This window comes from Abramis brama (genome assembly GCF_963993115.1).
Source record: "Abramis brama genome assembly, chromosome: 4".
In the NCBI taxonomy this organism is placed as follows: Eukaryota; Metazoa; Chordata; class Actinopteri; order Cypriniformes; family Leuciscidae; genus Abramis; species Abramis brama.
Genome location: NC_139966.1, coordinates 9,263,598 through 9,335,686, shown reverse-complemented (window position 1 = coordinate 9,335,686; position 72,089 = coordinate 9,263,598). Strand labels below are relative to the sequence as shown.

The 72,089-nt window shown below is 39.8% G+C and overlaps 3 protein-coding genes across 3 annotated transcripts in view; 1 reads left to right on the top strand and 2 right to left on the bottom strand.

Annotated features, from left to right (window-relative positions):
- Nucleotides 1–28,562, bottom strand: part of LOC311082053 (uncharacterized protein) — a 127,726-nt gene extending 99,164 nt beyond the window's left edge. The window contains exons 1-5 of the mRNA XM_084112797.1: nucleotides 28,469–28,562; nucleotides 13,052–13,349; nucleotides 6,467–6,610; nucleotides 6,154–6,204; nucleotides 1–1,302 (exon numbers count right to left, since the gene is read on the bottom strand). The exon at nucleotides 1–1,302 is cut by the window's left edge and continues 496 nt beyond it. Coding sequence (XP_083968923.1) covers nucleotides 1–1,302; nucleotides 6,154–6,204; nucleotides 6,467–6,610; nucleotides 13,052–13,319 — 1,765 coding nt within the window. The 5' untranslated portion in view covers nucleotides 13,320–13,349; nucleotides 28,469–28,562. The remainder of the gene's footprint in view (nucleotides 1,303–6,153; nucleotides 6,205–6,466; nucleotides 6,611–13,051; nucleotides 13,350–28,468) is intronic.
- Nucleotides 28,563–38,218: 9,656 nt separating this feature from the next.
- LOC311082052 (sterile alpha motif domain-containing protein 3-like) lies at nucleotides 38,219–45,475 on the bottom strand (the record flags this gene model as incomplete). Its single annotated transcript, XM_084112796.1, has 4 exons — nucleotides 38,219–38,622; nucleotides 39,239–39,328; nucleotides 44,640–44,798; nucleotides 44,939–45,475. 4 exons carry the CDS (start codon nucleotides 45,473–45,475, stop codon nucleotides 38,308–38,310), a joined length of 1,101 nt encoding a protein of 366 aa, XP_083968922.1. The 3' UTR covers nucleotides 38,219–38,307.
- Nucleotides 45,476–52,719: 7,244 nt separating this feature from the next.
- On the top strand, nucleotides 52,720–54,372 carry LOC311082051 (SCAN domain-containing protein 3-like; the record flags this gene model as incomplete). Its single annotated transcript, XM_084112795.1, has 1 exon — nucleotides 52,720–54,372. The coding sequence occupies one exon, from the start codon at nucleotides 52,720–52,722 to the stop codon at nucleotides 54,370–54,372; it is 1,653 nt and encodes a 550-aa protein (XP_083968921.1).
- Nucleotides 54,373–72,089: the final 17,717 nt, after the last annotated feature.

Sequence of the window (72,089 nt, the reverse complement as noted above, 5' to 3'; positions counted from 1 at the left end):
ATGGGAAAAATGGGTTTGCATTCTTGTCTTTGTTAACAAAAAACACATAGAGAGCAGCGAGGCATTCCTGTACGCTGAGGTGTACGAAGCTGTAAATGTGTGTGTCTGAAAAAGCCCTTTCCTCCTGAAACATTCGAGTGCATAACCCAGAGTACACTGAAACTTCACTGACATCTAGTCCACACTTCTCAAGATCTTCTTTGTAGAAAATCAGGTTTCCTTTCTCCAGCTGTTGAAAGGCCAGTTCCCCAAGCTTCAGAATAATCTGATCAAAAGACATTGCATTGTCTTTAGATTCAAGGTTATCACGGTTGTATTTTTCTTTCATCTGTTGCTGCTGAGAAATTAAGAAGCTTGTGTACATCCCTGTGAGAGTTGTGGGAGTTTTTTCGTTGCTCTCTCGACCAAGTAGAGGCTGAAGAACAATAAGAGAGATCCAGCAGAAGACGGGGATGTGGCACATGATGTACAGACTCCTGGATTTCTTGATGTGACTGATGAGGTTCTCAGCAACCTCAGGACTGCTGTTATTTTTGAAGTATTGCTCTTTTTGCTCATTGTTAAATCCTCGCACCTCTGTCACTTGATCAATGTATCTTCGGGGTATCAGACTGGCTGCTGCTGGTCTGGATGTGATCCAAATGAGAGCAGAGGGAACCAGATGTGCCTTGATGAGGCTTGTTATTATCTTACTCACTGTTGTTTTTTTGTGAACATCTGTAAATCTGCCACCCTCTCTAAATCTCAAAGGGAAGCGACATTCATCCAGTCCATCAAAAATAAACAAGACCTTACGGTCACCTTTAGGAAGAGAAGGCCGTTCTTTATCCTCACTAAAGAAGTGTTCGTGAAGCAGTTCCATGAGACTGCAGTTCTCTGTAATCAGGTTTAGCTCACGGAATGGCAGTGGAAAAATGAAGGTTATATCCTGATTATCTTTTCCTTCAGCCCAGTCAAAGATGAATTTATTGACAGAGACAGTTTTTCCTACCCCTGCGATCCCCATCATCAGTACCTTTGTGTTTCCTTTAAACATGTCATTACACTTGATTGGCTTCTCCTTGGCAGTCAGTCGGTTGTGATTTGATTCAATCCGTCTCACCTCATGCTCGTTCACTCTTCCTCCAGTCTCATTCTCCACCACATATAAATCAGTGTAGATATCGTTCAGGTATTCCTGATGACCCGTCTCTGAATTACCAACCAATATCTGCTTGTAGTCCCGTTTTAATTTGTCCTTCAGTCTACAGCTGGTCTCTGTGTATTCATGAAGAGTAGCTTCTCTATCGTCTGCAGTTGAGCCTTTAAGAAAGAGGGGACAATACAGCATAAAATAAGTGATTGTGTTTTTCATAAAGTCTTAATAAAACCTATTTGTAATTTGTAACCTTGTCTGCAATTCCAATTACAAAAATAATGATAAAACTACACTTCTTCTGTATTCAAATTAATCACACTTTGTCCTGAAATTGTGTTTTCATCAACATCTTACAGTATTCTGAAGTTGACAACATATGTTGATGGAAACACCTTGACTAATGCTGACTTGAATGCAGTTGTTTTCAGTTTTTAAATTCCTGAATAACTTCAGGTCATGCTGACGGGCATTATTAAAAGCCTTTTGATTAAACATTGACATCTAACACACCAAACTAGACATGTAGTCTGTACTGTAGTAGGCTTAGGTTAGGGTTATTAGGATTAATATTCAACAATATTACTGATCTGCCTGCATTGACACCATTATATAAGAACTGAACTGAGCTGGACGATGACATCACTGTTTTCTCCAGAGTGGCTGTATAGGCAAGGCAAGGCAAGTTTATTTATATAGCACATTTCACTCTTAGGATTGAGACGCTTACATTAAATAACAACCTCTTTCTAAGGAAGTATAGTTGCTGTCCTTTTTTGTTCACAGCTTCAGTCCATTTATCCCACCTCAGTTTATGATCAAGGACAAACCCAAGATATTTATACTCATTAACACTCTGAATTGGCTCCCCTTTAACAGTCGTCACACTCACTGAAGATTCCTTCCTAAAATCAATACACATCTCCGTTGTTTTTGAAATATTTAACTTAAGGTTTGACACAACAACAAATAAATTCATTTAAAACAGGTCCATGACTGTCCTCATCCCCCTGAAGGAGACTAACTAATGCAGTATCATCTGCAAATTTGATAAGATATCTCCCTGAATGGGCACTTTTACAGTTGTTTGTGTACAATATAAACAGTAGGGGTGAGAGGATCCAACATTAGTAATTTGTTTCTCCGACAGTGATCCACCCACACTCACTCGCTGTACTCTGTTTCTTAAAAAGTCCTGCAACCACAGAATCAATCCTCCATCTAGATTAAACTCTGTGGCTAATCTTTCGACTAACACAGATGGCGATATGTTATTAAAAGCTGAGGAAAAGGCAGCAAATAGGATTTTCACGTGATTTTTGGAACCTTCAAGATGCGAGTAAACAATATGCAACAATGTTAAAATTGCATCATCCACTCCTTTGTTTGTCTGATATGCAAATTGCAAAGCATCCAATACACTCAAAAAAATGGTTTTGTGGCACTGTTCTTTTTACCCAAATATTTTTTTGTTAAAGTAACACACATATATTTCTTTTACCACCAAAACACTATTGTATTGCGTTTAATTAATTATAATTTTACACTATACTTAATTATCGATCGTTAAACTAATGTAAAGGGTTTAATTTTGCGATTAAAAAATGGATTGACGATTTCCAACGTATTGGATGAAGACGGCGTGTGAAAAAGGTGGCAAGGTGCATGGCATCAGAGCTAGAAAATATAAAGTTAATCTAAAGGCGCAGTCTTTCATTTCTGTTAGTATTTTGGAAAGTCTGTTCTGGGATGCTTTTAATATATTGCACAGAAAAAAACAATTTTGGCTGCTTGTTCAAATTGCTTCATTAAAATGAGCTTGCAACACAATTGCTATACATTTTGTCTAATAACTTAATTTGATTGTGTTCAATCTGCTTAAATATATGTAAAATGTAAGTTTACTTAATACGTTTGTGTTGGATTACATGAATGATTTGTGTTGCATTAACTGAAACTGGGCGAGGCTTAGTTCCCAGCATGCTTTGCATATAGCTGAATTAAGAGAGAATAAATGTTGAAATTAAGTGTTAAAAGAGGAAGACTTGATAGTGTGTAATTGTGTTTAATGTTCAATTACATTGGAATAATTAGAACCATTTTAATTACAGTGGGTTACCATTGTGGAGAAGAGTGGAGTATTTGGTCAGGCTGTGGACTGATTCATATAAGTTTTGCTCCTGTGGTTGAAGGAGTATATCAATCTTAGCATTTAAGATGTTAATAAGTGTTGTTATTAGTTAATAGCTAGCTATAGTCTAGAAGTTCAATTGAGAAATCAAGTACATCCATCACACTTTATTTATCAGTGCAGTTTTAAATAAACTAAAGCATGTTCACTAAACTTAACCGGTTTAAGTTACAGGGAAGCAATTCCATTGATTACTTTTTCACATAAATTCTTTCTCATTCAGTTGTGTTGTCACAGCACAAGGAGCTTACATAGGTTAAAAAAATCCACTAATGTTAATAAAAAATAATTTGCTTGTGTGGAACCACTGTCCATAATTTAAGTTATTTTAAAGAGTATTTTTTTTTGAGTGTATATATTGCGTTTTTGACACTACATACCTTTTAACAAGCCTTTCAAAGCTTTTAAACACCAAAGACGTCAGTGCAATTGGCTGAGAGTCACTAAGTTCCAATGGTTTATTGATTTTAGGAAAAGGTATAATAGTTGAAGTTCTCCATATAGTTGGTACTATGTGTTGGTCTAAAGATCTTTGGAATAACAGAGTAAAAACCGTTGATAGTTGCTCAGCACAGTTTTTTAACACTCGTCCACAGATGCTGTCAGGACTCTTATGTGTATTGCAACTCTGAAACATTTTCTTTACATCAGCCTCTTTGATGGAGAAGTTATTAGTTGATGTCAAAGTTAGTATCCTCACTATTCCCCTCAAAACGTGAAAAAAAAACCTGATTTAACCTATTCACTAGTTCCCCACTTTTGCTATCTGTGATTGTCATATTTGTGTTATACTTTCTTTGACTTTTATGTGGTACACTAATAGTAGAATTATGATCCACCTACTGTCAAAATGATTGATGGCCCTCTAATTGATTGATGGGTTGACCTTTTGCCCTTGCCCCTCCACTTGCCCTGACCTTGCCCTAGTGTTGACCTGCCCTAGTGATGACCTTACCCTCTCGCTGACATTGTCACCTTTGACCTTGTATCCTACGGGGGTGGAAATGACCTTTGACCGTTGATTAATTGGATATAGGATTATTTATGACCTTGTGAGTATAGGGCTTCCATTGATTAATATTTGAACTTTGATATAATGGAAGTTATGAGGGTTATTTTTTAGCTCTGACATCAGGATGTGTGTGACATACTAATGGACAATAGGCTTGTTTGAGATGCGCCTTGCCTCGCCTGAAATGTATGCGAGAGTAGGCGGCTGCAGTGAGAGGAGGAGCGAAAAAAGCGACGGCAAGCCGGACAGATCTCTCTTCTCGCAGTGGATCTGACACCTGCGAGATCAAAGACGGATATCGCGGGATTCACGGGATTCACGCTCGTGCACAGTGTTGCTAATAAATTGGATGGAATTTAAGTTTTGTTGCTTTTATATGAAAATAAATATAATGAACAAGACACCCAAAGTAGCCTACTTATTTAATTCCATTCCAAATACATGTTTATCAGTCTTTTTTCTTTAATACAGACATGTGTTTTTTCAGCCCGTTCTCACCCCAAAACGTCACATACTGACGGGTCTTGACCATACGGCAACATACGACGAAAAGGGTACCCCTATAACGTCAATATGAGACGCAGACATAAGCGCACCAGCAGCCTCCTAGCGGTACCCTAACGCATACCTAAACCTACCCATAACCCGAATCGTCACATATGGACGTTTTAGGGGTACCCTTTTCGTCGTATGTTGCCGTATGGTCAAGACCCGTCAGTATGTGACGTTTTGGGGTGAGAATGTGTTGGGTTTTTTTCTTTCTTTTTTTTAATAAAAATTACATTGCATAACCCATAGAGATCGCACTGAGATGTATTACCTCGAGATAGTTTGGGAATATTACCACATAACGTACACATAAAACATGATATCAGAGTTTTAAAATCAAACATTTTAAAAGAGAACAATACATCACGGTTGTTTAAACCAATGAACATCAAGCTGTGTCGTCAGCAAGTCGTTTCCCATCATGCTTTTGATCAGCGCAGTCAGTGGAGAGCAACTGCGCTCGACTTCAGAATCCGACAGGTGTGCCTTGCGCTCGCGAGAGATTTTTGACATACGTCAGCATGACATCAGAGCAAGGCGGACCGCTCTCGGACACATTTCTAACCGGCATGCATCTCGCGCTGATCACCGGTGATCGATTCTGCGCAGATTTTGCTCATCTCAAACAAGCCTATTATTAGGGTCATATATATCAGGATGTGTGTCACATGCAAGCATCAGCATGGAGCTCCCTCCCTCCCATCCACCCTCCACATTCCAGAGCGCAGGGGGATTGCTAGGGACAGTGGAAGTGAGAAAAGAGGTTTTCTAATAATGCTGTATATATTAAACTAACTAAAGTTGAAAAACATGCTGTTCTTTAAAAGTATATGTTAATAATCCCTAATAACTTCCATTAGTATATCACACACATCCTGATGTCAGAGCTCAAAAATAACCGTTCATCACTTCCATTATCTCAAAGCTCAGATATTAAACAATGAATCCCCTTATACTCTGCCTTTATAACCGGGCCAAAGTTCAAATATTAAACAATGAACCCCCTTATACTCACGAGGTCATAAATAATCCCATTTACCAATTAATCAACGGTCATAGGTCATTTCCAAACCCCGTAGGATACAAGGTCAAAGGTGACAATGTCAGCGAGAGGGTAAGGTCACCACTAGGGGCAGGTCAACACTAGGGCAAGGTCAGGGCAAGGGCAAAAGGTCAACCCATCAATCAATTAGAGGGCCATCAATCATTTTGACAGTAAGTGGATCATATCACTACTCCTCTATAATGAAGAAATGATGGTTGTACCTTGTTCTAACTGTTTCTCTGGTGTCTCCGTCGCTAAGGTTTTTTGTGGCTCTGTGAGGAAAGAGAAAATGAGTTGAAGCATTATTTCATACATGATTGTTAATAAGCAGTGTGTCTCAGAAAGCACAGTTATTGTGTCTTTTTAAACATTACAATTTATTATATTATATTTTCATTATATGAATTGTATTATAGTCATTATTATATATATATATATATATATATATATATATATATATATATATATATATATATATATATATAAAAATATATATAATAATGGTAATATAGTATATATAATATACTATATTACCATGTCCTGCAGTGTTTAAGCTGTTGTTGAAGGTCACTGGGGCTGTGATGGTGTTATCAGTGAGTACAGGAGCATTTACAGATGCTCCTGTTCCAGCTTTCTCATCAACACTGACTCCAGTGTGAGCATTGCTGCTCATCTGGCCTGGAATAGAGATAGAAAGATTAATTACATTGCTTAAATCACAACTTTAACATTTCCAGTGAGTACACATCAACACTGCTAGTAGTGATTATGATATAGCATGTGTCAAAAATTATTTATTTATTATTATATCCCCCCCCCCCCCACACACACACACACACACACAAACACACACATATTTCATAAGATTTCACACTAACTAAAGATGAAAAACATTCTGTTCTTTTAAAAGTGTATAAATTAAATGAATATATCACTCGATATAAAAATAAATATCTTGCTAAGTTTAGAGAAGCAATTGAAACAGTTATTTATGGATATTATGAATAAATAAAACAGCTTGCATGTTCAGCGAGATAAAGAGCTTAGCATTGGAAATGTGTCCAGTGATATGGTTTACAAAATGTTTTAAGCTGAAAATCTCCTGAGAGTTTCTTAGAGAGATAGAGAGACAGAGACACAGGTGTGAGACTGCACAGAACACACTTCCATGGGGAAACACTGCGCTCCCCACATCAGTTTTCTAAGGACACACACTCTGCATTCTTTGGATGCCCTGCAGTTGTAAACTGCTTCATTATATTTACAAAACAAAGCAAATTCGCAAACGGAGTGACATTTCTTTTCTCTCTCTCGCCACACACACACACACACACACACACACACACACACACACACACACACACACACACACACACACACACACACACACACACACACACACACACACACACACACACACACACACACACACACACACACACACACACACACACACACACACACACACGTCTGGTGCACTATCTTTGTGAGGACTCTCCATAGACGTAATGGTTTTTATACTGTACAAACTGTATATTCTATCCCCTTACACTGCCCCTGCCCCTAAACCTACCCATCACAGGAGACATTCTGCATTTTTACATTTTCAAAAAAACTAATTCTGTATGATTTATAAGCTTTTGTACCCATGGGGACCTCAATTTAGGTCCCCACGGTGACACGAGTCCCCATGAGTCTGTGTGCATTCAGGTTTAAGTCCCCACCGGTGTAGAAAAACATGTCCACACACACACACACACACACACACACACACACACACACACACACACACACACACACACACACACACACACACACACACACACACACACACACACACACACGGGTTCTATAAAAAGGAAGTTCTCTCTATTTTAAATTAAATGATTATAAATAAAATATATATAACCCATTGAATAATAACAAATGTTACAAAAACAGTTTAAACAGTTTTAGTTATACAAATATGTTGGTTAAAAATGAATAAATACATATAAATATAAAAACACCTTACATTTTCAGAGAGCTGAAGAAGTAGTTCTTTATGCAATGATAAAAATAACAAAAGAATCCAAAAAGTTGAAGTTGTCATAAGCAAGACACTCCCAGATCCTCCAGTGATAAACCACAGTGTGAACTGAAGCTTCAGACGCTCACAGAGACGAGAGGAGTTACAGACCAGACAAGCCTCGGAACACAATGTCACAGTAAAGCTAGTCTGCGCTCCAGAGGTTTATTCCCACTAAATTCATTTAAAAGCATAATCTTAAAAGTTTAAATTAGATCTTTTAAAATTAAAAGACTGTTTAAATCAAATCTTTCAAGTTTGATCAAAATTGTATTTTCTATTTATCTTCTAGAAGACTTCTGTATGAGATAAATGATTTTGCTTAAATTTTGGTTGGATTGGATTGGATTGGGGGGATGTAAAAAAAAAATTAAGGGCCCTATTTGAACGATCTGAAGCGCAAATATCAATCGCGAAATGCAAGTAACTTTGTGGGCGGGTCTTGGGCACTGTTGCTATTATACCGGCGGGATAAATGACTCTTGCGCCCAACGCAAATCTAAAATGGGTTGGTCTGAAGTAGCTTCATTACTCATAGGTGTGGTTTGGGCGTAACGTGAAATAAACCAATCAGAGCATCATCTCACATTCCCTTTAAGAGCAGACGCGCTTGTTCCATGACGGATTGCTATTATAACGGCGGATTTGCCAAGAGCGGTTCACACCCGAGGAGACCAACGTTCTTGTCAGGGCCGTAAAACCATACCTGCAAACTTGTCGCTTTTCGGCGACAATCGCCGTTTTCTTGGTTAATTGGGTCATTTACGTGAATCGCGTAGAACCGGAGAGTTTTTGTTTGGGGGGGGGGGGGGGGGGTATTTTGACATTTCAAATGTAGGCGGGTTGCTCGTGGCAAGCACGCTCATAATGAAGAGACGCCGGCGCGACCACAACATTGCCCAACATCAAATGGCAAACGTAATGCAAGCGGAACGAAACTGCTCGTTATTGTGTGGTTGAAGGACCGTTTATCAGTTTGGACCAGTGCAGCGCGAGCCGATCTTGATCAAGCGACACTGTTACTACACAGCGCTAATAAGAGATCCAATAAAGAAAGCATTTGAATTCGCCACAGAAGTAATAACATCGCTGCGATAAATGAGAAAGATCTAGTGAGAAACATTCACATTTCTCCGTTATTAATGGATCAAACAGCGCTGACGTGGAAACCAGGAAGAAACATTGTGCCATGACTAAACCTGTTTACTCAATACTACAATATTTTTTCCAAGGAGCTGTTTTGTTTTATATGCTCCTAAGAAGAGTCAATTATACACTGCAAAAAATGCTTTTCTTACTTAGTATTTTTGTTTTGTTTCCAGTCCAAATATCAAAAAATTCTTAAATCAAGAAGCATTTACTAGAGAAGTAAAATGACATAAGAAATTCTGTTTTGTTTTAAGATAAAAATAAAGTAATTTAAGTAATTTTTGCTTACCCCATTGGCAGATAATTTGGCTTGTTTTAAGCAAAAATTACTTAATTACTTTCTTTTTATCTTAAAACAAAACAGAATTTCTTATGTCATTTTACTTCTCTAGTAAATGCTTCTTGATTTAAGAATTTTTTGATATTTGGACTGGAAACAAAACAAAAATACTAAGTAAGAAAAGCATTTTTTGCAGTGTAGCTCCAGAATTGCTCAAAGTAAAAAAATATCATACTTTATTATGTCAGTTTTAATAAAAAAAAAAAAGAAAAGAATAAAAAAAATTAAATCAAGGAAATTTCTCTGGCATTTCTTTCTTTTTGCTGTATCAAAAATGTACCAAACCGAACCGTGACACAAGTGTATCGTACACCCCTACTGTTTACACAACAGCTGATGCGAGAGTAAGAGTAACATAAAGCAATTTGGCAACCGTGTTAATCTCTTGTTGCATGGGATGCGCCGCATACCTGGTAAACAGTAATTTCTAACAACATAGGGCTATTTAGATAAACAATCTGGCGAGTGTGTTGTTTTAGGCTAATACACCAACAGCAAATTTCTGTTTAATAAAGCGCTCAGAAATTAGTCATTTCTGATGTCCCCAAAATCAAATACTGTATTACACTTTTCAAAGGATACTCTAGCTTTAAAGTTAGAATAAAAAGTTAAAACCAAACATATCTTCATACCTGTTGTGTTCTGACACAAAGCCATTAACTGATCCTTTTTGTTTTATAAATTTACTTTTCTTATTTCTACAAATATCAGCCTGATAAATATGGACGTAATACACAATGAAACAAGATAATCATGCTACCAAATACGTCTGACACAACGTTTTTAAGAAAAAGCAGTGTTTTAAAATACAACTATACAACATGTGGTGAGCAACCATTAAAATTGCAAGGAGCATTTTCTGGTGTGCGGACTCAATATTTTACCTCTGCAACTATTTGTCTGCCCAGCACCCAGTTTTATTGTTTTGGATGTGCGTGCTGTACCTTTGAACTTAAAATACAACTAAACCAGATGATTTTTCTTTTGACAGTCCTACAGAAATGCATGTTGATTACTAAGTTTCAGGAATAGTGCAAACATGCAATGTTCGAGAAAGCTAATATTGGTGTAATCTTTGCGAGGTCTCACAAACAACGCAAAATTTTGTGTGTTTTATGATCCAGGCATTGCTTTACTAAAAGAAAATATTATGGAAGTAATTTTCAAACTTTAAATATACCATATTTTATTTATTAATATTAATAAAGGCCTGAGGCATTACAGGTTCTAAATGTTGCGCTTTGTCTTTCTCAGAATTTCTTAAATAAGGATATATTGAACATTTCACATGTGTGAGATGACGTGTGACACTTCATATTAAAAAAACAACAACAAAAAAGTTTTTTACATGAGCTCTAATAAAAAAATATACTTTAAGTTCAAGTCAAGTTTTTCCACAGACCACCGATGTAGAATATTTGTTTTTATTAAGAATTTAAATAATCCATTCAATTTAATTGAAAGCATCTTTTATTTTTAAAATACATAATTTAAACGTTTAACTATAAATAACTTTTAAGATTGTACTTTGAAATAAATTCAACACTAACAAAACATTCACAATGTCTCATCCTGATCACTGAACACAAACTCCCTTCTGACACAGAGACTGTCAAACACTAGCCTGGGAAAACCCTGACAACTTCCGGCAAATTTAGATTTGCTCTGCAAGTAGTCTGGCAAAGAGCCCATTCAAGCCGATTTCTAATCCGTCCAAATCGAGGCACCAATCAATAACGTTGAGGGGGGCTTTACACGATGACGATCGCTCTGATTGGTTTTAGGTCTATCCAATTGCACCCAGAGGCATTTGAGCGACGTCCCAAAGCTTGACTACTTTTTTGCTACACATTCAAAAGTAAATACCCTTTTCTTCACAAAAAGAGTACATACTTTTATGGCGTAGTGTAACTTAGGCGAATTGGGACACAGCATATGGCTTTACGCGATGACGATCGCTCAGGGGTGCGTTTCCCAAAACCATAGTTTCTAACCTGTTAGCAACTTAGTTGGTTGGCAATGGGAAATTGCATTGCAACCAACAAAGTTGCTAACTCAGTTAGCAACTATGGTTTTGGGAAACGCACACCCCTGATTGGTTTTAGGTCTATCCAATTGCGCCCAGAGGCATTTGAGCAACGTCCGTTGGTGACGCCCCTTTGGAAATGAGTTATTAATGAAGCTTTGCCAGACCATAACTCAGTTACTACTGAGAATGGTCTGGTTTTAACCAGGCTAGTCAAACAATGATGTGAGAGAGAAACTCTTCAGGAAACACTCTGAGATGTTTTTTTTTAACCAACTGCATTTTTGCAATACCCATTCATACGTTGTTTGGACATCGATGTGGTCATAAATCATTTTGACACAAGCTGAATGACATCATCATAACTACTAACTGAACTGTTGACGAAACACGCTCATGCCAACTAGAGATGAATGCGAGTGAGCAGCAGACACAGAGCTCTTTAATTCGCGATCAACCTTGTTTTATTGTTTATCGGTTTATTGTAAAGTGAATTCAAGTAGTAACCTTTGAAGTAACAAAGGCTAAATAATTTGTAACAGTTATTTTTTGTAATTGGTGTGGATGACACGCAGTGAAATATACAGTTTTATCAAGTCAGAATATTTGAAGCACCGAGAGACACATGTTAAAGCGTTGACCACCCAGCTATCGTCTGAACACTGTCATATGAGCATGAGTTTAACGCTTTATGCTTAGGCTGCACAAAGCCTCATAGATGTGACATTTTTCTATTGCAATGTTTTTTGTTGAAATGTTTTCATTATTTATTAAAGAAAATAATGCAAATCATAACAACCTACAATAAGCCCATTTAATTCTTAATTAATCCTAAAACACAAATGCTGCCGACTAACATCGGTTAGCAAGTAATTTTACGATCATTTATTTTAAATTATTTCACTGTTCCAGTTCATAAATCTAGGCCTACTAACAAATTAAAATAACACAAAGTATAAGATGCATAACCTTGACATGCATAGCCTTTCTAGCTATAGAACATCTGGGCACACAATGTTAACGATTAGCCTACTTTGCTAAAATTTGATGCGATAATAGAAGCCTACATTTCTTTAGTTCTAAATTTGTACTGTAATACAGTATTATGAGTTCGTTTAACTACAATGTTTCACTTGAATTGATCTGCTACCAGTTCTCAATAAGCCACGGCTGATTAGGCAATAGAGAATAAACTGACACTTTTCAAAGTCTGTGATTTACCGCTGAGAGGTGCTACAAAGGCAGCAAATACACACCCGCAATTTTACGTCAATGTTCTAGTTGCTAGCAGAAGTTTTGATTAAGGTTTTTAGACCATTGTAAACCATTTAACCATTTTGTAAAATCAGACACTGTTCTATTAAATGTACTTGTATAACATCTGTTGCTGTTCTTGGCCCTGTTTGCTTTTATACTTTCTTGTTTCCATGTACAGGAAGTACACATATATTTCTTTTGAATGAGCTCCTCCAACAGCGACAGATGTCTTCATGTTGCTTGTCACCTACATTACAGTCACAGTGAATTAAACCTTACCTTGCTTGTGTTGCTTGTGTTTGTTCTCCAGTTGCTTAGCCAGATTGTTCTGGTTTATCTTCCTCAGGATCTCCACTGTGATCTTCACAGCTTCTTCTGGCCCAAAACATGCTGCCATCTTATCCACTGTGTCTAAGATATCTGCTTTCTCCATGTCTTTCTTTGTTATACACTCATGATCATTCTGTAAGTGCCACTTAAACTTCTTCCATTCAGCTTCTACCAGTTCATTCAGTGATTTCTCAAGCAGATCTTCAACAGACGCCATTGTCCTTCACTGATTCACACAGATTCACAGCTGCAGGACAAAAAGAAAAAGATCTGAAGTAGTTTCACTCCTAACATTTGGACAAAAGCACTCAAATGTATTTTGGGTTATGAAATGAAGCTGTGATTGGGTTCGCTGATCGATTGCTCCTGTCTGCCTCGTTGCTTCTGCTGCTGTTGTGTTGGTTTGTGTCTGTAAGCTTTGTATACCTTTCTGTTTTGAATCATTATTTACTATCATTCCTTGTTGTTTATACTGCTAAATATAACTTACTCAACATCACATATTATTCTGACATCGCTTACTTCAATCTAAATCGTTATTGCTAGCACAACACACTAGTAATTCGCTAGCCTGTTAGCGTGCCATCCGTGCGCTCTTTATTTATTTATTTTTCTCTCACGCGCTCGCGCCCTTTACAAGTCCATTAAATGATGTTTTATTAACAAAGTTCGGGAGGAGCACGTTCAAATAATCAAGCAATCAATCAATCAATCAACTCATCAAACAATTACCATGTCTACCCTATCAGCATGAGAGGAAGCATATATATATTCACTCTGTCAACTCACCAAACTTCCTTGACAGTTTTCAGCATCCCTCCACCACCCCGACTCCTCACTCTTGGCTTGTTCTTTCTCAGCCAGGAATACGGGGGAGTACTCTGGGTTCGGGCCAAATACTGAGCCCGGAGCCCTCTCCTCGGACAGCACGCCAAATACGCATTTATTCTATCTGACTTATTTGTAAGTGTGAACTCGTGAAACAACTTAGGTGAGTAGGATCAGCCAAAAAACTCAGTGAGTCATGTCATCTTCTCCTCTTATTGTTACTTGCACCTCATGCAACATGTTTAGCATATCCTTCTGTAACCCGTGTATCAAAATTAACTAAATTAACTGAGGTTGAATGGGCACAGTAGCATTACAGTAAAGTTACGTCTAAGTTCGTAAGGAGGATTTGAGACAGCAATTACCACTTGTCAAATAAAGAAAACATTTTGTATTGGTACCAGTTTGTAAACATACAATTGATAGAACAACAACAACAAAATACAATCATCAGGCCTGTTTGGTATGACAAATAAAATAAATGGTTCCCCAAACACAGTTCAGAAAGTATTTTCTTTGTGTTCTTATTTATCTTCTTTTTTCTTTCATAAAGTCTGATCCTTCCAGGAAAGAAATATTGAAGTAGAAAAAAAAATAGAAGCAGAAGTAGTCACGTGACAGAAGAAAGATTTACTACCCGGGTAGTTTTAAACTCAGTTTCACTCCAGGTATCTGAAGTGTATGGCGTGTTGTATTCTCTTATCTGTTTGATTAAGGATACTGAGCTCGCTCCAGAGAAAGACGCGTTGTGACATTAACTAGGCACTGTTGGCTCGCCAGTCACTCATCCACGGTCAACTCAAGAAGTACACATCAACAGGAAACAAGAAGAAGAAGAAAGAAAAACCTGCATAATGCAGAGAACTTGTCACTCATTCACATTCACTTCATCTGAATTGACAACAGATATAAATCACATGAAATTTCAAATCTTTCGCTTTTCTTTCTTGAACTGCAATATAACTTGTTTTACAAAGAAAATCCTGTGAGAATATACCCACTTAATCAACATTAAACAGAGCAATGTCTGTCATATTATTATTGTATGACTCAAACACTAAATGAAACGTCCTGGTTGCTTATGCAACCCACCGTTCCCTGAAGGAGGAAACAGAGGACGTAGTCGACATCGACTGAATGGGGGCTAGGGAGCCTATCTTCTTCGAGCATGCTTGAACGAGCCAATGCGCGCAATGGCGACTTGAATTTGCATCACGCGCTCCGCCCCACGAGGCAGGTATAAATACGGTAGTGGATGCAAACACCATCTGTTTTTCGCTGAGGAGCCGAGCGTAACTTGGAGTCAGTGGTGGTCCAACTATAGTGGCAAAGGGACTACGTCCTCCGTTCCCTCCTTCAGGGAATGATGGGTTGCATACGCAATCAGGACGTTCCATGATAATTCATGGTAAATTATGCTACAACATGGTAAATCATGGTAAACTATGGCAAATTATGCTAGAATCAAAGTAAATCATGCTAGAACGCGGTAAATTATGGTAAGTTATGGGAATTCATCGTAAACTATGGTAAACCGTGTTAGCATGATGCTAGCAACATGCTAATTATGATTAGCATATTGCTAGCATGATGCTAACATGATTATCATAGTTTACCATGATTTCATTTTGCAGAGATATAGGTCTTGCTAAACGGTTGCTAGGGTACTCTGTTTGATTGCTATGTAGTTGCTTGGGAGCTGCCAATGATGAAACTCCAAAAGGCTGCTTGTCAGTATGAATGATATAACTCCCATGCCTCTGTGACATTCAGAATGGAAGATGTCCCTCTTTGGAATTTGGTTGCTAAGGTGCTCGACAATGGTTGCTAGGGTGGGGCTGGAAGTTTTGAGGTGATTCATGATTGGCTGTTTGCTGCCCCGAGTCAAACAAGACCACCCTCATTTTTCTAAGACACTTATATACAAAGATATCCCTTTGATATCTTTCAATGGAAGTCTATGGACCTTGTTGCTAAGGTGCTCTAAATGGTTTCTAGGGCGTGGCTTGATAGCTTCACAATGATCTTGAGAGACTGATTGGTTGTCTAAGTAAAATGAGCCTGCCCCCTTGTCTCTATGACACTGTGATCCAGAGTTATGATCAATACAAAATCCCTATGCAATTTACCATAGTAGGAGAAACACATGCGATTCATGGGCCGACCTTCGCCATAGTATGTCTATGGGGCAACTTTTGGGCAGCTCCTGCTCTTGTTCTTACCAGTGGGGATTTCTTTAATGGCTTGTTTCCACTGAGCGGTACGGTACAGTACAGTACGGTACGGTTCGGGTCGGGTCGGTAAACCATGAATCAGCTAGCGTTTCCACTGCCAACAGTAGCCTACCCTTACTTGATAGGCGTGGTGTAGCCTATGCTGGAAAGAAGCGATCGACGTCATTTGCTCGCGAAGAAAGCACCATAAACAACAATGGATGACACACAGCAGATCTTGTTCTTGCTTCTCAGAGTGTTTATCACAAGTCCGGTTATTCTGCAGATGGAACAGCGCGCGTCACTCAGCTCGCTCTGCTACTCCGGTTATCTCTGTATGTATATTTTTGGCAACAATAAAACGAAATATGTTATAAAACACCACACTGCCTCTTTTCGTTTTCATTTAAAGAAATCTTAAACATTATAGCCACACAAATGTGGTTCAGGCAACGCGTATTGATTATATTCACTGCATATAACGTTAGCCTATTTATAACAAAACAAAATATAAAAAACAACCCTGCCTCTTTTCGTTTAAATATAATATAAAAATATTAAACATTTTAATATGGTCCAGGCAATATGTACTAAACAACAGATGTTGCAGATCATCTTCGTTGTATTAAAATTTAAAATGACAAAACTCTTTTTGTTAAATTTCAGTTTTATCAATATTAGCCATTATAAAAGTATAAGTAAAATGTACAAGAAGCTATACAAATAAAGCAAACAATTCAGTCAAACACACAAAGTCAGTGCTCTAGTCTAACCATACAAGGGTAAAGTTAAATAGCTTATAAAGTTATGAAACTTAACTTAGCCCTCAGCCAACACGATTGGCCAGGGAACAAATTATAGATTCACGAGATCAAAGATCGACCGTTAGGTCTACACAAGACAAATTATATCTCATGTTTAACCACTACAGAGACGCCAGAGTCCGCGGCAAACGTCAGAACGACTAGCCGAGGAAAAGCTGTTCCAGGCGGAGAACATGAGCGCCGAGCGCCCGGTGATCGTCTGGATCTCACAACCTGGATAAAATTTTCATAAATCTTTAAAAATAAACCACAGATTTGAGCTTTAAACAACTACATTCTCGCCTGAAAAACTCTTAAAACTACATTTCATGATGCAAAAACAGTAGTATTATATTTCAACTGTATATTAAAAAATGGGCTTTTATGTTGTCATTCCCCTTGTAGCACGCACAAGTGACGATACTGTCAACCAATCAACGTTCTGCAGTGAGTCTAGCTCCACCCTTTAGTACCGTACCACTGTGCTAGGTACCCCAACGGAAGGGTACCTAAAAAGTGGTACGGTACGGTTTTGACAGTGGAAAACGCAAATAATTGCCTACCGTACCGTACCGCTCAGTGGAAACGAGCCATGAGACTGCAAGGGAAGCTCGGCTTCCCCTATAATGTCAAAAAAATAATGGTTAAATATATACTGTCGTGTTAACATTTTATTGACTAAAAATGCATTAGAACACGTTAATCTCAAAGACTAGTTCGTTCAGAATCAGTGCATATAGCAGGTCGGCTGACTCGATTTCCTTCTCATCATTCCCGTAGCGTCACAGTGTATTTCCCTGTTGAAGCCCAGCGTCCACTGACTTCAATGGAGCTGCTTTGAACAGTTTTTTTTCAGTGCTTCAAACTAGACGGTCATTGGATAAATGCTGCGATTATGTCCCGCCCACAGACGCTCAGCGTCTCTGCAGTGAATGAGGAGTGGGCTGGCCTGGCCTCCGGGCTTCTGCCTGATGATTGGAGGGTCTGTCGAAAGGCTGCGTCTCCTTTTGATTGACAGCTATTTCATACAATAGTGATGGGAAGTTCGGATCATTTTACTGACTTTCTTCGATCTTGTTAATCAAACTGAACGAATCTTTTTTCGAGTCATTTCGTTCATTTAAGGGGCTTTAAATATTATACTTTTAACAGGCAAATTCCCTGAACACATCCACCAAAGCAATCTTGATCATATTCTGAATTAAGAAATCATTATAATGCCATCAAAAATAATAATTACTTTACCTTCCGAGTCTTTGGTTCATTTGTCACGTGACAGACACAATGAACAGATCGTTCATGAACGACTCATCAAAGTTGCTGATGCTGAAGCTATTCGAGCTCAGTCCCATCGCGGATTTTGGAAGTATAGTCGAAAGACAAACTGCAGCAACCTATTTCTTGGTATTCGCTTTTCGAAATTGCTTGCCAATTTTCATAATACATTTCACACAATTATACATTTATATCTTTATTATATTATTACTTATTATATTTTTATATTATTAGTAGTAATAATTAAAAAATAATTATTAAAATAATTCAAAAAATATTATTATTAGTAGTATTATTATACTTTAATATATTATTATTTATACCTTTATTATATTATTATATTTATACAATTATACCTAACTCTGCTGGCCATTGAGAGGACACTGGTCAAGTCACTGGAAAAGACGCCTAGTTGGTACGACAGGGTCACAGAGCATTTTCTTGAAAAGGAACGTAGGGCAGCATTTACGTATAAATAAATGTAAAATTTTTATGATGTAGGCCGAAAATGAGCTTCCCCTCTTTGAAAGACCAGCAGCCGCTACTGGTTCTTAGAGCCTGCCAGCCTCTTCAAATGTGGTAAATCACACGTTTCTGCGAAATCCTCGCTCTGAGCTATGACTCGTCAAAGTTTGTCGCAATGCAAAGTCTATGGGACTTTTTCTGCGACTTTTTCGCCCCTGATCGCAACTAAAAGTCATAGCACACCTCTCCTCAATAATCCGCATGTTTTGACGCCTCATTCGTGGGTCTGTGACAAAAGCTGCAGGAAAAACTTTTGTGAAGAAGAAGAAGAATGAGCAATAACAATAGTGATGCCTTGCTTTTGTTTTTATTAGGGCTGGGAGAAAAAATCTATTCACCTAGCTATCACGATTTCTTTTTTAATGATTCTAAAATCTTTTTTTTTTTTTTTCAGAATTGATATTCTGAACAGAGTATGAAATGTGTTGTTATCTTTGAGTGTTGAGTGACGTAACATCACAAGTGGACGCGTGGAAGAGACGCGAGACTGAACGCACTGAAAGCCCTCGCGCTGCTCATATGCAGAGAGAGAGATAAGACAGTAGAGCTGCACCATTCATCTTTAAAAGACTGATCTCCATCAAACACACTCGCAATCTTTCAATCAGTCTGGATTGTCACACACTAGCGACTCACTCTCCTCAGCTGGCGACTCACTCTCCTCAGCTGGCGACTCACTCTCCTCACACAACGAGCGACTCACTCTCCTCAGCTGGCGACTCACTCTCCTCACACAACGAGCGACTCACTCTCCTCACACAACGAGCGACTCACTCTCCTCACACACTAGCGACTCACTCTCCTCAGCTGGCGACTCACTCTCCTCACACAGTGACTCACTCTCCTCAGCTGGCGACTCACTCTCCTCACACAACGAGCGACTCACTCTCCTCAGCTGGCGACTCACTCTCCTCACACAACGAGCGACTCACTCTCCTCACACACTAGCGACTCACTCTCCTCAGCTGGCGACTCACTCTCCTCACGCAGCGACACACTCTCCTCACACAACGAGCGACTCACTCTCCTCAGCTGGCGACACACTCTCCTCAGCTGGCGACTCACTCTCCTCACACAACGAGCGACTCACTCTCCTCAGCTGGCGACACACTCTCCTCACACAACGAGCGACTCACTCTCCTCACACAACGAGCGGCTCACTCTCCTCAGCTGGCGACTCACTCTCCTCACACAACGAGCGACTCACTCTCCTCACACAACGAGCGGCTCACTCTCCTCAGCTGGCGACTCACTCTCCTCACACAATGAGCGACTCACTCTCCTCACACAACGAGCGACTCACTCTCCTCACACACTAGCGACTCACTCTCCTCAGCTGGCGACTCACTCTCCTCAGCTGGCGACTCACTTTCCTGACGCAGCGACTCACTCTCCTCACACAACGAGCGACTCACTCTCCTCAGCTGGCGACACACTCTCCTCAGCTGGCGACTCACTCTCCTCACACAACGAGCGACTCACTCTCCTCACACAACGAGCGACTCACTCTCCTCACACACTAGCGACTCACTCTCCTCAGCTGGCGACACACTCTCCTCAGCTGGCGACTCACTCTCCTCACACAACGAGCGACTCACTCTCCTCACACACTAGCGACTCACTCTCCTCAGCTGGCGACACACTCTCCTCAGCTGGCGACACACTCTCCTCAGCTGGCGACTCACTCTCCTCACACAACGAGCGACTCACTTTCCTCACGCAGCGACTCACTCTCCTCACACAACGAGCGACTCACTCTCCTCACACAACGAGCGACTCACTCTCCTCAGCTGGCGACACACTCTCCTCAGCTGGCGACACACTCTCCTCAGCTGGCGACTCACTCTCCTCACACAACGAGCGACTCACTCTCCTCAGCTGGCGACTCACTTTCCTGACGCAGCGACTCACCCTCCTCACACAACGAGCGGCTCACTCTCCTCAGCTGGCGACTCACTCTCCTCACACAACGAGCGACTCACTCTCCTCACACAACGAGCGACTCACTCTCCTCACACAACGAGCGACTCACTTTCCTCATGCAGCGACTCACTCTCCTCACACAGCGAGCGACTCACTCTCCTCACACAACGACCGACTCACTCTCCTCACACAACGAGCGACTCACTTTCCTCACGCAGCGACTCACTCTCCTCACACAACGAGCGACTCACTCTCCTCAGCTGGCGACTCACTCTCCTCACACAACGAGCGACTCACTCTCCTCACACAACGAGCGACTCACTCTCCTCACACACTAGCGACTCACTCTCCTCAGCTGGCGACTCACTCTCCTCACGCAGCGACACACTCTCCTCACACAACGAGCGACTCACTCTCCTCACACAACAAGCGACTCACTCTCCTCACGCAGCGACACACTCTCCTCACACAACGAGCGACTCACTCTCCTCAGCTGGCGACTCACTCTCCTCACACAACGAGCGACTCAGTCTCCTCACACAATGAGCGACTCACTCTCCTCACACACTAGCGACTCACTCTCCTCAGCTGGCGACACACTCTCCTCAGCTGGCGACACACTCTCCTCACACACTAGCGACTCACTCTCCTCACACAACGAGCGACTCACTCTCCTCAGCTGGCGACTCACTCTCCTCAGCTGGCGACTCACTCTCCTCAGCTGGCGACACACTCTCCTCAGCTGGCGACTCACTCTCCTCAGCTGGCGACACACTCTCCTCAGCTGGCGACTCACTCTCCTCACACAACGAGCGACTCACTCTCCTCAGCTGGCGACTCACTTTCCTGACGCAGCGACTCACCCTCCTCACACAACGAGCGGCTCACTCTCCTCAGCTGGCGACTCACTCTCCTCACACAACGAGCGACTCACTCTCCTCACACAACGAGCGACTCACTCTCCTCACACAACGAGCGACTCACTTTCCTCATGCAGCGACTCACTCTCCTCACACAGCGAGCGACTCACTCTCCTCACACAACGACCGACTCACTCTCCTCACACAACGACCGACTCACTCTCCTCACACAACGAGCGACTCACTTTCCTCACGCAGCGACTCACTCTCCTCACACAACGAGCGACTCACTCTCCTCAGCTGGCGACTCACTCTCCTCACACAACGAGCGACTCACTCTCCTCACACAACGAGCGACTCACTCTCCTCACACACTAGCGACTCACTCTCCTCAGCTGGCGACTCACTCTCCTCACGCAGCGACACACTCTCCTCACACAACGAGCGACTCACTCTCCTCACACAACGAGCGACTCACTCTCCTCACGCAGCGACACACTCTCCTCACACAACGAGCGACTCACTCTCCTCAGCTGGCGACTCACTCTCCTCACACAACGAGCGACTCAGTCTCCTCACACAATGAGCGACTCACTCTCCTCACACACTAGCGACTCACTCTCCTCAGCTGGCGACACACTCTCCTCAGCTGGCGACACACTCTCCTCAGCTGGCGACTCACTCTCCTCACACAACGAGCGACTCACTCTCCTCACACAACGAGCGACTCACTCTCCTCAGCTGGCGACTCACTCTCCTCAGCTGGCGACACACTCTCCTCAGCTGGCGACACACTCTCCTCAGCTGGCGACTCACTCTCCTCACACAACGAGCGACTCACTCTCCTCAGCTGGCGACTCACTTTCCTGACGCAGCGACTCACTCTCCTCACACAACGAGCGACTCACTCTCCTCAGCTGGCGACTCACTTTCCTGACGCAGCGACTCACTCTCCTCAGCTGGCGACACACTCTCCTCAGCTGGCGACACACTCTCCTCAGCTGGCGACTCACTCTCCTCACACAACGAGCGACTCACTCTCCTCAGCTGGCGACTCACTTTCCTGACGCAGCGACTCACCCTCCTTACACAACGGGCGACTCACTCTCTTCACACAACGAGCGACTCACTCATGTAAGCTACATTGACCTAATATTATAATAAAATCTCTACCCTTATAAAATCCTGTGGTGGTGCAATAACTAACTACTTCAGTAAAGTGTTCAATTTTTATGTTGTAAAAGTCATTTATTCTGAACCAATAATCTTAAATTGATTCTCATTGCATTTTTTTTTTTTTTTTACATTTATAAAGGTAATTTCCCCCTAACTGTCATCTTTTATGTCAAATTCTATACATTTTAAGTCACTACATGGCTTTTACCAATCAAATTGACTAGTATCAACAAAAAATATTTTTTTCCCACTGCAGAGAAAACAGAATCTGCATCAGAGGTGGCATTTATAAAAATGTGAATATGCAAAACAAGAATAAAACACTTAAAATAAACACTCGTAAACTTTTGTGGATTTTATAAATTATCTTTAAAATAGAATATTCTAAAAAAGTGACATTTTCCATTTTTGCTGATTCAAATTGGTATCAAAATTGCTAAAACACATTTCAAAGTTACATACACCATTATGTTTTGCAGCTAGGCGAGCATTATAACGTGTTACAAAGTGAGCACATTTGTCTCTGAAGTAAAGGCTGGACTACAATAGAGCAGATGGTGAACAGTGTTTTCTGTGGGACATGGTAAGTCCCTTTGGGGTGGACTTTGGGCTTTTTCACTTTGTAAACCTATAACATGCACAAAAAAAGATAACACAATAAAGGAAAGGGAAAAAAACAAAAAGTATAATATGAGCACTTTAAAGGGATACTTCAGGATTAAGAATTAAGCTTTGTATCAGTAGAAAACTTGTAATATTTTCAAATTACCGTGCTTTCCTCCCTCATATCCCCCTTAGTGCAGCAGGTTAATGACATTTCAAGAGAATCGTTCAAATTGGTATAAAAGCATGAAATTTGGCACAGATACTCTCTAAGGGTCACTTTTTGGGAAAAAGGCGTTGGCCACCCAAAAATTCAACATGGCGGCCATCTTGAAAAATTTCTGTCAAATGCTCATTATGTCAATCGTTCAAACAGGGATGTAGGCATAACATTTTGTGAAAATACTCTCTTCAGAATGTTTTTTTGGAAAACGGTGCTTGTCCCTCAAAAATTCAAGATGGCAACCATTTTTCAAGATGGCCGCCATTTTTCTTGAATCTTTAATATTTTTTTCAAATGGCGATGCTATCATGAAATTTGGTACAAATATTCTTCAAGGAACATTATCATGGAAAAAGATGTGTGCCACTCAAAAATTCAAGATGGCGACCATTTTCAAGATGGCCACCATTTCTGTATATTTGGGTCACAAAAATATTTAAGTGTTATATATATATTAGTGTAGTGTATTTAAGTGTAGTAATATATATACAGGCATGTACTGGCCATCGGGACTACCGGGAGATTCCCGGTGGGCCGCGGTTTGTGTGGGCCGGTGCCGTGCGTGATGTATTTTGTTTTTAAATCAATATTAATCGTCAATATATTCGTAAGTATATTGTTGTATAGTCCAATTCCGGGCTTATGTGCCTCTCTCATTGGCCGCATGAAGCTAATGCGAGCTGCGAGACTGACAGGTAGGTTAAACGTGTGCTGAGCACGTTCACTGAGCATTGGCCAATCAGAATCAAGTTACAGACTTGCAAAGCGGCCGCTTTACAACTTGAGCGAATTCATGTGATGATGTGCAACGATACAAAATATCTAAACGTAAAGGAAGGACCGAGAAGTTGAGAGAGAAAAAACGACAAGCACTTGAGACAGATTCCACCACCAAATAAATGAAAATAAATGAATTATTTGCTGGAAGGCCGGCAAAAAACATTGTTTTGTTTCAAAGTTAAAGAAATTGCAGCTGTAATAGGCCACCTTTCACTGATCTATATAAATGACATTTATATACATCAGATCAGTGCTGCCACTGTATAATCTCACTGCTATTTAAAATAACTCGATTAGTTTTCGTGCGCATGAAACAGTGCGTGAGTTATCTTTTGCATCTTCTTTGCGCCCGAATAGATAAATTCACACACAATTGTCAAAATAACTTTCTTGGTGAGAATAAGTGAATGTAATCAATCGAGAAAAAAATCCCCTAAAGTGACAGGCAGCGCCGCAAAAGCCTTATACCTGCCGCCTAAACGATTACCGAATTTGACTAGAATTGTAATGAGACGCGTTTGTAAACCAAAATCAATTTTGATTTTGTTCCGCCAAAATAAAAGCTCGATGCAGTTTCCATCAAAATAAAAGTACAAAACTAATTATGAAAGTTTCCTTTATTTCTCAGTGCATTTGTTTTACAATATATGGCTATTACTGCCATGGGATTAATATTATAACTATTATTAGTGCAATGTAGACAGACACTAACTAAAAGAGGATTGAGTTTTTCTTTGTTCAATTTGCTCACTGAATATGGGTTAGAGCTTTTAATTTTGAACTCTCAAAGTGCACCAGATTGAAGAATTTAACATTAAAATGCACAAAATTTTCTTCAGGGGGAGCATGCCCCCGAACCCCCCTAGAGAACCTGAGGACCATCCACCACAGTTTTACTAAAAAACCTGTGAGAAACACTGGTATTGCTATGTCAGTGCATCTTATAGCTTGTTTTAGGATTCATCACTGTGGAGTATAGTTTTTTTTAATGCTTGTTTTAATAAATGACTTTTTTTGGTTATTTCATATACTAACTCTCGCTCGTTCCTACTCACTCAATACATGGCATTAGTGGTTTTAAGGAAAAGGAGTACATTATGTTTTTGATCATATGTAGGCCTAGTGGCCGTGGGCCAGTATGGGCCAAAATGCCAGGGCCAATTTTTTGTCCCAGTCCAGCCCTGTATATTTTGTCCCAGTCCAGCCCTGTATATATATATATATATATATATATATATATATTATTATTATTTTGTATTTATTTATGTCTATTTCAATTTATATATAGTTTATGTATGTTTTATTTAAACTACTTTAATTATAATGAGTTTGCACTGGACATTTGCATTTTCTGAATTCGGAGTGACAGTTGGGAGTTGGGAGTTGCCATGACGACTGTGGCATCCTCAAACAACACAGAGAGGACCACTGAAATTACACAGTTTTCGTCTCTCTCACTCGAAAACTAGAATGTACATTTCCTGAAGAAAATGTGAGTGGTGCATGCAGTGGCAAAATTCGGCACGGTTGCTAGGGTTTTACTAGGCGGTTGCTATGGTGTTCTGGGCGGTTTCCAAGGTATTCTGGGTGGTTGCTAAGCGGTTGCTAGGGTATTCTGGGTGGTTGCTAGGGCGTTGCTAGACAGTAGCTAGGGTATTGTGGGTGGTTGCTAGGCGGTTGCTAGGTGTTCTGGGTGGTTGCTAGGCAGTTGCTAGGGTGTTCTGGGAGGCTGCTAGGGTATTTTTGGTGGTTACTAGAGCGTTTCTAGATGTTGCTAGGGTGTTCAGGATGGTTGCTAAGGTATTTTTGGTAGTTGCTATGGTGTTACAAGGTGGTTGGTAGTTGTCAAAGATGGTTACTATGGAGTTTTTATATAGTTCTTAAAATCTTTAATAACTCATCTCAACTTTATTTATATAGCACCACTAAAAACAACGGTTGTTGACCAAGGTGCTGTACATTATTGCACATAACATTGGAATTAACACCATTTACAACATAAAATACAAGACAAAAACACAGAACATACCAGACACCGCACAAATCAGCTACAATTATAAGCCAAAAAAAAATGATAGGTTTTGAGTTTAGCTTTAAACTCATGTAGTGTAGTGGCATTTCTAATAAAAACAGGTATGCTGTTCCAAAGTTTTGGTACAGCAACGGCAAAAGCTCGATCTCCTCTCGTTTTTAATCTGACCCGCGGAACATTTAACAGTCTCTGGTTGGATGACCTAAGAGACCTTCCAGGATTGTGGATGGAAAGTAAATCAGAAACTTATACAGGAGCCAATCCATTCAAGGATTTAAAAACCAGCATCAAAACTTTAAAATCAATTCTGTAACGGATTGGGAGCCAATGCAGAGATTTAAGAACAGGGGTAATGTGCTCTCGTTTGCACACACCAGTAAGGAGCCTAGCAACTGCATTCTGCACCATTTGCAGACGGTTAAGAGTTGCTTGGTTAGTGCCCAAATACAGGGAATTACAATAGTCAAGCCTTGTCGAAATAAAAGCATGAATCACTCTTTCAAAGTCCTTAAAAGAAAGAAATTATTTAACTTTGGCCTGGACTCTGAGATGAAAAAAACTGGTTTTGACTACCGTACTAATCTGTTTGTCAAATTTGAGAGCACTATCGAAAACCACGCCCAGATTCTTCACTAATGGTTTCACACATGGAGATAAGGAGCCAAAATTTGAGCAAAGGGAGCTAGCAGCTTCTGATGGTTCAAAAACTATGATATCAGTTTTGCCTTTATTAAGGTGAAGAAAATTTAGGGACATCCAGGCCTTTACCTCTGCTAGACAAGCCAGCAGAGTATCTAAACCCATGTTATTTGATCCCAGGGGCAAATAGACTTGGGTATCGTCAGCATAACTATGAAAGGAGATGCCATGTTTAGTGTCTGACAGATTAATCGAGACACAAAATCCTAAATAAATAGCCTAATTTTGGGATATTTAATATATCAATTAAATGCATTAAAGTCAGTAATCATTTTTCAAACGTGTTATTTGTGTCACGTCTGTTTTTGATTGGCATGCATTCAATCAAGGAACAACTTTAGATCTGAGAAAAACTCAACTTTAACTGATCTCAAGCCTTTGGCTCTTTGTAAAAAGGACTGAATTTTGGTGAAAGAGTAAGCACTCTCCACATCCATCTGTGCGTTTCCACTAACATCACTTTCAAGACTCTTCGTGTTCATCAACCCATCATCTGACTGAGAAGAACAGCTCATGGGATTCGTCTTTGACACTTTTGTAACTTTTTGACACATTTTTTAAATTTGGAAATGTCAGTGTCCAACAAAACCTCTTCCTCATTAAACAACACTGACATAGCAACTGTAGTCACGGTTTGACCAACATTTAATTACTCTTTTAAAACATCTGCTCAATGTCAATGCGGCACAAACACTGTGTGATGCGTGGGCTGAACATAACTTTAGGAAGGAGGAGGATCCAAAATCAGGAATGCTTTGAGTGAAGGGCATGTAAAAGCAGTTCAGGAAAATAGGGACACCCAAGCAATAGCAACACCCTTGCAACCACCCAAAATACCTTAGCAAACGCCCAGAACACCATAGCAACTGCCTAGTAATACCATAGCAACCACCCAAAACACCATAGCAACCGCCTAGTAACACCATAGCAACCACCCAGAACACCAACTTAACAACTTCAAACTTTAAACTACTTCAAACTATAAACTTCTTCAAACTTTCTGGTCCAAACTTTCTCAAGCCATCTTAAAGTTTGTCTCGACGAACTTTTTAATCTAGTTTATTATTATTATTATTGAGTATTTTCACAGAGGTGAAATAAAAACAGTAAATAATTGATCATATTATTTATTCGGGTTTCTTCCTTTAAATATCACAATCCAGACACACTTTAATTGGAGAGTATAGATTTTCTGTAGCCATCAAAAATACATCTGTTTGTCATAATCGATCTTCTCACTAAAGCTGATCGTCTGTGAACCAACGCCTGGCCTACAGAAGAGCGGAAGTGTTGAACATTTACATGTTTACTTTCCACCTCTGTATATTTCAGATTGTAAAGAGTCTGTAAATTAATCTAAACTAAAAGCAGAATCCCTAGAGCTCGATATCATTATAATCCTGAAGATTAATTCCTGAAGACTTACCGTGATGTGATATTTGTGCCAGTGTTAAATCTGTGTTGGCTCTCTGTCACCCTGTTTGAGTTTGCATTCTGTGCGCTGTCTACGCTTCCTCTTCCTATTTATGGTTTTCCTGCCTGCAACTTTGACACAAGCAGAAAACAGGCTAACACATGTATTGACACATGTATCCTCTGTCGAACTGTATTAAACTGAGAAACAACTCCGCAGCAATCTGGTCTCTGTGTCTCTTATTTGGTTCTCCAAGTGCACAGTGTCAGGCTTCACGAGATTTGGAGGGCATTGCAGAAGACTGTAGATAATTGAAGAAAAAAAGTCACGCTGGTTTGGGTTTTGTTTTCACTTTCACGTTTCATGTCTTTAATTTTGTAATTTACCTATAATTAAGGTTCCTGTCATGTGATTCCCTTTTCCCTCATGTGTTCTTGCCATGTGCTCCTCTTGTGAATGTGTCATGTTAGGTGTGTTGGACATCGGCTGATGTAACCGATCGGCGAGAGTTGCAGAAAACAGAGGCGTGAAGTCTGAAGACACTTTCTGCTTCCCGTAGTGACGCTGACGTGATGTTTGCATACTTTACCACAGATATCAACAACAAATAAACCCCATCCATCTCCAGACATCAGTCACATCAAGTCTCTCCAGGAATGGTTTATATTCTGAATTAAGTGATGAGAGTCGGCCTGTGGACATTTATCAAGAGCGCTGTCAATCACAACACTGAAATCCCCACCTATAGCAAGTAGAGAGTTTGTGAATTCAGTCAGTCAGTAAAGTCTTCTGCTTTCTATAAACTCAAGAGAAGTAGCACTCTCAAACTTCAATTAAATCCAGAAATATTATAAGCCATAATATTATAAGTCAAGTTAAAGAGGACCTATTATGCAAAATTCACTTTTGCATGCTGTTTGGACGTGTGTTGGCAGTGTGTACACAACCACCCAATAGTGATAAAAATCCACTCACTCCTTTTTTATTAATCCCCATAAATCATCAGCAGTGTCTCCCAACGACCTGTTTTCAGCATGCGGCTTTAGTGACATCACTACAGCACAGGCCCCGCCCACGAGTGTTGACAGACACTGCCATTTCAACATAGACCCGCCCTGATCGAGTTCACAGCGAGTTGTACACATCCGCCATCGCTGCACTGACGAGAATGTCTCCCAAGCTTAGGTGTTGTGTGGCTGGATGTATTAATCCACATAGCTCTCTCTATTTACTCCTGAAATCTGAGGCAGCCGCTGAAGACGAGGTGGAATTATTTTGTTTTCAAAGAAATGCTCCCTCAACTCTACCTAAATTCATATATGTTCTTGCGGACTTCTTATACTGTGTTTACTCAGCTCTTACGGTGATTTTCTGGAGTAAAACTGACGCTTCATCTTTTGTGTGATGTACAATAAACTTTATTAAACTCATCAGTATATTTTTGATCATCATTCGGACCTGGTCCGAAACAGCAGACTTGTAGGCTATTAATAGTGGATACATACAAGCAGATGACAAATACGTTATAACCGTAATTAAACTAAACTATACACTGTAATGGATTTTTGTAATTTTAACAGTATTATACTGTAATATGTACAATATAATACTGTTAAATGTGCCAACAGTATAATACTGTAAATAGCAAAGTATTATGGGAAAATATATGTTTAGTACTGTAATTATTCTCTACTGTAAATCGATTTACAGTAGCGACAATGCCCGCGAAAAACTGACCAATGACAATGGAGACTTCTTTTCAAGTTTTTTTTTCGATTGGTTGGGACAACTGAGGAAAGACTCAACAAAAAGGTTAGTATTGTTTCTGTAATTATTTTATGTAAAACCGAGATATTTGCAAATGCATTCACTTATTAACAGCAACCTAACACGAACCAGTGCTGCAAATTGAGTGAGTTGTTAAGCAAATGCGAGGACAATATTCCTGTCGTCAAGAGACTTTTTTTCTGCCTGTTTGTCAAGGCGTGAGGTAATGTTACATGACTGCCGTCATCATTGTGATGACTTCAACTGGGTGAATAAAGTTTACATTGACTAATAGTTAGTGACACCGAGAAAACTGGTAAGCTAACATCAATTCAATGAGGAGAAGCTGGTGATTATACCAACGTTGACTCTTATATTAAAACGTTAACATTATCTGAAAACTGGCATTTCTATCTTTAACAGACTGTTTAAAAAAGCAGCAGTCAAGATGGTTGTGCAGTTTGTATGCAAACACTGCAAGTTATCTGTGCGAATGCATTACAGATTTTACCACCATATCATAATGCATAGGAACCTGGCTAATTTTAGGTTCAACTGTGGTTTGCCGACTTGTCTTTGTAGTTTTCAGACTCTGTCTGCACTAAAGTCACACATGTGTCGTAAGCACACACAACCAAATAAGGTTCACTGCAGACCTGCTCAAACGGATGCTGTGATTTGTCAGGTTGCGGGATGCGAGCATACATCCCCAGATTTTCATATAGCTTCTGCGACCATTTAAAATGGCATATACGAGATGGGAAAAAACTTACCTGCCCCTTTCCCAACTGTGAAAAACATTTTCTTGTAAAATCAACTTTCACATCTCACATTAGCAGAAAACACAGAGAATCTTTGGAGAACCCTGTAATAATAGATGCTGATGCATCAAACTGTAGACATGACCGTGACATCCATGATGACAGTCTTGTGCATTTTGAGGTTGATGATAATTGCAATGATAAAGACACATTTTTGACAAATTTGCCACTCTTCTATTTGAGGATGCAAGCTAAAATGTTGCTACCAGCCACCACTATCCAAATTTTAATTGATGAATTTCAGGTGATGCATGACAGCAACATGCAACATGCAACATATTTTTTCAAAACTGAGAGATGAATTAAGAAAGCAAAATATGCCATCATCGGATATTGATAACATCATAGCTGGTCTTAATAAGAGTAATCTTCTGAGGTTGTATAATGAGGGAGTATTTAGGTCTGATGACACTCGGAAGACATATTTCAAGAGAAATTTTAATTATGTGGCACCTGAACAGGTGTATCTAGGTAAAAATTCCAAAGGAAAGGACTGCTTTTTGCAGTATGTTCCAGTAAAGGAGACCCTCAAAGCACTTTTGAGCCATGAGTCAGTCAAAGCACAGTACATTGATGCAAAGATGACAGATCAGATGACCCACATTTACTGGAGGATGTAAGAGATGGCAGGATTTTTAAAGAAAAGGAAATTTTTCAGCAGTGTATGTCCTCATTCTCCATTATCCTTTACCAGGATTCATTTGAAGTGGTGAATCCCCTTGGATCAGGGAGAAAAAAGCACAAGCAACTCGCTGTTTACATGTCGCTGTCAGAAATCTCTCCTCATACAAGGTCATCTATAGACCCCATACAGCTTGTTTTGCTTTATAAGGAGGACGATTTGCGTTTTTTGGGGCAGGAGAAAGTGTTTGGTCCACATGTAAGAGATTTGAGGGATCTTGAAGAGGCAGGAGTTGAGCTGGACAGTGGTCAAATAATACAAGGGGCAGTGCTTGCAATAGCTGGAGATAATCTTGGGTCACACATGATTGGTGGCTTCACAGAGAACTTCAGTAGAAGTAAACATTTCTGTCGCTACTGTGTTATAGACAGAGAAACTTTTAAAAATTCTCCAACAGAATTAGGCCTTCCACGCACAAAGCAAAGTTACAAGAACTCTGTTATGGAGCTTACCAGGAGTCCTCAGTTAGCTGATGTTCATGGCATTAATTTGACTCTGTGTTTAATATCCTAAAACACTTCCATGTATGTGACCCAGGACTCCCACTTGGGAAATGCATGTGTAACAGTATATTGGATCCTTGCAGCTCATAAAAAGTGACAGTAGCCTAATATTCCTGCTGTTGTCTGTTTTTATGTTAATCAAACAAAAGACAATAAAATCGCTCACTGCTTGAATCATTTTAATAAGGGTTAATCTATAGTTATACAGTGAAGACTATGCAGTGATATTTTACAGTTGATTACTATTTCTGTACCTGAGAATCTAGTTTAGACCTACAAGAAAAATCTGAAGAGAACTGTTTTTTTCCTGTTTGATCTTGTGTATTTATTTGTGCTATTGCTCATAATCTGATTATTTGTTCTTATTTTATTTTATTACTGACTGTCCTTAACCATTTTTCACATTTTAGACTAGCAGAGTTAGACTAGCAAGTTTTGGTGTCATAACCTTATTTATTAAGGTTACATGGATCAAAAACAACTAAAACAATAACTAGGCCTATTTTATTTATGTTACTTTTTTTTGTGGTGGGACCAGTGAAAATTTTGTCAGGGCAAGTAACATTTTAAACACTGGCCCCACCATAGAAAAGTAGAAAAAATCCTTAGCATTGAGCCCTGTAATATTTTAATATTCAGTTCTGACAAAGGTATTTTAGGAGTTTGGATAAAGTAGTGGTGGTGTTAGATATTGACACAAAATGGTATCCCAATATTTTGGGGGATTTTGTTGATAACAGTGATTAGACAAATATATACAGGTGCTGGTCATATAATTAGAATATCATCAAAAAGTTGATTTATTTCAGTAATTCCATTAAAAAAGTGAAACTTGTATATTATATAGACTCATTACATGCAAAGTGAGATATCTCAAGCCTTTATTTGTTATAATTTTGATGATTATGGCTTACAGTTTGTGAAAACCACAAAATCAAAATCTCAGAAAATTAGAATATTACACATGAAATCACACAGTAATTACACAGTAATCCCATGGTCATTGAACCAGGTTTTGGTTATTTTGGCAGTGTGGGCCGGTGCAAATCCTGCTGGAAATAAGTCAGCATCTCCGTAAAGCTTGTCTGCTGAAGGAAGCATGAAGTGCTCTGGAAATGTCCTGGTAGACGGCTGCGTTGAGTGGACAGCACAGTGGACCAACACCAGCCGATGACATGGCTCCCCAAACCAACACAGACTGTGGAAACTTCACACTGGACTTCAAGCATCTTGGATTGTGTGCCTCTCCATTCTTCCTCCAGACTCTGGGACCTTGGTTTCCAAATGAGATGCAAAATTTGCTCTCATCAGAAAAGAGGACTTTGGTCCACTGTGCTTTATTAAATCCAGAGTCAACGCAGCCGTCTACCAGGACATGTTCAGAGCACTTCATGCTTCCTTCATTTTCCAGCAGGATTTGTACCGGCCCACACTGCCAAAAGAACCAAAACCTGGTTCAATGACCATGGGATTACTGTGTAATTACTGTGTGATTTCATGTAATATTCTAATTTTCTGAGATTTTGATTTTGTGGTTTTCATAAGCTGTAAGTCATAATCATCAAAATTATAACAAATAAAGGCTTGAGATATCTCACTTTGCATGTAATGAGTCTATATAATATACAAGTTTCACTTTTTTAACGGAATTACTTAAATAAATCAACTTTTTGATGATATTCTAATTACATGACCAGCACCTGTATATATTGCATGTGTTGAGTTTGACGACAAAACAAACATAAATATTAAAAATGTGTGTATTATTTTTTAATCACAAGTTATATCATCCATTATTAATATAAAAAAATATTGATCTAGCCAGCTTTAAAAACATTTCATAATGACATTTTTTGTAATGTATTCACATGCACCTGTGGACAGTATAGTGTATACTTTTTGTAAAGATATGTAGTGGATAATAAATAGTTTTTCAGCTTTGGGTTTCTAAAGATTACATATTGTGACTTGGCTCAAACAATGGTCTCCAATAATACAATAAAGATGTTTTAATTCATCACACAGGCCATGAAGACTATACATCTGGCCAGCTATCCAACTGTCCAACTGGGAGTTTCAGGCCCAAGACCGGCCCACTTTTTCCATGGTGGAATTCCAAATTAGCACTTTTTCTAAATTGGATAAATGAAGCAACAGTTCAGCTCGTATTATTGTGTAGTTTGTATTAATACCATGGGTTAACAAATAATGTAAAAGTTAAATAATAATTCACTTAGACTTTATAAGAAGCAATTACGACTTTATTTCACACAATTCTGACTTTATATTTCGCAATTCTGACTTTATAACGCGACTTTATATCACAATTCTGACTCTATATCTTGAACTGACTTTATAAGCAACTGCAACTTTATTTCACGCAGTCCTGAATTTATATCTTGCAATTCTGACTTTATAAGAAGCAATTGCGACTTTATTTCACACAATTCTGACTATATATCTTGCAGTTCTGACTTTATAAGCAATTGCGACTTTATTTCACACAATTCTGACTATATATCTTGCAGTTCTGACTTAATAAGCAATTGCGACTTTATTTCACACAATTCTGAATTTATAACACACAATTGCGAATTTATAACACACAATTGCGACTTTATATCACACAATTCTGACTATATATCTTGCAGTTCTGACTTTATAAGCAATTGCGACTTTATTTCACACAATTCTGAATTGATAACACACAATTGCGACTTTATTTCACACAATTCTGACTATATATCTTGCAGTTCTGACTTAATAAGCAATTGCGACTTTATTTCACACAATTCTGACTATATATCTTGCAGTTCTGACTTAAGCAATTGCGACTTTATTTCACACAATTCTGACTATATATCTTGCAGTTCTGACTTAATAGGCAATTGCGACTTTATTTCACACAATTCTGACTATATATCTTGCAGTTCTGACTTTATAAGCAATTGCGACTTTATTTCACACAATTCTGACTATATATCTTGCAGTTCTGACTTAATAAGCAATTGCGACTTTATTTCACACAATTCTGAATTTATAACACACATTTGCGACTTTATTTCACACAATTCTGAATTTATAACACACAATTGCGACTTTATTTCACACAATTCTGACTATATATCTTGCAGTTCTGACTTTATAAGCAATTGCGACTTTATTTCACACAATTCTGACTATATATCTTGCAGTTCTGACTTTATAAGCAATTGCGACTTTATTTCACACAATTCTGAATTTATAACACACAATTGCGACTTTATATCACACAATTCTGACTATATATCTTGCAGTTCTGACTTAATAAGCAATTGCGACTTTATTTCACACAATTCTGAATTTATAACACACAATTGCGAATTTATAACACACAATTGCGACTTTATATCACACAATTCTGACTATATATCTTGCAGTTCTGACTTTATAAGCAATTGCGACTTTATTTCACACAATTCTGAATTGATAACACACAATTGCGACTTTATATCACACAATTCTGACTATATATCTTGCAGTTCTGACTTTATAAGCAATTGCGACTTTATTTCACACAATTCTGAATTTAACACACAATTGCGACTTTATTTCACACAATTCTGAATTTATAACACACAATTGCGACTTTATTTCACACAATTCTGACTATATATCTTGCAGTTCTGACTTTATAAGCAATTGCGACTTTATTTCACACAATTCTGAATTTATAACACACAATTGCGAATTTATAACACACAATTGCGACTTTATATCACACAATTCTGACTATATATCTTGCAGTTCTGACTTTATAAGCAATTGCGACTTTATTTCACACAATTCTGAATTTATAACACACAATTGCGACTTTATATCACACAATTCTGACTATATATCTTGCAGTTCTGACTTAAGCAATTGCGACTTTATTTCACACAATTCTGACTATATATCTTGCAGTTCTGACTTAAGCAATTGCGACTTTATTTCACACAATTCTGACTACACTGTAAAAAAAAATTTGTTCACTCAACTTAAATTTTCTAGTTATTTTTTTGCTTTGACTCAGTTAAGTTTAGTTGACTTGATATGTTAAGTTCATTAAACTTAAAAAAGTTTAGTTGACACAGTTAAATAGTTGAGCCAACTACTTATTTCAAGTCATCTGGACTTGTAAAGATTAGTTGAAATATCATAACTTACATTTTCAAGTTACCTGGACTTGTAAAGATTAGTTGAAATATGATAACTTGCATTTTCAAGTTACCTGGACTTGTAAATATTAGTTGAAATATACAATAACTTACATTTTCAAGTTACCTGGACTTGTAAAGAATAGTTAAAATACAATAACTTACATTTTCAAGTTACCTGGACTTGTAAAGAATAGTTGAAATATGATAACTTACATTTTCAAGTTACCGGGACTAGTAAATATTAGTTGAAATATACAATAACTTACATTTTCAAGTTACCTGGACTTGTAAAGAATAGTTAAAATACAATAACTTACATTTTCAAGTTACCTGGACTTGTAAAGAATAGTTGAAATAGGATAACTTACATTTTCAAGTTACCCGGACTTGTTAATATTAGTTGAAATATAACACATTTTTGTTCTGTATATTTCATTTAATTATTTTTTTTCCTCAACTTGGAATAGCACATTCAACCAAATAATAACTGTAACAGATTTTTTTCATACAAACAATTTTATTTTCCTTTACAATTCAAAAAATGTTAAGGGCAAACAGTTAACATATTCAATGGGGTTACCATGAATTTTTTCTTTGTATAGCAACTTTTTAACTGTAAAATACAGCAAACACTTCTCTTAGTATAATGCAAAAAAAATCACAAACTCAAAACTACATTGTATAGTAATTACAGAAAAATAATTTCATTTCAATTGATCCCCCTCATGCCATCAAATACCCGTTAGCCTTTGTTGGAAGACGAATCAAGATATGTTTTAATGAAATCTGTGAGCTTTGTGTCCCTCTTTTGACAGCCTACGCAACTAGTACTTTCAAGGTCCAGATAGGGCATCCTTAAAGTAATCCAAGTGATTTCAGTGGTTTAAGCTCAGTTTTATGAATCATTGCTAGTGTCTCATACCATTATATATATATAAATATAAATATAAACCACTGTAGTCACTTGGATTACTTTAAAAGGATAGTTCACTTTGAAATAAAATTGTGGTATCTTTTAGCTTACCTCAAGTGCATCCAAGATGTAGGTGTCTTTGTTTCCGCAGTATTTTCAATTTTGATATTTTTAGGTCAAACGTTTTTGTCTGTCAGTCATATAATGCAGGTATGTAGTAACTGTCTCAAAGAAATTGCACAGAGAACTCTAAATTAAACAATTCCCCATCGTAAGTACACACTGATGGCCTAAGACACAAAACGAGCGGTTTGTGTGAGAAAACAGTATTTATATCGTTTTAACCTCTTGCTTTCTTGTGTATATTCATTTTGAATGAATCTTTAATATGACCCGGGACAACCCGTCAAGTTGTGATCCGTTCATTCTGTTCATTTCAAGAGGTAAAAACGATATAAATACTGTTCGTTTTCTCACACAAACCGCTCGTTTTGTGTCTTAGGCCATCAATGTGTACTTACGATGGGGAATTGTTTAATTTAGAGTTCTCTGTGCAATTTCTTTGAGACAGTTACTACATACCTGCATTATATGACTGACAGACAAAAACGTTTGACCTAAAAATATCAAAATTGAAACTACTGCGGAAACAAAGACACCTACATCTTGGATGCACTTGAGGTAAGCTAAAACATACCAAAATTTTATTACAAAGTGAACTAACGCTTTAAGAATGTCTTTCTGGACCTTGAAAGTGCTAGTTACGTAGGCTGTCAAAGGAGGGACACAAAGCTCACAGATTTCATTAAAACTAACTTGATGTGTTCAAAAGACAAACAAACCTAAACTTAGACTTTTCACATTAATAATACCCATTACATTTTAAAATAACTTTAAAACATGAAATCTTGTTGAAAATAGTTCAGTATGTCAGGCCATCAATCCATAGAACATAGAAAAGAAAAACAAACACAGGCCTTACCTCTAACTTAACAAAGTATTTTTAAGAGAGTGCACTTTTGCACTGCACGCCTCCGCTCCAATGTTCATCAGCAGCCGCTGAATTACCTCAAAAGTGTATTTGAGGTTTTTTGGGTAGTTTATGTTTAGTGCATAAAGCAACCCCATCATGTTTGCATACGCATTCGGTATGTTACCTAGTCCTCGCAAAACAACTGCTTCCTCTAGGACCAGGGCCACATCATTAGAATCACATGGAATGGGGTCTGCCACGTTGTCCACTACTGTGATAATTCCTAGAGTCATGCCCCTGATCATTTCCTCTTCGGAATCGGTTTGCTGTATTAAAAGATGACAAATTTCAAAATTTGCTTTCCCACATTTAACAACTTTAAATGAACTTTATTTGGATAGTAATTGTTTTTCAATGATAGTGTTTGTTTAAAGATGTCCCCAAGGGAAACAATTACAGTCCAAAAAGTGCTATTGCTGATATGTCCTATACCATATAGCCTCTGCTATATTTATTCTTATAAATAGTCCATCCACATAGTTAGAAATAATACATTAAAGGGATGGTTCACTTTAAAATTGAAATTCTGTCACCATATACTCGCCCGCAAGTTGTTTCAAACCTTTATGAATTTCTTTCTTCTGCTGAACACAAGTAAGAAGATATTTTGAAGAATTAATTAACCGAACAGTTAACTGGTCCCATTGATTTCCATAGTATATATTTTTTCTTACTATGGAAGTTAATGAGACCAGTTAACAGTTTGGTTACTGACATTTCAAAATGCCTTTCCTTTGTGTTCAGCAGAAGAAAGAAATTCATAAAGTTTTGAAACAACTTGAGGGTGAGTATATGGTGACAGAATTTCAATTTTAAAGTGAACCATCCCTTTAACTTCAACTACTCAACTGCCTCCAATGTGCCTCCTTACTTTCCACATACCTCACAGATCTTTATGAATTGCGATGGATTCTCATGCATGAACCACGGCAGCCCCTGCAGTACTGCAACTCTCTTTTGTTGATTTGATGCCTTCCCCCAAAGAAAAGAAAAAAAGTTTAATGATGCTGTTATTAAAGAAGTTTATTTACTGGCCTGTTGCATTGAAGCGGTTTAGCTTTTTACTTAAGTATTATGGCGCTTTTCCACTGCATGGAATGGCTCGGTACGGTTCAGCTCGCTTTGCTTTTACACTGCATATTACGACTCGACTCGGTATGGTTCGCTTTAGCTCGGTTGCTTTTCCACTGCAGTTAGTACCGCTTCAAAGAGGGCACGCCTCTGCTGTGACATCATCATAAATGCGCAACATTTCAAATGCACAACACAGAAGACTGATTTAAATGAGGCGGATGGCAGCAAAACAATATAGTGCTAAATCAAGCAAGTAGTTTAAAACAGTAGCTATAGCGGTGGCTGTTACTGGCTATTTAAATCTAGCCAGTTGGTGTCTTGTGTCAGTGACGATTCTGTCTGACCAACCAGTAATCTGCACTGTGTTCACATCACATTTTAATACCGGTACAGTATGCTTGGAACCTCAACAGACCAGGTACCATTTAAAGCGAGCCAAAGCGAGCCGTACCGTACCACGCAGTGGAAAAGTGCCAAAGCATGTCGTACCAAACCGAGCCGTACCGTACTATGCAGTGGAAAAGCACGATTAGTTCATTTCTATCATCTTCGGACCACAAATTAAGATTTGTTTTATAAAATCTAAGACCTTTCTGACCCTGTATAGACAGCAAGGGAACTACTCATGTATGTTCAAGGCCCAGAAAGGTATAAAAGACATTAATGGCGCTTTTCAACTCCACAGAACCAGCTCGTATTGGCCCGCCTTGGCCCATCTTGGCCCGCCTTTGTTTGGTTTTCCACTGCGTAAAAGTTGTACCTGTACCAGCTTCCCGGTACTTTTTTTTGTACTACCTCCGGCGAGGTTCTAAGCGGGCTGAGGCGATACTAAAACGTGACGTGCTAACACAGCAGATGGCTGATTGGTCAGAGTCAGAGAGAATCGTCACTGTTCACTGCGTCATCATTGCACGCGCCAGACGGAGTAACGGAGTGAATGACCCATGGAATAACCCCGTCATTTTTAAATAGTTTACTTCTTTTTGTGAGAAACAGCCACATCTCGAGGATCAAAAACAGCATATACACTCGATTTCCTCCATTGTCCTGTGTGTGTGTGGGTAGCGGGTGTGTGTCGCGTCGTTATGACGACCGGGTACTATTTTTGGAGGTACTTTCTCAGTGGAAAACGGAGCACAAAGCGGGCGAAGTCGTGTCGAGGCGAGTAAAGTCGAGTAGAGCTGGTACTAGGGATGCGCCGATCCGATATTCAGTATCGGTATCGGCTCCGATACTGCCATTTTGGCCGGATCGGGTATCGATCAGACGAAGCCGATCCAAATCCGATATTGTGCGTATTACTATTCTGTCATTGTTAAGCCCCACAAAAGGCACAAATGTATTATAAAGCACTATAAAGTTTTCGTGCACTATATTATAAGTGTTCAGAAGCCATTTAATAGTCTAATATGAGGTAGAAATTAATATTTAAGTCGTTAAATTCAAGTTCACGTAAACTCTTTCCTCCGCTGCAGCTGTCAATCATTCTCCAGCATTCAAACAGCGCGTTCGGTTACGTCAGTCTACGCGATGAAACTCTCAACAAGATGATTCAATGTTAATATTATTGTACTTGATCTGTAGATAAAGTTCTATGGTTTCGCATAAAATGACTTTATCTTGCTGGTCTGTATTGTTGTACCTTAATCATGTTACTTTCTACCGGGTGTCTGTTGGATCTCAATGGAGTAGAGCGCTGTGACTGTTCTTCACGCGCACAGTAACTGAAATTTAAAACTGTTAAAAGAAAAGGCTGAATAAACTATTGCAAAGATAGATACTGTATAATACACTACGAATCAATATGTATTTCCTCAGGGCTTTGAACTGTGTTTAATGTGGACTCGACGCGCTGCGGCTCGCGTTGCTTCGAGCGCATCATTCTGCACACGGGTTGTGCATAAGCGCTTTGTGCCGCACTGTATTGGAGCCTTTCGTATTATAATACTTTTGCGCAATGAAAGATTATTAATAGACTTTCTTGTTCTGCCCTATCTTTCATATGTTGCTGCGCTATAAAAAAAAAAATTCTTAATTTTATAGTAGGCTAGCCTACATTTTTAAAATCCTTTTGATCTTGTTTTTCATGAATGTATTTTACAACAATACAAATTGCAATGTCTAAAGTTTTACCAGATTTATTACTACACTTGTGATTTTTCTAGAATAAATTTTACTGATGAATTATCCACTAATCTAGTTTATAATAGCATGTTTGTCATAGATTATGATCATACATTTTTTTTATTTATAACTAAGTTGTCTAGTCTGTATTAAGTAGATTGTGTTTAACACAAAATAGTGATTATCAGTTCAACACACAGAGTTACAGAAATTCTACTTGATTTAAAAAAAAACTGCACTGGTATCGGATCGGTATTGGTATCGGTCGATACTCAGAATTTTTGGTATCGGATCGGATCGGTTCTGAAAAAACTGGTATCGGAGCATCCCTAGCTGGTACTGTGTAGTGGAAAAGCGCCATAAGTAAGTTAGTCCATGTGACACTAGTGGTTCAAGCGTAATGTTGTGAAGATCTGAACACTTCTAAAAATCTAAACATTTTATTCAAGAATTTCTGCTCTTCCATGCCAGTCCTTGACATGTGGTCACGAGAGTGCCACAACACATGCATGTGCATTCCTCTTGTAACAAGGTGCAGCATATCGGAGACCTACATCAGCAGCATCACATGCACGTGTTGTGGTACTTTTGTGAATGTTGAAAAGAGAAGAAATTGTTATACAAAGACATTATTTTTATTTTATTTGCCCACAAAAAGTATTCTCGTAGTTTCATTAAGTGAAGGTTGAACCACTGATGCCAGACAGACTATTTTATATATGTCCTTACTACTTTTCTGGCATTGAACGTGGTTAAAAAGGTTGTGGATTTCATCACAAACATCTTAAAGGATTAGTTCACCTCAAAATGAAAATTTCCTAATTATTTACTCACTTCAATGCCATCCAAGATATACAGACCCTTTCCAAAAAATTTGAATATCATGGAAAAGTTAATTTATTTCAGGAATTCAACTTAATATGAATTTCAATTTAAGTTGAATTCCTGAAATTAAAGGAGAACTCCGGTCAATTTTAACATTGAGCTCATTTTTTTGTACATTTGGAGTGCTGTCAATACAGAGAACAACGACAAAAATCGGTGTTGCCTACACCGTGTTATTCTATTTTTAAAATTTGCACCCTGTTGACTTCAATGGGGCAAGTATTAAACCTGCTTTTAGCCTCTTAACATCCTTGATGTGTCATTACAAGTGCACAGAAAATGTGATTCCTTCAGAGTGAACTAGGTGAATCTGACTGCAGTAGATGTGAAAGATATGTATGTTTACATCCTGTTTTCGGTTGAAGTCCAAAGTAGTCGATTGCCGAGTTCACGCGCGTGATCATAGGTAACTAAACCTATGCGCGTGAACTCGGCAATCGACTACTTTGGACTTCAACCGAAAACAGGATGTAAACACAGGTATTTGCGCTGGCTTAAATAACATCATTTTTATACATATCTTTCACATCTACTGCAGTCAGATTCACCTAGTTCACTCTGAAGGAATCACTCACATTTTCTGTGCACTTGTAATGACACATCAAGGATGTTAAGAGGCTAAAAGCAGGTTTAATACTTGCCCCATTGAAGTCAACAGGGTGCAAATTTTAAAAATAGAATAACTCGGTGTAGGCAACACCGATTTTTGTCGTTGTTCTCTGTATTGACAGCACTCCAAATGTACAAAAAAATGAGCTCAATGTTAAAATTGACCGGAGTTCTCCTTTAACTTTTCCATGATTTTCACATTTTTTGGAAAGGTTCTGTATATGTCTTTTGTTCCTCAGTGGAAGAGAAATGACGTTTTCTGAGTAACCATTTCTGGATTTTTCTTAGAAAAATAAATATCAATTGACCGCTCAATATCACTGCCGGAAATACCCAAAGATGGAAGCGCCATCTTTGGGTATTTCTGCTGGCGATATCAAGCGCGACCTTCCGACGTGATATTGTTTCCGGCTCAATCCAAACAATTGTGGTTAAAAAAGTGACCGATCGTTTTGCTAGATAAGACTCTTATCCTCAGATGGGATCCTGCACGGCCCGTTGAAGCACTTCAAAGACCTTTGAAACTGCATTGATTTGGACTTCAAAACGTTGGTTACAATTGAAGTCCATTTTTCAAAGAAAAATCCAGAAATGTTTTCCTCAAAAATTTGTATTTCTCTTCCACTGAGGAAAGAAAGACACAGATATCTTGGATGACATTGGGGTAAGTAAATTGCATATTCATAGATCTGTACAATAAATGAAGCAAGGGTATAAAAAGTTACAATCAAGCTAAAATATTAAAGCTGCAGTCGGCAAGTCTGGCAGATTGGATGGACTTAGCCAAAATTTTGAATGTTTACAACTCTCATGCCCCTCCCCCACTACCAACGAGCACCCGCCCATCGTCAGTGCGTGTGTACCTGATTTTCTGTGAACGCGTCATCTCTTCAGCATCGATCAACACCATGGACTCGGAGGTAGGCTGCCCTGGCTAATCTATCCATAGATAGCAATAACCGAGGAATTGGAAGCTTGTTAGTAGATTTTCTCTCCGCCATCACGCTTCATACAATCTGCAGGCGAACTTCAGGCGTGTTGTGATATTGTAACGTGTGCGTCAGCGCGAGGGAGAGGGGATCTGTGGCGTGTGTGTGCATGACCTGATTGACAGTCAGATCTCACACCCCCCTGCGCTGATTGGACCTGATGAAGCGGGAGCGGTGGATTTTTGCAAAACAAATAACATGCTCCAGGTGGAGTTAGAAGCTCGGGTTTTTTTCTAAAACCACCTTATTTATGTTGTTCTGTCGGATTATAGTGTCGATTTCACTGAATATGATAAAAAAAAATGTTGCCGACGGCAGCTTTAAGGTCTGAAAAAATTGATTTCACAAGGGAAAAAAACTTGAATATGTCATTTTGATTATCAAAGATAAAACAGTTTTCAGGGATAAAATTATTGACTAGAAGGTTGAGGAGGAGTAATTTTAAATAATTTTAAATACTTCTGCATTTACAAATGGCATTTAACCTTTGTCTTCATTATTTTGCAGCACTAATAAAAGCTATGCAGGACAAGAAATATTGGATGAAAGGAAATGCTCATAATGTTAATGAGAAAAAGGACAGTAGAAATATTTGTACTTACATTTTTATCTAGCCTGTCCATTATGGTCCGAATTTCCGGAATCCCAGCACAGCGCTTTGAACGGTACAGGCACAGCAGTTTTGGTAGATTTTGGTCAAGACCGTCAAAAAAGGACTTACTCAGGTCCAGCGACATAAGTCTGTTGAATTCGGCACTGATCTGAAGTAATAACATTAAATGACACAAACAAAACAGCAACATGTTAAACAACACTGCAAAAAATATGTAAATATCCATCAAAACATCTTGTTCAGCACTAAGCAGCCCCACGCTTTACGCTTTTGTGAAAGACACATTACCTGTCTTTCACAAAACATAGCCGGCCATCTCTTTATCATTTCAGATACTGGAGGTTCATTTTCAACTATCTCCTGTCTCCGGAGAGAATATGTGCTGCTCATGGCTGTATTCACAAAACTCATGTCTGGACTCCTCTTTTTCATCTCCTGGCACATCAGTTCCCTATCGTGTTCCAGTGTTTTCTGGTCTTTTCCTGAAGGGTAATCTGGGAGAAAGTTTGTCTCAGACCTTTTTGGCTTCTTCACTTTGTTTCGCAGTCCTTGGAGTCCTCCCTCTAGACTTCTCTTTGCACTATTCACTTTGAGTTCTTTACAACCTGCATCTCTTAGTTTTGACCTGTAGTTTCCCATCTTCCATGTCAAACTTAATTTCCAACCGTACCACCCAGCTGCAGATCCCCTTTCTTTCAAACAAGGGTGTTTCTCAACGAGTGCAACAGCCACACTTTTGAGTTCCTCTTTGTCTGGGTAAGCTTTGTAAGCAAACACTGCTTCAGCAAGTTTATCCAGTATTTCTGTCTGCATGTCTCGAGACATTGTCAGAAGAGTTCCATCTGTACTGTAAGCCTCGTTACCATGCTTTAGTCTCAGTTCAACATCATATGAGAAGTTGGGGATAGTAAAGACAGCCGGCCATGGATGTAAACGACTCTGTTTTATCTCTGAGACACAGCTGCTGATTTGAGTCGATGTTGATGGAGATTGTGATACAGGCAATACTGCAATATCCAATACAGGCAATACTGCAATATCCAAACTTGAGTCTGAAAATGTATCAGAGGAGCTGAACAGGATTTTCAGTGTTGCCTTGTCCTTGGGCAGATCAGTCACAGAAGTAAGGTTGCAAAAATCATTAAAATCATTATCCTCATACTGAAGATCAAAACTGTCTCTTAGCAGCAGTTTGCTTCTCAACAGCTCTTTGAGATCATGGACTGTGTCAGGGACAGTGTCGAGTGTAACTTTTCGAACGTCCCGTTCAGAAATGATCACTCGAAGAAGCATTTTGAAGTTGGAGTGGAACCTTTATGACCTGCAGAGAAGAAATTTGGAGAAAGGCATGGTGTTAATAAAGAAGTATTTAGTAGAAGTGCTAACAAGAATAAACAGGTATTTTGACTCAAAATGATTAGTTTGGTAGATCAGTGAAGCAACTGTGGCAAAAAGGTAGTCTGGAGCCCTGATAACAAATTTACCCTGATTCTTATTAAAACTAAAGAAGATATTCAGTCCAGAGCAGTGAATGATTTTCTTTGTCTTTTGTTGTTTTATTAACATTTAAAGGGTTAGTTCACCCCAAAATAAAAAATTGTCATTATTTACTTACCCACATTCCAAACTTGTAAGACCTTCGTTTATTTTCAGAAGACAAATTAATTTGTCCTTACTACCATTCTGGAGTGGACCCCGAACATTTTAGTACTGTTACGGTCTATGAAGAGTCAGAAAGCTCTCGATTTCATCAAAAATATCCTAATTTGTTTCCTGAAGATGAACGAAGGTCTTTCGGGTTTGAAAAGACATGAGGGTGAGTATAGCCTAGTTAATGACATCATTTTCATTTTCACTATCCCTTTAAGCACACAGAAAGAATCAGGTCTATTAGGCTGCGGTCACAATTTTGATATAAATGCAGGCTAATATATTTTACACTGCCCTAAATATATTTTTTACTACTATCAAACCAAATTATTCAATATAAAAGGCATGTACTGCCATACTTTACCCTAATAAAGAAGGTTGGTCTTTGGCACCACCATTAATTTGCCTGCTCGCATGTATGGGTTGAGGGGGTGGTGTCCATTTAGTTCATGTGGTTCCACAACCTTTAGTTCAGGGGCAAGTCTTTTTTCCAGTTCATAACATCTTAAGTGCTCAATGGGCCATGCAATGTAAGGTTCAATGATGAATGACACTGTGTTGGACACTATCAAAATCTTAACCAACTTGGCAAAGTCAGGAATTCCACTTGTATGTCCCACAGACAGGAACATTCCTTCTGCATACTGAGTCCCATGGAGAGATGCATGACTTGCAAGAGATACCGTTGTGATGTTTGCAAATTTGTCCTCTATAGCTCGTTTCATAGAGTGCTCAAGAGTGTCCACAGAAACAAAAGCAACATGCCCAACTTCCAAGTCAGGTTTAAAAAGACTGGGTAGGTCTAGACAGTAAGCCAATGCAAGTTGATGCTTTGTAGCAAGAGTTAGTAAGATATTTTTAAAGTTCCGAACATCATGAATCACTCTTTTAAAACAGCTGTGCTTGGCTTCAAAGCGGATAGTCCAAAAATCTACCAATGGTCCAAATCTACGAACAAGTTCAGGGTAATGTTCCAGAAAATGATGTTTTGGTAAAAGACTGAAGTCAGGAAAGACTTCTTTTACCAAGCACCTATGAGATGAGATTTTAAACTCCAAGTAGTGCAATGTCTCTTCAGAGAAATGTCCACATGTCAGAAGTTCAACAATGTCTTTCAGTTCCAAAACAATTTGCCATGTTTTGTCATTCTCTGGTACTTTGTCACCAATCATCAATGGCAAGAATCGCAATAAAGTCCAGTTTTCATGACAGTTACCCCCTATAGTGCGTTTTATTGCAAAAGATTTAGGAATTTGTTGAGGTCTGTTAATTTTATCAGAACATTTAAAAGGAAAAGACTGAATAATGGAGTTAAGATCATCAAAAGTAAAATAATGTTTGGAAATGAAGGATTTAAGGCATAAACTCAGTTCCTTTGGTACTACCCCTTCCAATACATCATGCATGAAATCTGGGGGGAATCCTTGAATTGTGTGAAAATGGGAGAGTCTATTAAGTACACAGTCTCTTTTAGAGCCCGACCGATATATCGGCGGGCCGATATTATCGGCCGATATTAGGCATTTTCCTAACTATCGGTATCGGCATTTATAATGGCCGATAAATTAATATTTAAAAAAATGCAGCGTGCAGTGATTTATGTAAGGATGGCGCTGCCAATAAAGCACCTAAAAGCTGTCACAAAGAACGGGCAAAAGTGGCAAAAAAATAACAGCCGCTCCGGTGTAGACACAGTGTTAAAGCTCATTCTGCTACGTTACAACATCAAGCAATATTCCAATAATTTATGTAATTATAACACTTTATATAGGGCCATTTTGCATTAAGAGTAGCCAGATGGACACGCGAGATGCGACACATTCAGAATTAATACACTTTTAGTAAACTACAGAACAGCGCGAGCGGGAAGCGGCGCACCTCACAGGCAGAGAACGCGTCCGAGAATGGACACTGCATTAGTGATATAAAACGCACACACACAGGGGTGCGTTTCCCGAAAGCATCGTTGGCCAACTATGGTCGCAAGTTCCGTCGTTGCCAATAGAGTTCAGTGGACATTGCGATGAACTTGCGACCATAGTTGGCCAACGATGCTTTCGGGAAACGCACCCCAGGTCTGTTAAATTAAGCAATACTTTTAAGGTAGTCTAATATTTTTCTGACTAACAAAATTACTGACACAGTAAAGGGTAGATTTAAATAAAGAAAAACGAAATTTAAATAAAGAAAACGAAATTTAAATAAAGAAAAACGAAATTTAAATAAAGAAAAACGAAATTTAAATAAAGAAAAAACGAAATTTAAATAAAGAAATTAAACGAAATTTAAATAAAGAAAAACGAAATTTAAATAAAGAAAAAACGAAATTTAAATAAAGAAAAACGACATTTAAATAAAGGAAAACGACATTTAAATAAAGGAAAACGAAATTAAGTTAAATTAAAAAACGAGATTAATTTAGATTGATAATAACGGGTAAAAAGGATAATACATCTTGTTTCTATTATTCTATTTTCCACAATGTCAAAGCAACACAGCTTAACCCAAAACACAAGCTCAGACATGCACTTCGTCCATACAAACTCCGCTGTTCTGCGCTCTAGCCAGAGAACACTCCCGTTGCTGGAACACTTGCGCGTCGGTTCTATTTCTAGCTTGCATGCGTTTTCCGCGTGGCTCGAGCCGTTCCTGAGAGACGCGTCTCACGCAGGCAGTGTGCAAACTCCAACCTGTTAACATGGGAGCCGAAATAAAAACGGCCATGCCACGCAGTCAGTGTGTCGCCGGCCTTATTCAAGCGCGAATGAGAACCGTTTCGCGGGGGATCCCAGATGTGAAAAAAAAAACGAATGTCAAATTTTCAAATCGAATACCAACCCACCGAACGAATATTCGGGTCCAGCCCTATAGCCTAGTTTCACGTTCAGTACATTTTGCTTACTACTTATTTAAAATAGTGTAAAACTACTGTACATATGTAATTATAAACGTTTTCATTATGATATTATTAATTTTACTTTACTAAAAAGATCTGAGTTCTTCCTCCACTGGTAGATATTAGAGAAATTAAGATTAAAAATAGAAGATAAGGTTTTGTCAGTGACACTTTTGATATATTTATTGATACAAGTTATGTTTTAAATAACGTGACTAAATTAAAAGACAAAGTCGTTAGTGAAGATTATGCAACAGTATTTAGAATATAATATAATATAAAATGCAATGCAAACTAGCTTGGTTACAGCTCAAATTCTCATTCTATCATTCACCCTGCCTCCATTACATATCTTTGTCACACAAGTGTTTGATCACCACATTTGAGTGATCATTGCAAAACGTTTATATATTTATTCTGTTTATACTGTGTATTCTATATACAGTACCCATCAAAAGTTTGTACACACCAATTGGAAAGTGTGTCCAAACTTACTGTACTATAATACACATAAATAATATTGCTACTGTATTATAATATACACATAAATAATATCGGCCGATATATCGGTATCTGGCTTTTTTTTATCGGTATCGGCATCGGCGCCCAAAAATCCATATCGGTCGGGCTCTAGTCTCTTTTTACACCGTCCACAGAAACCAAATTTGTCTCCTTTAATTCCAGAAGGATGCTTTCATGAGCTTCGGTTGTTCTAAGTGCAAACAAACCATCGCTTACTTTATGAATGTTAATTTCTGAGCGGCTGGCCAAACAAAATCTACAAAATTTATCCACATTGAAGTTTTCCTGAAAACCACCAAGTGAATGTGCACCCAAATTGTCCGCAGAGACATACAGTACAGTACCTCTGATATTTTCTCCCAGTTTTTGAACATAGATTCCTTGATTTTCTAGTACTTCTATGTCTTTCAGCAACGGCTCAAGAATGGCACTGTAGCCATATTTTTTCACATCACTGCTGTAGGATAGGCATGCCAGGTATATTGATTGGACAGAAGACCTATACCGAATTGGTAAATTTGAAAGCACCCAATAAACTGCACAGATCTTATGCTTCTTTCTAGACGTTCCTAATGGATTACATACTTCAAAATCATCTATATACAATCCCAAAGCTACACTTAAATCTTCTGAAGAAAGCAACTGATTCTCTTTACAATATAGGCCGTCCCTGTATGACTTAAACTGAGCCCACTCTGGAAAATATTCCCTGTCTTCTGTCTGCAAAAGTTTATCTAGAACATCATTACGGTTTAACAGCACTGACAATGTTTGCAAAATAGGAATATAAACACACTTTCTTGAAGACGACGCATCTAGAACATATTCAACAGGTTGAATCACTTGAAAGTGTTCCTTGTAAAAAATTGTTTGTTTGTATTCTGTGCTAAAAGGGCCACTCTTTGTCAGAGAACTGAACGGATTTGCTTTTACAATAATTTCTTTTATGGCACTGATAACTGTATCACTTCTTGCACAGTTGTGCTTGCTCAAAACATCTTCAATTATGTTTGGTGCAAACTCTTCTGCAACTGCAAAAATGTTGGCAAGTTCATTTACAATTTCCTGGGTTGCTGCTTTGGAAACATGAAGAACTGTTTGCAACCGAAGAAAGAATGATGCTAGTTTTCGATGTAGTAAATCTTGCACATTTTCTTCACACGGTAAAGATAACAGAGATGCTGAGAGGTCCTGATCATCAAAATGTGTTGGTGTGTCTTCAAAAGCAGTATTTTCAGAGTCTGGAAGATCTGGAGTGCAAGCTTGATAAATGTCTGTACGAAAAAAATTTACTCCACACTGGTGATGCTTTTTACTCTTATGAGCGTGAAATGTACTATATACTCTAGACTGAAAGCTGCAGTTTTGAAAAGGACATTTCACACTCTCTCTGTTTTTGAGATGAGTCTTTAAGTGTGTGAAATATTGAGTAATTCCACAGGTCTCAGAGAACATACAAAGGTCACACTTCAATGTAAAGGCTGCAGCTGTGAGCCGGACAGATTGTTTATGATTCCTGGCCAAATGTTTTCTTAAGGCAAACTCAGTTCTAAACGAACACACGCAGTCTTCATGGATGCATGGAATCGGATAGTTACTTGCGTGATGGCAGTGCTTGAGCTTGTAGTGTCTTATCACAGTGAGTTGATTGGTTGTGGTGAAATGGCAGAACTTGCAGCTCCACTTCATTAGTCAAGGGCAAATGCCTCACACTGCTTGCAAGTAATTCTATGAAGAAAAGAAAAAAAGTGAACCAACATTCAACAAACAGATGACACAAAAAAGATCAGGAATAGAGTAATAGTTTCTCAATTTTATTTATATATTTATTCACATGTATTTGTCAAATCAAAATTTTAAGGTAACACAAAGCCGTTTTATTTCCTCTAAACAATGATTCTAAACTACATTTGACTGTGCGGAATGTTAGGTTTTTAAAGTTACTGTGTTAGCTTGGTGGCTGTCTGAGACATGCAGTAAAGCTAGATCTACATTAGAATCTATAAATAAAAGCTGTAACTGATGTTGCTAAATTGCATGCAATTCATTTTTAAATATATATTGTATAGGCTAAATGGAAAATGTATTATTGTTGTTACTGTAAAGTTTTAGGCTACTAAACTTTACTATTTGATACTATACTTTACTATCCATCCTAAAAAGTAGGGTAAAACAATATGACCATAACCTTATTTCCGGGTAAGAGACATTTTAATAAACGCATATTATATTTGGTGAGAAATTACAATTAAGACAATGTTAATTGTAATAAGATGATTTACAGACCAGTTTAAAAATTGACAAGATGAACGTATCTAAGCAACAGAGCTGTCCATTAAAGATGCAGTTATGACGTACATCCCAAAGCTTGACTAATCTTCTGCTAAACACGCAGAAGCATTCATGAGAAAGTAACGTTACATGCTTTGACCGTTTGCAAAGACCTGCCTGCTTTACTTACTGTTGCTATGTGCAACGTTATGCCACTCTCATGATAAGTTAGACCAGTGATTCTCAAATGGGGGTACGCGTACCCCTAGGGGTACGTTGCGGTACTGTAGGGGGTACGTGAGATTTATAATAAATAAATAAATAAAATTAATTAATTTTAATTAATTTAAAAGATATACAAAATCATCCATGATTATGAAAAATAAGTTTAATAAAATGTTTATGTAAACCACATTTTTTATAAAAAATGTTTATATTTAAAATGTGATTGTAAACTAACGTTACCTAAATCAGAGAAGAAGAATTTGAATCACGCCGAGCGGGAAGCCAGTTGCTTAAACAAACATAAATGAAATCCTGGTTAAAACGTAGCAATACTAACGTTACAGCGAAGAACGGGGAGGATGAAGAAAAAAAGAAAGCCAAAGTGGAGCCAACAAAATACCGTCAATATCAGGAGGGGTATGTTTTGATGGGATTCACGGCAACAAACGGCAACCCTCCCCAGGCATTGTGTTTTTTCTGTGGGGAGAAACTAGCAAACAGCTCGATGAAACCGGCACACCTCCAGAGACATCTCAGCACCAAACATCAGTGTCATGTTGGAAAGCCACCAGAATTTTTCAAGAGAAAACTTTCTGAGTTTAGATCATCGCAGGAAACAATGCGAAAAGTCTCCACAACATCAGCCAAAGCACTACAGGCGTCATATGCGGTGTCACTGCTCGTAGCTAAAGCAAAAAAGCCGTTCACGATCGCTGAGGACCTGTTACTCCCAGCCGCTGTTGTATTAACTGAGACAATGCTGGACAAAAATGCCGCGGATAAATTAAAAACGGTGCCTTTGTCTAATGACACCGTTTCCCGCAGAATAGAAAGAATGGGAGCGGATATTGTTGAACAAGTTGTGGGAAAACTTGGCGAAGCATTTTCAATCCAGCTTGATGAGTCGACCGATGTCAGTGGCAAGGCACAGCTCATTGCGTTTGTGAGGTATGTGGATATCGACGACATTTATGAAAATGTACTTTTCTGCAAGAGCTTAGAGGGGAAAACAACAGGAGAGGACCTTTTTAATGTTGTGGATAATTTCTTCATTGAAAACGAGCTGGACTGGAGAAACTGCAAGAGTGTATGCACTGACGGAGCCGCGTCAATCACAGGCCGTGTTAAAGGGCTCATGGCGCGTATTAGAAGTAAACATCCAGAAGTGCAGTGGAATCACTGTGTAATACACAGGGAAGCACTTGCATCCAAAAATATAAGTCCTGTGTTGCATGACGTTTTGAATGACAGCATTAAAGTGATTAACTTTATAAAGTCAAGGCCACTCAATGCACGACTGTTTCACCGCCTTTGTGAGGACATAGGAGCTGAACACACACAACTGCTGCTACATACAGAAGTGCGCTGGCTATCTCGAGGGAGGATACTGAACAGGCTGTTGGAACTACGGGCGGAGGTGCACACCTTTTTGTCAGAGCAAAGATCTCCATATGCCACCCTGTTTGAAGATAAAGATTGGCTTGCAAAGCTGTGCTATCTGGCAGATATATTCAGCAAATTGAATGAGCTGAATGTGTGTCTGCAGGGCAAGGACACCCACGTTCTGAACCTGTATGACAAGGTGGGTGGTTTTCTGAAGAAAGCAGAGTTGTGGAAACGGGCATGTGTACAGGGGGATCTCACCTGCTTTTCTCAGGTGGATGCTTTCCTCTCCAGGGAAGATGTGGAGAGAGCACCAGTGAAGTCCATCATAGAAGAACATTTGGCCAACCTGATTGTGAGTTTTAACTCATACTTTCCTGACATGGAGGAGAAATCTGCACAACTCAGTTGGGTGAGAAACCCATTTCTTTTGTCAGAAGAAAGCAGAAACAAGCTCCCTCTCTGTCACCAGGAAAAACTCTTGGATGTGTCATCTGACTATGGCCTACGGATGAAATATGAAAACTCCACTGTAACGCAGTTTTGGGTGTGTGTAAAAAAGGAATACCCTGAGTTGGGAGAAAAAGCTTTGCAGCAGCTACTGCCCTTTGGATCCACGTATTTGTGTGAGGCCTCATTTTCTGCAATGACTGTTATCAAAACAAAGCAGAGAAACAGACTGGGCCTGGAAAAGAGTCTGATCACTGCTGTGTCCTCCCTGCCACCGAGGATGACAAAGATCCTCAGTGAAGCACAAGCACATGTTTCGCACTAAGCACATGCATTAGATAAGTGCTTTGTTTGTTGTTATTACAAGTGTTTTTGAGCTAAAATGTTATACACAACATATATATATATACACACTGTATATATATATTATTTATATAGGTTTCTTTTATCAAACATGCTTGGGGCCAGTCAAGGGGTACTTAAACTGCATGATCGGTTATCGGTAATAATACATTGTTTATTATTGCCCATGTTTATTTTTGCAAATGTTTTTCATTTACATTGTTTAATAAATCTCATAATGATGGCATATAGTAGTCATAGCTTTTATTTCTATCTCAAGTGATTGGGGCTGGTCAGGGGGTACTTGGCTGAGAAAAAAAAATGATAGGGGGTACGTCATTGAAAAAAGATTGAGAAGCACTGAGTTAGACCATGTTAGCTCTCCACGTTCACGCTACTCTCTCCGTTTTTCAACTTCAAATCCCATGTTAATCCATCTCTCCTGTGTTGTGAGATGTGTCTCCTATATGTTTAGTTTAGGCCAGCTCAGTGTGTGTGTGTGCGAACGAGAGTGAGTGAGTGAGGGCGCGTGCCCGTGGCGCGCCCTCCCCCGCCCGCTCTGTGTTATGATCGCTGCTAAGCAACGTGGAGGGAGAGTGTGTGTGATACGGTGATCGGTGCGGGTACTTGAATGTTCAGTGTATTTTAGTGCGGCTGAAAAATAAAGCAACTAACGTTAACTCAACTAGCTAACACAAAAAAATAAACATAACTGACCAGTCATTTAGGTAGTAAAACATCACAGCTGTACAACGATGTTTCAGTTATGGAGCATCCAGCTTGAACACCGGAGGATTATGATAATTCTGCTAACGTTATACCTCACACACAGTTTTACATTAAATTACATTATATTTGTCAGCTCGTTATTATCGTGCACGCGTCGACACTGCTTTGCTTAAATGGTGAGACTCGCTGATTTGGGCGCGAAGAACTTGAAAGAGAGTGAACGTGAAAGCGCCTATTTTTTATGCCATAAATTCCCGCTCAGTATGTCATAGTTACACAACAGCACAAAAAACACACACACCCAAACTGAATTTGGTGCAGATATTTCAACATTAGCATTTGTTTATTGTGATAAATTATATTTTAAATACGAGAGGATCGAAATATCCTGAAATTAAATTTATCTAATGTTAGCAACCATCACATTTGGTCCACTTCATTAAATAATGTAGCCTACGTTAAATAAATAAAAGAAAAAGAAGTAAAAGTTGGCTAGTTTTATAGATTTTTAGCTTTATTTGCAGATTTTTAGCTTTATTTGCCTAGCTAGGCTAAGTTAGGTTACAACTGGCCAAACTGGATGCAACGGTCCAATTTGATCGATAAACATTGATACTGTTAACAAATACATGGATGATTACTTCAGATATAGTTTTACAAGTCATTACACAAATATGAACGAATATTTACTTACCAGATTTGATGATGATGGAAGAAAAATCTGCCGACTCCGAGTGACGACGACGACAAACTCTCCAACTGCCAGCAGTGCCTATATGAACGAGACCTGTTTCGCGCTTCAAGTGATCTCGCGATAAATAATGAGAACATACATTAACGGTTCAGCATATGTTTTGAAGTTGAGGCGACACATACTCTAGTTAAGTCAACTTACAGACAAGTTGAGATAGTGAAAACTTAACATGGTAAGTTGAACGAACAAATTCAGAAACTACAAGTTGTATCAACTCACAAAATTACATTGAACTAACTAAAATGTGAAATTATTTTTTACAGTGTATATATCTTGCAGTTCTGACTTTATAAGCAATTGCGACTTTATTTCACACAATTCTGACTATATATCTTGCAGTTCTGACTTAATAAGCAATTGCGACTTTATTTCACACGATTCTGAATTTATAACACACAATTGCGACTTTATTTCACACAATTCTGAATTTATAACACACAATTGCGACTTTATTTCACACAATTCTGACTATATATCTTGCAGTTCTGACTTTATAAGCAATTGCGACTTTATTTCACACAATTCTGAATTTATAACACACAATTGCGACTTTATATCACACAATTCTGACTATATATCTTGCAGTTCTGACTTTATAAGCAATTGCGACTTTATTTCACACAATTCTGAATTTATAACACACAATTGCGACTTTATATCACACAATTCTGACTATATATCTTGCAGTTCTGACTTAATAAGCAATTGCGACTTTATTTCACGCAGTTCTGACTTTATATCTTGCAATTCTGACTTTATAAGAAGCAATTGCGACTTTATTTCACACAATTCTGAATTTATATCTCGCAATTCTGACTTTATAACACACAATTGCAACTTTATATCACGCAATTCTGACTTTATATCTCGCAATTCTGACTTTATAACACGCAATTGCGACTTTATTTCACGCAATTTTGACTTTATATCTCGCAATTCTGAGAAATAAAGTCAGAATTGCGAGATGTAAACTCGCAATTGTGAGACAAAAAGTCGCAATTATCTTTTAAAATGTTTTATTCTGTGGCTTAAAAAAAGCTTCCATACCTCCTGGCCTCTTCCTCCCATCCATCCTCCCTGACGCGTTACGGTAGGGCCGGCCCAGCTATCGGTAGGCGCCGGCGGTGCTGCAGTAGCCTACCTGAGAAAACGTTTTGGAAAAGACGGACTATGGACCCAACCAACTCTATAGGAGGGGAGGGGAGAACTCCCTCACATGGTACAACCTATGCGGGCCTGGCGTGGACAGGTGGAAGAATGGATGAAGACAACATATGCTTCTCAGCGCTATATGCCATCAATAACAACCCCCCACCCAGCACTGATGAACTCAAAGACCAGTGGCCATTCCTGTTCATGAAGAGATTTTTGTGTGCCCATTTCAACACTCTGACTGGGATTGATGTTAACACTAGGCTCACAGAATCTCTCAACAGAAAAGGAAAAAAGGTGCTTCATTTTTTTGAAAGTCAACTTTCAAGGTGGAAAAAGGATGTCAGGACAGTCCTGAAAGACATCAACCAAGCTGGTAAAGAAGATGTCGACTATGGTGTTGCATCTACAATTACTTCAAAGAGAAGGAAGATGCCAACACGATCTCATGAAAGTGCATATCTATAGCACGAATGATATTTCTCGTATCATTTATACGCCAAAAAGAGTTTTTGCGTGCAAATGGTATGCACTGTAAACCCCTTGGGTAGGATTAGGGGTGTGGAGTGCGTGTATTACACGCCATGAAGTGTGTATCATATGCATGCTAAAACTGCGTATCATATGTACGCAAAAACTCTTTTTGGCGTATAAATGATACGAGAAATATCATCAACACAACATGTATGCGTCACGGTGCTCTCATGAACACGTTGAAGATTAATATTTGGTAAATAAAGTGGTTAATTATGTTTAATTATTTTAGGCAGCAGCCAATCCAACCAGGCTGTACATCACAAGCTCTTATACTAAATCTTTTAGGCTGCATTTATTTGATCAGAAACACAGTCTATATGATATAATATATAATATGAATATAATATGATTGCAATTTAAAATAACTGTTTTGTATTTAAATATATTTTAAAATGTAATGTATACCTTTTATCATTACTCCATTCTTCAGTATCACTTGATACTTCAGAAATCTTTGTAATATGTTGACTTGCTACTCAAGCAACATTTCTGATTATTATCGATGTTGAAAACAGTTATGCTGCTTTTTTATTTGCGTTGAGAAAGTGATAGATGTTTTTTTAAGATTCAAAAGAACAGTATGCATTTGAAATAATCTTTTATAGCATTGTTTTTACTGTCACCTTTGATCAATTCAATAAAATAATTTTAATTTGACACGTGTGTGAGACACTGCAAAGGACGTGAGACACTGCAAAGGACGTGAGTGCAGTAGTCAAATATGTCTTTCTCTAGCACGTTTTCTCACAAAATCAGTGGAAAAGAAGTGCAGTGGAATGAAAAATGTTCTGTGTGAAAAGTTCCAAAGTCTGTGAATAAGGGCAATCACTACTAAATTGAACACACCATACAGATTGCTACTGCGGAAGAAGAACTTTTTATTTTATTTTAAAGCATTTAAATATATATATATATATATATATATATATATATATATATATATATATATATATTTTAATGGTGACAATTAGAAAATCATTTTGCCTCAAGAATCATTATTTGTTAACAATAGATTTCCCCCTACCCTTACTAAAAAAAAGCTGCTATGATGGTGTCTGTTACAGGAGATTGTGTTTTCATTGCTAAAACATGGATGCTGACAATGGAGGGCAGGAGTCATCATGGAGCAACAAGAGCTAACAGATTTTCAATCTGCATTAGCCATCTTGTTTGGCTGCTACTATGTATTCAATGTGCAGTGCCAGGAAGAGGCAATGAATACGCTGGAGTTCATTCAGAGGTAATCATAAATTAATTCAAATCCATCCATCCATCCATCCATCTTCTACCGCTTATCCGGGGCCGGGTCGCGGGGGCAGCAGTCTAAGCAGGGATGCCCAGACTTCCCTCTCCCTCGACACTTCCTCCAGCTCTTCCGGGGGGACACCGAGGCGTTCCCAGGCCAGCCGGGAGACATAGTCTCTCCAGCGTGTCCTAGGTCTTCCCCGGGGTCTCCTCCCGGTGGGACATGCCCGGAACACCTTCCCAGGAAGGCGTCCAGGAGGCATCCGGAAAAGATGCCCGAGCCACCTCAACTGACCCCTCTCGATGTGGAGGAGCAGCGGCTCTACTCTGAGCTCCTCCCGAGTGACCGAGCTTCTCACCCTATCTCTAAGGGAGCGCCCAGCCACCCTGCGGAGAAAGCTCATTTCGGCCGCTTGTATCCGGGATCTTGTCCTTTCGGTCATGACCCAAAGCTCATGACCATAGGTGAGAGTAGGAACGTAGATTGACCGGTAAATCAAGAGCTTCGCCTTGCGGCTCAGCTCCTTCTTCACCACGACAGACCGGTACAGCGACCGCATTACTGCAGAAGCTGCACCGATTCGTCTGTCAATCTCCCGTTCCATCCTTCCCTCACTCGTGAACAAGACCCCGAGATACTTGAACTCCTCCACTTGAGGCAGGAACTCTCCACCAACCTGAAGCGGGCAAGCCACCCTTTTCCGACTGAGGACCATGGCCTCGGATTTGGAGGTGCTGATTCTCATCCCGGCCGCTTCACACTCGGCTGCAAACCGTCCCAGTGCATGCTGGAGGTCCTGGTTTGATGAGGCCAACACGACCACATCATCCGCAAAGAGCAGAGATGAAATCGTGTGGTCCCCAAACCTGACCCCCTCCGGCCCCTGGCTGCGCCTAGAAATTCTGTCCATAAAAATTATGAACAGAACCGGTGACAAAGGGCAGCCCTGCCGGAGTCCAACACGCACCGGGAACAAGTCTGACTTACTGCTGGCAATACGAACCAAGCTCCTGCTCCGGTCATACAGGGACCGGATAGCCCTTAGCAAAGGGCCCCGGACCCCATACTCCCGGAGCACCCTCCACAGGCCGCCGCGAGGGACACAGTCGAATGCCTTCTCCAAATCCACAAAACACATGTGGATTGGTTGGGCAAACTCCCATGAACCCTCCAGCACCCTGTAGAGGGTATAGAGCTGGTCCAGTGTTCCACGACCGGGACGAAAACCACACTGTTCCTCCTGAATCCGAGGTTCTACCATCGGCCGGATTCTCCTCTCCAGTACCCTGGCATAGACTTTCCCAGGGAGGCTGAGAAGTGTGATCCCCCTATAGTTGGAGCACACCCTCCGATCCCCCTTCTTGAAAAGAGGGACCACAACCCCGGTCTGCCAGTCCAAAGGTACTGTCCCCGACCGCCACGCGATGCTGCAGAGGCGTGTCAGCCAAGACAGCCCCACAACATCCAGAGACTTGAGGTACTCAGGGCGGATCTCATCCACCCCCGGTGCCTTGCCACCGAGGAGTTTCTTGACTACCTCGGTGACTTCAGCTTGGGTGATGGACGAGTCCGCCTCCGAGCCCTCAGCCTCTGCTTCCTCAATGGAAGACGTGACGGCGGGATTGAGGAGATCCTCGAAGTATTCCTTCCACCGTCCGGTGATATCCCCAGTCGAGGTCAACAGCTCCCCACCTCCACTGTAAACAGCATTGGTAGGGCACTGCTTCCCCCTCCTGAGGCGCCGGACGGTTTGCCAGAATCTCTTCGAGGCCGACCGATAGTCCTTCTCCATGGCCTCACCGAACTCCTCCCAGGCCCGAGTTTTTGCCTCCACAACCACCCGGGCTGCAGTCCGCTTGGTCCGTCGGTACCCATCAGCTGCCTCAGGAGTCCCACAAGCCAACCAGGCCCGATAGGACTCCTTCTTCAGCTTGACGGCATCCCTTACTTCCGGTGTCCACCACCGGGTTCGGGGATTGCCGCCTCGACAGGCACCGGAGACCTTGCGGCCACAGCTCCGAGTGGCCGCGTTGACAATGGAGGAGAACATGGTCCACTCGGACTCAATATCTCCAGCCTCCCTCGGGATCTGGTCGAAGCTCTGCCGGAGGTGGGAGTTGAAGATCTCTCTGACAGGGGATTCGGCCAAGCGTTCCCAACAGACCCTCACAGTACGTTTGGGTCTGCCGAGTCTGTCCAGCTTCCTCCCCCGCCATCGGATCCAACTCACCACCAGGTGGTGATCAGTTGACAGCTCCGCCCCTCTCTTCACCCGAGTGTCCAAGACATACGGCCGGAGGTCGGATGAAACGACTACAAAGTCGATCATCGACCTCCGGCCTAGGGTGTCCTGGTGCCATGTGCACTGATGGACACCCTTATGCTTGAACATGGTGTTTGTTATGGACAAGCTGTAACTAGCACAGAAGTCCAATAACAGAACACCACTCGGGTTCAGATCTGGGGGGCCGTTCCTCCCAATCACGCCCCTCCAGGTGTTACTGTCGCTGCCCACGTGGGCGTTGAAGTCCCCCAGTAGAACGATGGAGTCCCCAGTCGGAGCACTTTCCAGCACCCCTCCCAGAGACTCCAAGAAGGCCGGGTACTCTGCACTGCCGTTCGGCCCGTAAGCACAAACGACAGTGAGAGACCTATCCCCGACCCGAAGGCGCAGGGAAGCGACCCTCTCGTTCACCGGGGTGAACTCCAACACATGGCGGCTGAGCTGGGGGGCTATAAGCAAACCCACACCAGCCCGCCGCCTCTCACCATGGGCAACTCCAGAGTGGTGAAGTTGCCCATGGTTGCCCATCCTCTCTCGAGGAGTGTGGTTCCAGAGCCCAAGCCGTGCGTAGAGGTGATCCCAACTATCTCTAGTCGGAATCTCTCAACCTCACGCACAACCTCAGGCTCCTTCCCCGCCAGAGAGGTGACATTCCATGTCCCTAGAGCTAGATTCCGCGTCCAATTGCTAAAATGTGTAAAAAAAAAAAGAAAAAAGAATGAATCTGCGGCTTTGAATAAATTATGAGCCAATAATTCAATGATTCATAATCATTCATAATTAGAGCCATTTGCTTCCTTACTGAATGAATGAATGCCTCACTCATAAAGACAGTGACTCGTCGCCACCTACTGGCGGTTTTAATTTAATATTTAAAGCATCACTTCGTTTTTACCATCATTGCATATTTCTCTATTGAATTTTTTGTTGTTGTTTATTTAAAGCGTTATTTATTTTATAAAGGTATTTGTAAATGTAATAAAAGCTAATATTAGGAGCAAATATTGTCCCTTACTGAAAAAGGTGTGACTGCAGAGAGGGGTTACGCAGATGGATGTTAAAAGCCTCAGGGGGTACAACTCTAAAAAGTTTGAGAACCAGTGGCCTACACACAACACATCCCAGCATAAACATTCCCAATAAATTATCTAAATTAACAAACCACTGTTAATTTTAACAGAAAAGCAAGAATAGGGTACTGGATGTTTGATTTGGCATGGCAGAAAGCACGCTGTTACGATCTGTTCCGAGACACAAAGGTTTAGATCCAAACGCAACTTTATTGAGTGGGGCAATCCAGAGGCATAATCCAATGTACAGGCAAGAGTCATACACAGACAGGCAGTCAAAACAAAGAAACAAACAAACAAAACAGGCAGGGACCAGAGGCAAGAGAGTAATCCAGGGAACAGGGCAAGATATCCAAAACCAAGAGACAAGAAAACCAGGAGAATGCTCAGAAATGCAGTGTAACACTTAAAGGGTACATAACATGCACAGTTTCACCTAATCTCATGTTAATCTTGAGTACCTATAGAGTAGTAGTGCATCCTTAATATCTCAAAAAAGTGTTTAGTTTTATTATATTTATAAAAGAAAAATACAGCTTTCCGATTCTCTCCGGAAAAAGCCGAAGTCCTGGAGGCGGAGCTATAGAGTCAAGCGGTAGTGCTTGATTTCCAGCAAAAGACAGAAATCTGATCCAGTTGTACTTACATGAATGGGGTCTTTTATCACTGCGATTTGCAAATCCAGCGTTGACCTGAGCCTTGTTAATAAAACATTCGTCACTGAAATGGCCAGAACACACAACCGCACTTCCTACACCGTTGCTGCCCCGGAAAAACAAACGGCATCCACTGTTCTTGTAACACTGGGTTCTTTGGAAAGCTGGACACGGTAAGCTTTCCCTCACATCCAAATACACACTTTTTTGGAGACATTCTTGAACAAATCCTATGCAGCGCTGGCTGCCGATGATTTCCTGTTGAAGCGCGTTGATGTGCGCGGTCTCGCTCTCCTCTGGTCGACGTGCGCGCGGGCGAGCTTTTCCGAGAGAAATGCTCATATAAGGAGTTCCACTCTTATCTACGTCATTAGATCCACGATAAAATAACCCCCAGCCGAAACTTGTACCAACCCGGAAGTAAGATTTTCAGCACAGAAATTCTCTGTTATTCGTCCAAAATATTTTTTTTTAACTTTGCCCATGTTTTACATGAGAATCCATCTCTTTAACACTGTAAACAACTCTGAATACATGAAACACCATGGTACCCCCCCTTTAAACAAGACTTCGCGGTGAGTGAATGAATGAACATGGTATAAATAGACTGAGACTAACAGGATGATGAGACAGGTGAATGCAATCAGTGAATGAGGTACAGGTGAATGTGATCAGTGATAAGTGATGATGAGTCCGGGCAGTGAGTTATGGGAAATGTAGTTTGTGAGTGATAATAGTCTTATGTGGAGTGCCCTCTGGTGGCTCTCAAGGGCACTCCAGCTGGTGACCGTTACACACGCAAAGAGCTGCCCCTTTATAATCACTCAAAAAGTGTCCCTCGTTTTAATTGCAACCTCACAAAGTTCCATTATAATCTGTCTAATCTGTTTATAATCTGTCTACAATGTACAATTAATTAATTATTTATATAGTACATATTGCTTTTATTAACATCAAAGTGCATACAGCACCATGCTATGACTGTTGGGAAAGCAGTGGTTTGATAAATGTGTTTTTTCTTGTGCTTGCAGGTTCATTCTTATGGAAGGCATTTTCTGCCAAATTTAAATAAATAAATTAAATGATTAAAATGAAAATTAAAACCAGATTAACAATTTCATTACAGAAAACAGTCCGCAAAAAATGTGATTGAGAATTGAGAATGAAATTAAATGATTTCATTTTCACAGCATTATCCCTGTCAAATTGAAAAATAAAATGCAATTGGTGATTTCACATTTCATTTCCACTACAGTCTCGAGGCAAGACTGCCAATATTAAAATGAAAAGCCAAACGTGAAAAAGAAACTACAAATACAGTTTTTACAATGCTCTTTAGTAACGCTCACGCAATAATAGTGACACAATTCAAATACAAATGTAAATTTTCGTTTTCATTTTAATTCCTCTTTTATTTCACAGTTTTCATTTTCGTTTTCATTTTCAAAGACAACCTGCATGCAAATTATATTTTAATGAGTGGGTGTGGCTTATTCTAGTAACGGCGCTGAGACATGCCTTCTGTAAAGCTAAGTCATCGTCCCGTGTGCATGAGTTGAATGTGTGAAACAAAATTATTTAAATGTGATTATATTGTAATCGAGACGACGAGATATGGCGAAATCTGCCGCAGCATTAGAACATGGAAACAACCAGCCTGACCATGTTAGTTATGATGTTAGACTCAGACTAGACCATAATCGACGATGAGGTTCATTCATGTATTAGGCTGTTTTGGAAATTCAACTATTTGGGTGTACAGAAGTCTTAGTAACACAATTTCTACAACAATTATAGCCAGACATTAATACCCAATGGCTTTAACCGAGGACCTCGGCCAATGTTTCATATTCGCGTCGTGCCTAACAACGCCCTTCAGCCGTGACTTATTCAGATGATACAGCACTAGCGTAGAGTACCTTATTGCTTTTATAAAACGGTTACCACGCAATACAAATATTAATCCCGAAACATATGTATCTATGCAACTTTCATGAAGTAAAATGAATCACTAAAAGCCAATTCCTTCTGCTGGAGAAAAAAAATAGTCCCTGACCATAAAGCAAAAGAAGAAGTTACATTAGTTCTCCATTAGATTGAGACAAAGACTGTCTTAATGAGTGAGTCAGTCAGTAGAGAAGACTTTTGAAATGACTCAAACTTGTGATCACGGAGAAGAAAGACGCAACTGACATGACTACAGGCACGGACAGCCCCTATTAACTGTTAAAAGTACAAGATATCACACCGGACATTCAAACAGATTTTTTATTATGAATATAGGACTGACCTGAAGGAAAATGCTAGCCTACTGTAAATGCAGGTACACTCACTTTCTCGATCTCATCCAGAAGTTGTTACTGGAAATGAAAATCAGCATTGTGATTCTTTTTGTACACAAACGTAAAATAACCAAAAGACAAGTAACAGTTAAACAGCAGACAGATACAGGCTGTCCTGATACGGTCTCTGAATAAGTCACGGCTGAAGGGCGTTGTTAGGCACAACGCGAATATGAAACATTGGCCGAGGTCCTCGGTTAAAGCCATTGGGTATTAATGTCTGGCTATAATTGTTGTAGAAATTGTGTTACTAAGACTTCTGTACACCCAAATAGTTGAATTTCCAAAACAGCCTAATACATGAATGAACCTCATCGTCGATTATGGTCTAGTCTGAGTCTAACATCATAACTAACATGGTCAGGCTGGTTGTTTCCATGTTCTAATGCTGCGGCAGCTTCCCGCAAAAGCACACTAACAGATTTCGCCATATCTCGTCGTCTCGATTACAATATAATCACATTTAAATAATTTAGTTTCACACATTCAACTCATGCACACGGGACGATGACTTAAGCCTGTTTTACATTTCTGCGTCGGACCTACGCCGAAGCCTCTACGCTGTAGAAGGTGTGTCTCAGCGCCGTTGCTAGAATAAGCCACACCCACTCATTAACATATAATTTGCATGCAGGTTGTCTTTGAAAATGAAAACTGTGAAATAAAAGAGGAATTAAAATGAAAACGAAAATTTACATTTGTATTTGAATTGTGTCACTATTATTGCGTGAGCGTTACTAAAGAGCATTGTAAAAACTGTATTTGTAGTTTCTTTTTCACGTTTGGCTTTTCATTTTAATATTGGCAGTCTTGCCTCGAGACTGTAGTGGAAATGAAATGTGAAATCACCAATTGCATTTTATTTTTCAATTTGACAGGGATAATGCTGTGAAAATGAAATCATTTAATTTCATTCTCAATTCTCAATCACATTTTTTGCGGACTGTTTTCTGTAATGAAATTGTTAATCTGGTTTTAATTTTCATTTTAATCATTTAATTTATTTATTTAAATTTGGCAGAAAATGCTTTCCATGCATTCTGAGAATAAAGCTGATGGCACCAAATGCCTATCAAAATCACAGATCAGCTGGACATGCCATGTTTTAGCCATGTTACAAATACACGGGGATGAATTCAAACACATTTGTAGAATGTACTTTTTAAAGTAAATGTTAAACAATGAAACGGTTAAACAGTGAAACAGCATATTTTAATGACAATTTTTTGGGGGTAAAAAAACGTATAGTTTACAGTGCTGTAGTGGTTTTTCATTCGTTAAACATCAGTTACACCTGTTGTTAATTTCATTAATTGGTTTGTCTTTTTAAACTCTGTGTTTGGTTTTGTTTTCGGAGTATTTTGAGTTCTATGTTAAATTAAACTTTTACTGCTGCGATTAGATCCGTTTCATCAACTTTATTGCAACCTTACCTGTGACATGTAGATTAAAATTAAATTAATTTTGTAATAATAAAGTAAATTAAGCTAAACTCAAATCTACAAAAAAGTCTAATTCTGTAATATGAAATCAATTCTAATACTGTAAATAAAAATACGGTCCTCGTACTGTAAAAATTAATACATTCATTCATTCATTCAGGCCCTTTGCGTCGAGAACGACGATTGGTATGGCGCTTCAGTCTTCTACTGTTAAGGAAGTCATTGTACTGCTGGCAAGATCTTTTGACACCAGATCTAATAGAAGCGTTCCACAATGCTCGGTCACCAGCAAGCGATTCCCAGTTGAGGCTTGGGAGGCCGAACGACTAAAGGTCACGCTTCAGGACATCCTTGTAGCGGAGCTTCGGCCGGCCGACTGGGCGAGGGGCATCAGCAATTTCTCCATACAAAATTGCTTTCGGTAACCGGAATTCATCCATGCGGTAGGTGTGGCCAGCCCACCGTAAGCGACGGGTGCGCAACATAGTGTAGAGGTCTGTGCTCTTGGTCATGGAAAGGATAGCCGAATTTGGAACATGATCCCTCCAAGTTATGCCATTAATTAATCGTAGACAACGAAAGTGAAAGGAGTTCAGACGGTGTTCATGCCTGCGGTAGGGGCACCAAGTTTCACTGCCATACAGGAGGGTGCTGAGAATGCAGGCCTCGTAAACTTTTATTTTTAGGTTGAGAGACAGTGAGTTGTTCTGCCACACTCTCTCACTAAGCCTGCCGAAGGTTGTTGATGCTTTCCCAATACGTATGTCCAATTCGCAATCTAGACTGTTGGAGGTGTCGACTGTGGAACCCAGATAAGTGAACTTTGTGACATTTGTCAATGTGCTATTGTTGATGGTGATTGTGGGTGAGAGCGTAGCAGGTTGGGCAAAGACCACTGTTTTTCCAAGGCTGATCTTCAATCCAAACTCCTCACAAGCAGCAGCAAAGGAGGAGCACATAGCCTGCAGCTCAGTCTCAGAGTTGGCAAGGAAGGTGGCATCATCTGCATATAGAAGTTCCCGAATATGGACGCGGTTGATCTTTGTTTTTGCACGAAGTCTTGCTAGGTTGAAGAGACTGCCAGAGCTGCGTGTGTGAAGTAACACTCCTGATGGGACAGGGAAAGCACGGCGCAGGACAGCGGAGAAGAATATACCAAAGAGAGTTGGAGCTAGTACACAACCTTGCTTTACACCACAGAAAATTGGAAATTCCTTAGAGCGAGAGCCCTCAAACTGTATTGTTGCCTTCATAAGAACATGAAATTCTTGTATGATTTTCAAGAGTTTGGGAGGACAGCCCAGTTGACGGAGGATGGTAAAGAGGCCGGACCTGCTGACATAGTCAAAGGCCTTAGTCAAATCGACAAAGACTGCATACAATGGCCGACCTTGCTCAATGCATTTCTCTTGGATTTGGCGAACTGAGAAAATCATGTCAATGGTTGAACGACCAGGACGGAAACCGCATTGGCTCTCCGGAAGTATCCTGTTTGCAATGACCTGTACGCGTGGGAGGATGAGGCGGGCTAAGACCTTGCCAGGCTGGGAGAGAAGAGCTATGCCACGGTAGTTGTTGCAGTCGCAGCGATCCCCTTTGTTCTTGTACAGAGTAACTATGTTAGCATTACGTAATTCGTCTGGGATGGTGCCTTCAGTCCAGCAGATTGAAAAGAGGTGATGGAGTTCCACGGCAAGTGTGTTGCCACCACTAAAGAAGATTTCAGGTGGAAGCCCATCCACACCAGGGGCTTTGTTTTTCTTCAGAAGGCTTATGGTTTTTTTTTAACCTCATTGAGAGTGATGATGTTGTCAAGCTCAAGTATTATTGGGAGTTGGGGAACAGCAGATACTATAGCAGCTTCACTAGCTGTTACAGGCTCAGCATACAGTGAACTGTAGTGTTCCACCCAGCGATTTAGCTGATCGTCGAGGTTTGTGAGTATTTCACCTGTTGCAGATCGAAGAGGGGAGGACTTCTTCACAGGAGGACCTAGAGCTTGCTTAAGCCCCTGGTACATACCACCAGTATTACCAGTGGCAGAGCAATGTTCTACACGTCTGCAGATGCTTTCCCAGTAGAGGTGTTTTGCCTCCCGTGTTAGGCGCTGCACCTCTGAGCGGGTCTGTTTCCAGTGAGCAATGGTATGAGGGGAGGAGTCTTGTTTGACAGCCAGGCGTGCCGCACGCTTATTCGCAAGAGATGGAAGGAGAGTGTCTGCATGACACCTAAACCAGTCAGGCTGTTTTCGGGTGCGTCTGCCAAAGCTGGAAAGTGCGCAATCCCTAACTATGTTACGAAAGCGCAGCCAGGCCAATGTAGCATCCTGGGTGGGGGCGGAAAGAACAAAATTGGCTTGCAGTGAAGCCTGAAACTGTTGGCAGATTTCCTTTGACTTGGTTGCAAGAATGTCGAACGTCGGAGACGGCTTTGGACTAGACAGGTGGATTCTCTTGGGATTGAGTTTAATCTTGCAGCGCACAAGTGAGTGATCTGTGTCACAGTCAGCAGAGTGCATAGACCTGACATGAGTGAGGTCCTTGAGGTGGTTTCTTTGGATGATCACATGGTCAAGTTGATGCCAGCGTTTAGAGCGTGGGTGTTGCCATGTCATCTTGGACCATGTTGAGCCTTCAAAAAAAGATGATGGGATGCACAGCTTATGTGTAGCGCAAAGCTCGAGGAGGCGCTGTCCATTGTCATTCAATGAGCCCACACCATGTGGACCCAGCACGTCTGGCCAGGCGGTGGTGTTACTACCCACACGAGCATTGAAATCGCCAAGGATGAATATGCGGTGGCCACGACTAATGTTGGAAAGAGTTTCACTCAGCAGGAGATAGAAAGAATCTTTCTGATCGTCTGACGAAGTTAGGGTCGGGGCGTAGGTAGAAAGTAATGTCACTGGACCCGCGGTGGTGTGTAGTCGCAGTGACGACAGCCTGGGAGAGATGGAGATGGGAGTTTCAGTGAAACATAGCAGCTTATTGCAGATGGCAAAACCCACTCCATGCTTTGGTCTTTCATTGTCGGGATAGCCAGTCCAGTAAAACGTAAAGTTAGCTTCACGTATAGAGCCACTTCCAGTGAGCCATGTCTCGCTTAATGCTGCGATGTCCACTCTGAGTCGTAGGAGTTCCCTGTCTATAACTGCAGACTTCCGAGGATGGACTCCGTCGAGACAGGAAGTCACCCCGAGAGAGCGGACATTCCAGCAAGCCAAACGCAGTTGGGAGGCAGTAGCAGGATGACGACCGAGACGCGCCTGCCTAGAACGCGAGCCCTGCCGAGCAACGACAGCACCCCTGTTTACAGGGGGCTCCCGAGTTGCCAGTCGCTGAGAGTTTTTTTCAGACAATTCCATCGTAGATGCTTGAAACGTCAAACGCCGGGGCAGAAAAGTTAGTGGATGAATGCATGCCCAGAACAAATCATCCACCTCTGGACCCAGCACTGCAAGCACCAGCGGAGCACAAGTGTGCGACAGCTGGAGCAGTGATGGGTTGCCCCGCAGTACCCGCTAACTGGGTGTTGATCCCTGATCGTTGATCGTGAGACAATTCTTCCGCTCAGTTATCTGCCATGGGAGACCGGTAGCTGAATCCTTCAACTGCGCTCGCACCATGACTGCCAACTCCTGCTGCCAAGATGGCATATAGCTATTTAACCCATAGATGGGATCTGGATTGGTGAGAGTCAGGGCATGTCCACACGCCGGTGGGCCATGAACTCAGCACCTCTGGGGTTCCAGACTACTCCGAGATCCCTCATGCACTTAGCCTGGGGCCGCAAGGAACCCAGTTTGCCATGGTGCACCACGTGGAGGTGGCATGAGAGTCTTGACCGACGAGACGCTCTAACCATCAGTGAGTTGGACTTACATAACTGCCTCCCCTTCACTCCCTTGAGTATAGATGGCGGTAGCTGCTGGAAGCGAGAGAGACGAAGCACCTGAGAGCCAAGCAGCTAAGCACTCTACGCAACTGCGCTGCGACACTACACGCTCGAAGGCCCTGTGTGACCAAAACACACCACACCAAAAATTAATACAGTATACATTATTATTATGGTAAATGAAATTACAGTAATGATACTGTCATCCAGCTGCCAGTAAGTTACTGTAAAATTTACAGCAACATTTTTACAGTGTGTATATATATATATATATATATTAGTTACAAAATAAAGACAGACTTAACTGTTCACACACACACAGTTCCATTGCAGCCTATTGTGAGTCCCCACTTGTATAGGGAGAGATCGTTCAGAGTTGAGATTCCATCTTGGCATGTTTAAGGTTTTTTTGTTGTCGTTGTTGCATATTTGAAGTTATATTATGAAAAAAGACCTTAAAAGAAAATTGTGTATTTCATTTTTGTTTCTTCAAAATGACCAGATGAAGCAAGTCAACTCAACAGTTTTGAATTAGATCTTCAAGAAAGGTCCACTTTTGGATGGTAACGAGCGACACATGTTTGGTTGCATTTAAATTGAGCGATATTTCAAACACTGAATATCTCTGTACATCAACATCCTAGAGACAAAGGAAACTTAATTAATAGGCCACAACAGAGAATTAATTTCTTAAAGCAATAACTTTCCTGTAATGTCCACAACATAAAGCTTCTGATGTCTGATAGTGATTTCATCGAAAGTGTTATGATATTCTGTATTATTTGTTGGTATGGAACTGCTACTGAGGTACAGAAGAAATTATTAAGAAAATTAGTAACAAGTAAATTGTTAGGGACTGCATAACCAAGCATAGAAAGTATCTATGAAGAGAGAGCGTTAAATAAGAAAAATAATATTATGAATGATAAGAGGATATTCTCACCTCTGCTTTTAAACTGTTGCTGCCGGGCCGTCTGTATTTTTTACCCCGTTGTAGATTTAAATGGTCTTTCCTAAAAAAATTCTAATTTTTAAATTTTTGATAACTGATATATATATAGTTACATAATGAAGGCAGACTTCACTGCCAGTTCACTTCACTGTTCACACACACACACACACACACACACATTTCCATTGCAGGCTATAGAGTCCCCTCTTGTATAGGTAGAGATCGTTCAGAGTTTCAGGTCCCCACTTGGCATGTAAAAAAAAAAAAAAAAAAAAAAAAAAAAAACCTGTTTGAAGTTATATTACGAAAAAAAGAGCTTAAAAGAAAATTTTGTATGTCATTTTTGTTTCTTCAAAATAGCTAGAAACACTAGTCCCCTCTTGGCCAGTGTAGAGCAATAGTCCCGTTAGTAATATAGACGTGTGTGTGTGTGTGTGTGTGTGTGTGTGTGTGTGTGTGTGTCTGTGCGCGACCCCTTCACATGTGAGCTCTGACATCTGAAACAGGATCCCCCATCCACATTCCTGAGCACAGTGAAAGTGATAATAATGTTGTATATCTCACACAAATAATATAATATACAATAATATAAAATAAATATCTTACTAAAAAGTCTACTGAAACCAATTATTTTAGTTTTAG